A 72,089-nucleotide genomic window follows, 5' to 3' on the forward strand; every position below is an offset into this window, starting at 1 on the left:
GGAAAAGTTCCCAGAGAAAATCCTCCGACGCTTAAGTCAGGTACCTTTCCCTCAGAAGAACAGTGTACGAAGGAGAAAGAAAAGTAGAAGACAAGTGCGAATGTGCGAGAGAGCGTACCTGCGCAAAGGAGTGGACCTCTCTTTTTATATGACAGCGCGTACCTCTGGAGCCTGATTGATGTCAGAGAATGTCGGGTGTCAGGACCTGTCTGGTGATGGAAGACGTGTGGCACCCTCTTGTGGACTGGAAGAAGGTTCCATTCGCAAATGACTGCAGATCATTGAAATATTTCCTGATATTCAACAGTTATTCCCTGACAGATAGTTACGATTCTCTAACCTTGTTGTCGTGTAGCGCCTCCTATCCTACCTAGGCATGACTAGAGCAGCTCGGGATGATCCGTCATGTATAACACCTGGCCTACGTCTTGAGGGGCAGGGAGAGCTGTGATGAGATCGCTCAAGAGCTGACCGAGAGTTGGCCTACTGAGAGAACCAGGCCTGGGTATGACCGAGCTATGAAAACCCGACCAGTCGGAGCGGGTCAGGCATCACCTCGATTGCACATTCTGATTCAGATATGGGATCCTGATATGTAAGCACTCGCCCGAGCATCCTGCGTCTGACGACACCAGGTGGTCCTACCTCTTCTTTCCCTGGTTGCTGACTGTCATGTCCTCCTGATTGTTAATTGTCACATCCTCCTAACTGTTAACTACCACACCTTTTTGATCATTGACTGTCATATCTCTTTAACTTCTTACTGCCATATTTTCTTAATTATTGACTGTAACGTCTATTTGATTCTCACCAACTGAATTCTACCTTTATATACTGTATCAAATGTCAAGTGAAAGTTTTCTTCAAATTATATATATCTTCCTTCGATGCAAAGTTTTCTTTTTGACAGGTGAAAGTAAAAAAACAAGGATGCTTTAATTCTGAAGACAAACTCTGAGATGACACAAACTCAAGAGATAGCTTTACTTTTTACGTCTTTGCAAAAGCTTCTCAAGTTTTCCCTTTCATCTTTTGTTTTTTCCTCCACTTATCTTAAGGTATGCTCATTGGTGTTCAGATACCTAGACCGAGTTGAATGACCGAACGGATCCAATTTTAATATGATCGTTGGTCGGATTGAATGGTTCTCCACGTCGATTTATTTCGAAGCTAAAGATATTTTATTCATCGGCTCGTAGTGAAAGTAAAGAGGATATTTTATCCTATCGAAACAATCCTTTACACGAGAAAAATAGACATCCAATAAAATATTTTATACTCATTTAAAATTGAATAACCATTCTACATCAGCTTATAAGTATACATGTATTCTTAATTTATTTAGTAGGTGAAGGAAGAACAAAAAATGTTTACTTTCAAAATTAATTGAGCAAAATTTGAATATTTAAATTATAAAAGAAAAACCCCTTCACTCGTAAGCTCCATTAAGAAAAACTCGAGAGAGGGTTCATATTCTACATATATATTTGTCTCCCTAAAAATCAACTCTAAACAACATTTAACTTCTTTGAAATCATCCTGTGGTCTTATTCAATCTAAGAGCATTGACGTCATATTCTTAAACAAAGATTTTATGTTAAATTTTATATTTTACATGGAAAAAAAACCTTTACATCATACATTTAAATTTGATAAACCGGACTTCTAAATGAAATATATTATCTAAATATTAAAATATTATTTTCTCTATTTCTCATTTTCTTCTTTCACGTTTATCATTCATAGATAATAATAAAAAATTATAGAGGTGAGACAAATATTAAAAATAAGTAAATATATGATAAATTATAGAAAAATTGATGTACTATTTAATAAAAATAGATATCCAAATTTAATAAAGTATTTTTTTCTATCTTAAATTTTGAATAAAAAATTTGACATAAATGTTTTAACTTATTACCTATTAACCTAATACCCTAAAAGTGTATTTGATTCAGAATTATTTTTGATAATCTTAGTTACCCATCTAATGTTATCAACAAAAATTTTATTTAATTTAGGTAATTAGTGATTCCCAAATAATGATTCATGCCCGATGCATAGATAAAAGAGGCATGCAACACAGAATCAGAAAATCTTAGAAAAATAAGATTTTTCTTAATTCCGCGATTAATGAAATTTTTTAACCAAAAATATCCTCAGATATTTACATTTTGGGATAAAAATAATCTTAGAATTTTTATAACGAAAATTTTATTTTAAATTATAAAAATTATATATATATATCAAATAATATTATATTATATTTTATTCTTCATAACCTTAGTTATGTGATTACCTAGTAATCATATAACTAAGATTATATATGATAACTTAACTAAATATACCCTAAATTCAAACCTCAAACTCTAACCCTCTGTTTAGATGGAGTGAACGAAGGTTCGTTAATCGGAAGGGGAAGGGAGGGAAAATAAAATATTTATATTTCTTTATTTGGGAGGGAGGGAAGGTTCATTAATATAACATATGTTATCGTATTTTGGAGAAAAGTGAAGGTAATGAAAATTAAATATATAAAGTTATAAAATTATCCTTACTTTTATTATAAAATTACCGGGCTACATGTGTTCATTAACGAGCATCGGCATTGGCATCGACATCAGCGTCGTGGAGTGCGAGCGTCAGACGATGTCCTTCCTTACACCTCAAATCGAAATATAAAAATTTCTTTCGTTTAATAAATAAAGAATATCAAAACTTATCATTTTTTTTTCCTTTTCCTAACTCACTTCCTCCCAAATAAAATTTTACATTTCCCTTCTTTTTGTTTATCCTTTTCTCCTCTTTCCTCACCTCCTCTCAAATAGTGCATAAAAGATGAGATCTTTTGTCTCATAATCCCTTTGTCTCCTCATATTTAGGACATTTAAAAGGCTTTTTTTTATCATCACTCAAGTTCTGTCAATATCTCTAAACTCTAAATTATGAATTCTGAATAGAGATTTTATTTTTTTCAGTTAAAAAGATATTTTCTTTTATCCTTTAACTAATGGAAGGGGTAGGGAGATTACGAAATCTTCTCTCAAACTCTAAACCTTCCTTCCTAAACCCTGGACGCGCACACACAGCGTCATGTCAAACCTTCCTTTAAACACAGGAAGCCTCCATCCAGCACTGACACACCCCATCGGGGCACATGGTCTCATTTAATGGGGACTTTAAGAACCCACCTGATTCTAAAGTGACTGAAAGGGGTAAGCGAGTAGTAGTAAGTCCTCTTCAAAGCTCAAGTCTTTTCCCCTCCTCCCTCCTTCCCCTCTTAACTCTGTTCATGGGTCTTCCTTCTCCTCTCTTCTTCCAGGTCCTCAAGAAGCCGCTGCTACCTGCTCAATCCCCATCAATCCCTGCATGGAAAAACAGCACTGCCGCTTGCTCCTCCTCTGCCTCTTCCTGCTGCTCGCACTGCTTCGGCCTGCAGACTCCACTCTGAAGTGTCCTCCTCAGCCGCAAAGGCATCTTCTGACTTCTGCTGCAGCTGCAGCTGCAGCTTCCGTGGCCGATCAGTCCATGGAGGTGCACGCCAAGAACGAGTCCAGAAGCAGCGCCGAGGTTGAGGACAGCAAGCATGAAGTGCCCAATGGTCCGAACCCTGTCTCAAACAGGTAGAGAGGCTGCGCATGCATGAGCATGTTGACTCACTGTTCTTGTTCGATCAATTATCAAACACTTCAGTAGTTGTTATTGTTGTTCTTGTTGGTGTTGTTGAATGCACAGTTCTCGGTGTAGTATAAAAGAAGGTATGGTTGCTTCCTTAGGTGGGAAGTCATTGGAGTGGTGGGAAAAGTTGGGGGATGGTTTTGCTGGATTGAGTTGAAATATGAAAAACAGATAAATTTTGCAGCTTTTTGGATGAATCTTTACCTTGTAATGAAACCTGAAAAAGGAGCATCTGGTGTGGGGTGAAAGGTTAAAGTGGAGTAACTAGTTAAATTTGGAGGATTTCAGTCAAAGTTAAAAAATTAATTGTGCGTAATAATATTATTAGAAGGAGTTTAACTTTGTTGCATTCGATCCAAATCTATCATTTTGCTTGTCAAATAATGCAAAGATAAAGGATACTAATGAAGAGTTCTTCTTGCCTTCAAGAGCAAGTATTATACCTTTCTTCCACCTATGCGAGTAATGGCATACTTCTATTCCTACTTTCCTCCTCTTTTCAATCTCTTTACTCTTCAAATACATGCAATAAGATTTCAAACCTTGTTTATAGAATATTGCAATAAACACTAAAATACACGCAGTAACTCCTACAATATCAAATAAAGTCCACCATGAACCACAAAATATCATAAGATAGTGTTCACAATTCCGAGGAAGACGGCAAGAAAAAACCAAAATTGTCCCAAAACTATTGCTTCCTAAACAACCTTAATCACTTCAGCTATGATAAACTCAAAAATTGTTCAAGAACAACAATACAATCTTTAGCCCAACTCAGCTATCGAATGCAACTAACCATGTCTAGATGTCTAGAATGGATCACCATAGACTCATCCTCCCACAAATATTAAAGCAAAATCTAACATACCAACTAGAATACATTTTTAAAGTCATTATTAAGAGTATTCAAATAAAAATATCTCTCTTTTATTCATAATTAATTATAATTTAAGTAACGTGCATTACAATTCATTTTTTTACTGGCCAAAATCTGGCCAGATTTACCATATCAATATTTCTTTATTTGTGGAAATAGGAATCAAGATTGATGAGCTCTAGATCATCATACGCACTGCATGGCACTGAACTACCACTATTAAGAACTCATTAATGCATTCTCACTATTCCAAAGCATAAACTCTCGGACTGATGCTGAAGACTTTGCTTTATGGTTAGTGTGCTCCAGCTTACTTTAGTCCTCCAACTGGCTGAAAGGGAACTGAAAGCCACAGAGGAATCCTGTGACTCTTTGTGAAGCTTGTAGTTGTTACTGAACAGGCTTGATTTGGAGTTTTGACAGCCTTTGCTTTGGCTAGTTTCTTGTGCATGCATGGTTATGTTTAGCAGCCATGTGTCATTTGCATGCTAGTTCGCAACCCCCTTTAGTACTTTTTTCACTTTGCTTTTACAGATTAATTGAATCCATGCTCTTCGTTGACGGTCGACGCAGTTGGCAGAGAGCCTAAAAGAGGAAATCGATGTAAAATAAAGTTTAGGCAAAAATAAAGTTGACATTTTTTTATATATAAAATTATTCCTCTTATAATTTATAATTTATTATTATTATTATTTAATTGTTTGATTTTTGATTTTTAGTTTTTGAATTTTGAATTTTTATTTTTAGTTTTTGAATTTTGAATTTTTATTTTTAGTTTTTGAATTTTGAATTTTTAATTTCTATTTTTAATTTTTGAATTTTGAATTTTTATTTTTGATAATCCAGATATTTAATTTTTTGAACTGATTAATCTTAGAAGTGATAAGTTTATGTTAATATGTACATTTATGTATCAAAACACTCCTTATTTATTTAATGAATAACTATTTCATAAAGGTAAGTATTTATCGTTAATCATTTACTTTTATGTACATGTATGATTAATAATAAAGTTCTATTGATTAATGAGTATATTAATTTTAAAAAAGTCCTTGATCGAATAGATATCTAGAGGGGATATGGATATTTAAATCAATATTAAGTATGATTAGGTCAAGATATATCGAGGGATGGATATCCAAGTTGTCCATGAGAGTGCCTCGAGTTTAGAGGTATACTGGATACCATCCGTTTAAAAAGAAACTACATATTAAGCATTATTGGTCATTCCTTTTATCAACGAGTGTAACTGATCTTTTTGTTGGTGCAACCTTAGGTCAAGGTTGACCTGGTTGACTAGACTTGAGTTGACTGGACTCGAGTTGTGTTTTGATGTTTGACGAGTTATGTTTGACAATGGTTGTATCTTGATGTTTGACAAGGATACAAGTTTGGGAGATTGTGGGTGCAACCTGTGGTCAAGGTTGACCTGGTTGACCCGAGGTGAGTTGACCTGACTCAGAAAAGTCCAAGCAGGGAGCTTGGCACGGGAAAAGTCCAAGTATGGAAGCTTGGCACATGGGAAGTCGGAGAGGGCTCGGTAGCTCGTTCTCCGGACTGTGGTCAGAGAGGGCTCGGGAGCTCGTTCTCTGGACCGGATGGAAGTCGGAGAGGGCTCGGTAGCTCGTTCTCTGGACCGGATGTGGAAAAGTCCTGGTGAGTGAAGTCAGGCAGACGGGAAAGTCTTGGTGAGTGAAGCCAGACAGTTAGAAAGTCCTGGTGAGTGAAGCCAGGCAGTTGGAAAAGTCCTGGTGAGTGAAGCCAGGCAGTTGGGAAATCCTAGTGAGTGAAGCCAGGTGAAAACCTTAGTGAGTGAAGCTAGGTGAAAGTCCTGGTGAGTGAAGGGAAAATCCAGATGGATCAAGGGTGATCGGACATCTGGTGATGGGAAGTCCAAGTAGGTCATAGGATTGACCGGATACTTGGTACGGAGAGAAAAGTCTAAGTGGGTCAAAGGGATTGACCTGACACTTAGCGGGGAGTCCTAGCAGGTCAAGGGAGTGACTGGATGCTAGGCGCAATGTACCAACAGGTCAAGATTGACCGGATGTTGGTTTGGACTTGGTTTGGGCGAAAACCATGAGCTGGATCGATCTGGTGATCGATCCAGTGATACCGCGAATGTTCTGATCGGTCTAGTGACCGATCAGTAACACATCAGTAGCATACTGTGTGATAACTGATCGGTCTGGTGACCGATCAGGAGTCGATCAGAAGCCGAACAGGAGCGAGGCGCAAGAGGTTCGTGGACCGATCCACATGGAGCCTGATCGGTCCACAGACCGATCCAGGCACTATCCGTTGCGACGCAACGGCTAGATTTCTTCGTGCTTCTTTCTCCGCAGGTATAAAAGAAGCTACATTGGGCTTTCTTCTTCCTGGATTGAAGCTTCGCTTCCGTGCTCGAGGTTCTGAGCTTTGTTGAGCTCGCTTCCGAAGCTTCACGTGAGCTTCCAGTCGTCGATCAGCTGCTGCAGTTGGGTTGTGAAGTTGCTGCTTCATCGCCTTCGGTCGACAGAGAAGGCAAGCGAGTGTTGCATTCATATTATTGTTTGTATTTGCTTCTTGCTTTCCTTGTACTCCTTTCTTGTTGTTACAAGTATTGTGGCGAGGTTTCTCCACCCACAAGGAGCATCTATTAGCCGGTTCTCCGGGGACTCATCCACCGACGGATTGATAGGCTTCGTCCACCTTACGGACACGCCGAGGAGTAGGAGTTTATCTCCGAACCTCGTTACATCGGTTTGTTTGAGGTTTGTCTTCTTTCCCTTTCGTTTCTGTGTTTATTTTCAGCTGCGCTAACACGTTTTGTAGAAAGAAACGACGATTTGGGGTCGGCTATTCACACCCCCCCTCTCTAGCCTCCGTACGAAGGATCCTAACACTTTTAACTTAAGATCTTCATTTATTCTATGCGTTAAATTATATACTTTGACAGCGTTAAAAGTAATCTTTAATCGGTCTGTGATTAATACGATAGTTATGTGTATGACAAAGTGTAGAGAGAATGATGTTGAGTCAATAAAGAATTCATCGTTTTCTTGGATTATGAGTTAAAATTCTTGCCACTTGATAGATATATTAGTGATTTGAAATCTATGACCATGGGAGAAATGATTTTATCATTCAAGAGAAGTCTATTATATCTTGAAAATCAAGTAAAACAATTAATTTGATGATGATGCATAATGTACCGAATTGATTGGGGTATAGGTTAGATTAAGAGATTGAATTACATAATAATCGGTTCATAGTGGTTTATAATTTAAGACTAATATTAATTTTATCACGTTGGGTGAGTAAAAACTGTTACTAGACGATTACTTTAGTTTATGTATGGATTTACACTGCCTTTGTGTATAAAATATAGAAGGTCACACACATATCACATAGACATGAACATTATCTATAATTGATTATTTTAGTAAATACTAAAATTAATCAACAAGAATTAATTGAATTATTAATTAATTATAAAATATTAGAAGTTAATACGGGTCAAAATCAAATATTGTTTTATTTGATTCAAAGAAGAGGGAGTAGAGAATTTGGATAGACATAATCATAATGATCCTTGAAAAATTTGAAGAGTCATAACACTTCATCTTTCTTAAAAAGTTAATGGAAGTCATAATTCTATTTAAATGAAGAATTAATGGAGACTTTAACTCTTCATCTTTCTAATTAATGAAGGACATAATCTAGTTAATGAAGAATTAATGGAGACTTTAACTTTTCATCTTCCTTAAAGGCTATAAATAATCACCCTTGGAAAGGTTGGATGGATGAGCTCTTTTTCACTATTCTTTTTCTTCCATCAAAAAGGATCAATAAGGTTTCCGAAAGGTTTTATCGATTCAAGAGACTAACACTTAACGAATCATATAAAGTTCGTGATCTAATTCGCATGAATACCGCTAGAGGAGTCATACGTGGATCTCTTATTTGTTTGTGATATCATTCATGCCTATCGAGAACGAGGTATATTTTTATATTATTTTGTTTAAAACTATATGTACCACAAAGAGATCCATGATTCAACAGAAAAAAAAATTGATTTTAATCTATGTATTCCACTGTGCTCTGAATCCATCAATTCAGTCCCACAAAAATTTACCACATGTCATTAGGGTAAATTCGAGAAGCGTCAAATGACCCAACAATCATAATAGGGTAAATTCGAGAAGCGTCAAATGGCCCAACAATCATAATTGGATTTTCTGGAATGAATCAAGCCAAGTAAATGTCTTTATTGGAAATTGATCTCAGTTGCTTTAGTTGGCACCACTATTACCTTACCATTTGTGCTTTATCTCGAGGTATTCAAATGTTTGAGCTTGGATTTGAATATGGTTGGTCGATAAAACTTCTTAAAGTTTTTTTTTGTTGACATTATGTATGGTCATGTCCGGGTGTGAGTAGACGGACGCTGGAAAGGTGACGCTCACGTTGACTGGTTGTCGATTGAAGATGACGTGGACCTTCGACGAGCTAAGCCTGCAACCACAGAGTCGTTAGTGCCGAGCTGGTGAGGGGTTACCCGGCGATGACCCTCTGACGCTCAAGTCAGCTACCAGCGGCAAGCAAATGAAGTAGAGAGGAAAGGAGCAGCAGCGTGACTCTAGCTATAGTAGTAAAAACATACCTCCGTCGATTCCAGACTGAATCGGGCTCGGGGTTTTGTACCTCCGTGACGAAATCTGCCAAGAACTGTGCCTTGATGGTCGTTCGGGGCTGATATTGGATGTCAAACTCGCTGAGCTCCGTTGTCTATTTAATCAACCGGTCGGACATCTCTGGGTTAAGCAGGACTCTTTCCAAAGGGTTGTTGGTCATCATAACGATAGTGTGAGCGAGAAAGTAAGGACGGAGCCTTCGGGCGACGAGTTTTAATGCAAATGCGAGCTTTTCAAGACCGGTGTAGCGAGATTTAACATCCTTTAATATATGACTCAAGAAGTACACGGGTTGTTATTCACCGTTCTTCCTAACCAGCGCTGAGCCAACAACGTGCTAAGTCGAAGAAAGATAGATCCAGAGCGGTTCGCCAGCAGTAGGTTTGGCTAATACAGGTAGCGAGTTCAGATATGTTTTAAGTTCCTCGAAGGCCTGATCGCACTCCTCATCCCATTGAAACTTGGTGGCTTGGTGCAGGATCTTGAAGAAAAGAAGGCTCCGGTCAGACGACTTGGAGATGAACCGTGATAATGCTGTTATCTGCCCTGCGAGGTGTTGAGCTTCCTTCAAGTTTCTTAGTGGTGGCATATCTTGGAATGCTTTTACCTTGTTGGGGTTTGCCTCAATGCCCCGCTCGGTTACGATATATTCCAGGAAGCGTCCACTCTTCGCGCCGAACAGACACCTCTAAGGATTTAACTTGATTCCATACGCCCGGAGGGTCTAGCAGGTCTCCTTGATATTTGCACATATATCAACAGCTCGGAGGAATTTAATTAATATGCCATCGACATATACCTCCATGTTGCTGTCGATCTGCCGCCGGAATACTTTGTTCATCAGCCTCTGGTAGGTGACTCCTGCATTGATTAGGCCGAACGACATTACATTGTAGCAATACGTACCGTCGGCAGTGATGAAGCTGACTTTCTCTTAGTCTTCTCGGGCGAGCGGTACTTGATGATACCCTTGATATGCGTCCAACATGCATATCAGCTCGCACCCGGCTGTGGAGTCTACCATCTGATCTATCCTGGACAAGGGATAGAAGTCCTACGGGCATGCCTTATTAAGATCCCGGAAGTCGATGCAGACCCTCCATTTATTGTCTGGTTTAGAGTCCAATACCACATTGGCGAGCCAACTCAGAAACTAAACCTCGCGTATGTGGCCGACCTCCAACAACTTCTCAATCTCCGCCCGAATAATCAGATTCTGCTCAGCGTAGAAGTCTCTCTTTCTCTACTTCACCGGCCGAGCGTCTGGTCAGACGTGGAGCTCATGCTGTGCGACGCTCGGAGAAATGTCGAGCAGCTCATGCATCGACCATGCAAAGACATCATGATTCTGCTGTAGGTATCTGATCAGCTTGGCCTTCTGCTCAGCCTCCAAGTCAGACGCTATGAAGGTCGTCGCCTCTGCTTAGGTCGGGTGTATCTGTACTTCTTCTTTCTCCTCATAAGCCAAAGTAGGGGGATTCTCGGTTATGGTGCTTACCTCCATCCGGGGTGTTTTCCGAGCGAACTTTGCATTGTCTTGACCATCTCGACATAGCATCTCTGAGCGGTCAGCTGATCCCCTTTTACTTCTCCAACTCGATCTTCTACCGAGAACTTAATATTCTGGCAGAAGGTTGAGATGACCGTTCGGAATTCAATGAGGGTTGGTCGACCCAAAATGATATTGTAGGCTAAGGGGGCATCTACTACGATGAAGTTGGTGGCCCTTGTCCTCCGAAGTGGTTCCTCCCCGAGCGAGATGGCCATCTTGATCTGGCCAATCGGCAAGACTTCATTGTTGGTGAACCCGTATAAAGGGGTCGTCATTGACAACAACTCGCCTAGGTCAATTTGGAGCTGCTCGAATGCCTTCTTGAAAATGATATTGACCGAGCTGCTTGTGTCAACAAATATACGGTGAATAGTATAATTGGCGATTATTGCTCGAATAATAAGGGTGTCGTCGTGTGACACTTCAACTCCTTCAAGATTACGGGAGCCAAAGTTGATCTCAGGTTCGCTGGCCTGCTCTTGACTGCAACCCACCGCATGGATTTCTAACCGCCGAGCGTGTGACTTCCTAGCTCGATTGGAATCCCCGCCGGTCGGCCCGCCAGCTATGATGTTGATCTCCCCTCGATCAGCATTGCTCCTGTTCTCCTCCCGAGCAGACGACTTGTTTCGCTCACGTCCGGCTCTCGCCGGCTCTGTGCTCCTCTGAATCACCTTACTTCCCCTCGCCACTCGGAACAATGATACTCGTGTCGCCGATCAAGAGAGGGGGATCGACGACAATAACTCCTGGGCGCCAGTTGGGCGACCGAGTTGAATCCGCGACATTCGCGAGTGTTGTGAGACGTGGATTGATGGAACGAACAGAATAAAGGGGTCCATACCTTCCCCTTGGGTCTCGGTCGCTCGGCGACAACATGCTGGATGGCATGTGGCCTTGCTTCCTAGTGTGGACATACTCCTTCGATTCGTGGTCCTTTTGGCGACTGATGGTTGGGTGGCGGCCGTCATTCGGTTGGCGCTGATGGTTCGAATGGATCCTCCTTCCTTCTGGCCGCCTGGGCTTCCTCCACGTTTATGTACTCATTGGCCTTCTTCAACATGTGGTCGTAGTCGCGGGGCGGTTTCCTGACGAGCGGTCGGAAGAAGTCTCCGTCCACAAGCCCTTGCGTGAACATGTTCATCATGGTCTCAGACAAGACCGAGGGGATATCCATTGCCACCTGGTTGAAGCGCTGGTTGTAGGCTCGGAGAGTCTCCCTCTGCCCCTGTTTTATGGAGAACAGGTTGACGCTTGTTTTCTGATAGCGCCTGCTGTTCACGAATTGGTGAAGGAAGGTTGTTCGGAAGTCCTTAAAGCTTCTGATTGACCCGTCCGACAACCTCCGAAACCATCGTTGCGCCGAGCCAGAGAGAGTGTTGAGGAATACTCGACACTTGACTCCATCTGTGTACTGATGAAGAGTAGCGGTGTTATCAAATTTACTGAGATGGTCGTCCGGGTCGGTCTACCCGTTATATTCTTCGATCGACAAGGGAGCGTAGTGCCTCAGCAGCGGATCCTGCAGAATGGTCTCGAAGAATTGTCGGTTGATTCGCTCGGGCGATGAATCAGCTCAGGGCGCTTTGCCCTCCCCGTATGAGCAATCTCCGAGAGCGTCTGAAATAACGCCTGGTGAAACGGAATCGGCGCTGGTGGAACCTCTACTGGAGTGTCGGTCGGTATCTTGTTCTGTCCTCATATGGAGAGTTTCTCCGGCTGGTCTTCAAGTGCTGGCCGATCCCCCGAGGCCGACATCACTTGCTGCGCCAGGCGATCGGCTAGTGCCTTTTGCTGCTGCTGTTCGGCTATCTTTGTCGCTCACACTTGAATGAGCGCATCAAGCTCCTCTGGAGTGAGCGTCACGGTGTCGAGACGTCCAGCTTCTTCCATCTCCTTAGCTCGGATTCAGGTACGTTCCCACAGACGACGCCAAATTTGATCCTGTCTGAGTGTGAGTAGACGGACGCTGGGAAGGTGGCGCTCATATTGGCTGGATGTCGACTGAAGATGGCGTGGACCTCCGACGAGCTAAGCCTACAACCACAGAGTCGTTAGTGCCGAGCCAGGGAGGGGTTCCCTTGCGATAGCCCTCCGACGCTCAAGTCAGCTACCCACGACAAGCAAATGAAGTAGAGAAAAGGAGCAGCATCGTGACTCTAGCTATAGTAGTAAAAACATATCTCCGTCGAAGTCTGGGGGTCCTTATATAAGGCTACCAAGAGGCGCATGCACACTTCCCAAGGCGTGCACGCTTCTCAAAGCATACCTGGAAAGGACGTATCAAAAAAGCGTGCCTGATGTCATACCTTAACAACCCGAGTATATCCCTGACGCGACAGTGGAAGCTTCCACTGTACGATTCTCTGTCCGACCATGCCGCCGACCATGCTACCTGCCGATAACACTGGTCCCTAGGAAGATATCGCCACCTGCTCCTTTTGTCAGTTATTGAGCCGAGTGGGAGAGCCGCTCGGCCAGTCTGTTGTTCAGGTGACATAATGGCGGGGTCGAGCGTCTACTTGGCCAGTGATCTATTATCTAGCTCAGGCGAGGGAGCCCTGCCTGCCAGGTCGAGGCTGTGTCCATTGTTCTGTCGAGCGGGACGGTTGCTCGGCCTTCGTCTCTCCCTGTTTGAGTTTTATGAGCGTCGGAAGCCCGGTGTCTGACAGAGCTATTGGGGCGTCGGGCCGGTTACTCTTCCTGCTGACCAGGAAGGTAGCCCGCCCGATCGGACGCCTGCCCAGGACATTGACCACTTTGACCTCCTGTCAAACGAACCTCACCTTACCACCGGATCAATGTATTTGATTCTTCAAACCAACTAATCATGAGATGTCGACCTCAATCTTATAAAAATTTTCTATTTACCACTAAAATAAAATAAATGATGAAGAGCTCAATATTTTTATATTCACTTCTCATGGAGGCAAAATCTCCTCATGCAAAAAATATCTTTTGGAACCTATTAATAGGATCTTGATGATCTCAAATTTCATTTTACCCAGTGGATTATCGAATATTTCACTTAACTTTTTACGATCAAGGTGAATATCAGTTTATCCTCAAAAGTTTTCAGACGTTTTCATTTTAAACCTACAAAGATGAAAGATGGTTTGAGAATAATATTACTTGGGTGACCTTTGAAATACATCTAGCATTTACAGGCTTTTAAAATGCCCTTGAGGCTTAATTAATACCAAATACTTCTAAAATACTACTAAATAAATTAGATGATAATTTAAAATAATAAAATAGGTTTGATCTCAGATAGAAGCATTTTGATAATAAAATAAATTTTTTAGAACATTTTTTCATTAAAAAACTTGAAGTGTAATGAAAAATTAAATAACATAGGCGATATTTTAATATTTTAAAATATTTGCAAGGTGAAGTGAATATTAAATAAATCTTGGGGCAAAGTGAAAATGTTTCTCATTAGAAAGCATTTGTCCCGTTCGGTTTTTCCCAAATCCGCCGCATTGAGTTGGGTCGATCCGTTCTCGTGGTAGATCAAGAAAGGGAAAGGGGATCGGAGGAGATCGACGATCGGGCAGGAGAACGATGACGGAGGCACAGGTGAGGAAGAAGCCGGGGATGACTAGCGTGAGGGAGATGCCGCTGCTCCAGGACGGGCCGCCTCCGGGCGGGTTCGCCCCGGTCCGCTACGCCCGTCGCATCCCCAGCAAAGGCCCCAGCGCCGCTGCGATCGTCATCGCCGCTTTCGGCGTCATCTCCTGGGGGTTTTACCAGGTCGGGCAGGGGAATAAGATCCGCCGGTTCGTTTTCTTCTTCTCCAACCAACTTTTCCTAATTCAGAACTCCTATATTCTGCATTATCTGCGAATTTGTTTTATTATTTTATTTTATTCGATGGTGATGAATCTAGATTGGCGTGGTGAATCTTTGTTCCTACAAAAACATGACTTTTCCTGATTATTGGATATCCACGGGCCTTGTAAATTTCACTCCAACAGCATTATCTATAAGTTGTTGGCTGGATACTCTATACTGAAGAATCTGTCCTCACGTGGGCACGTTACATAGCAGTTTGTATGTTTATCAAAACCTTTTTTTGGTACAAAGCATTGATCTTTTGGCAAAATCTCTAGGTATCCTTTAGTTGACGCTGCAAATTTTACATGGCTGATTACTGAATCCATCCTAAACATAAAAAAGCATGAACGTTACCCAAACTTTGATTACAAATAGAATTTACATTTCATTTGGGTCACGTTAATTTCTCCATTGTCCATGTGACAGCTAAGCATAGCACATTTTCTCAATGATTTACCAGAATTGAGTATTTAATTAAACTAAGAGTTAGATTGGATATGCATTAGTTTTTCTCATCAATTCGTTTAGGCTATCATAATTTATCTAGTTGCTCGATTATATTAACATTGAGATGATATGGCAGGTTTGATCCCTTAAATCAACTGTGTAGACAAGAAGATGAAAAATGTAATAGTATCAGAGCACAATGCTACATTTGTTACACATAAAAGTGTGGACTAGATGAGAGGCGATGTAACATTTGTGCTAGATCTGTTAACTGACAAAGTATGTATTAGGTTTATGTGTAACTCCATATTTGTATGCCCCTTCAATTTTAATTCTTGTAAAGTAAGGAGGATGAGATCTCACATAAGTGTTCCCCAAAAGAAAGATGATTCTTGTAGTGGTCTGGGTGATACTGGTAATGATGATTTGGAGTTACTGCTTCTCAATGGTATCTATATGTCTCAAACAGTTTCCTTGACACATTATATTAAGCACACACAATCCTAGAGAATTGGTGCAATATCATTAATTTCCAATATTTTGTAATCTTTGAACCCTTCCTAGAGGTAAAATGATGGGAAACACCCTCCTAACCATCACCACCCAGAGAAAGGGGTTCATAACTAAATGGAAGAAATGCTTAAGAGAAATTCGAAGAAGTATCTTTTAACACTAAGAAACTCTGTATTTAAGGGACATGATGACTGATAGTAAAGTTTGGTTATTTGCCAAAACGAAATTGTTGACTGAATGAAAGAGTCTGAATGAACTTAATTGTGTTAATAAAGTATGGTTAATACAACTATGATTTCTTTCCTTAAAATACAGCTGTGGTTTTAGTTTGATACTAATTACTTATGTAATTAATTTAGTGCTAGAAAAGAAATAACTGGCTATGTTTTTAGCAGATGAATTGTATGTGGTGGTTTTACATTTAATATTACTTTTTAGTAAAACTGTTATATCAATGTGGTTCTAGCTTTTGAGTTCTGCAATGCTAGTGGACATTGCTATTCATGTTTTACTTCTTGTAGTTATTTTCTACAAAATTAGTGCACTTGCAATTTTGAATTGTATTTCATTAAGTAATTTTCTGTGTGAATCCAAAGATTAACCTTTGCTAATTTTTTTTAATAAAGATGCTCATCCATTTGGCATTACTTTCTCTATATAGGCTCTTGTTTAACATGATTGATTAATCTTTTGTCATGTTTGTAATACTCGTCACTGCGGCATCTTCTGCTTACAAATTTTAATACAACTTTGCCTATGTTTTACTCTGAATACAGCTTCCATCTATTTATTTCCTTATTGCAGTTACCTAATACCTTGTTTTATTTGCAAAATTTAATTATAACGTTCCTCTTACAAACTTGTATATAGTCACCATATTTATGTTTCAAGAAGAGGTTATCAATTCCATGATGGCTTTTAAAATAGCATCCGAGATCCCGATCCCAAAGTTTTAATTTTTATGATAATGTTTAGGCTACAACTAGCAATCTAAAATATCTTTGTTGAGTTCTTTTAGTTACTAGCATGCATCATTTTACTGGCACTTGAATTGCTGAAAATGGAAGCTGAGAGGTTTGGTTGTATGTCTTGTGTTTTGCATGAATTGAAGTGAAAATACCTATTAGACATCCAATTCATTCTAATAAGAGTGAAATCCATGGGGATGATTTTAAGTATGCTCTAGGATCTCTAATCTTTTTGCTGAATGGAGTTTTTTCAACTGCTAATACAAGATTAGTCTTCCTCAAGTGGAAACGTGCCTGCTAAGTTGATGTGACTACCAGAAACTCATGTTTTGGGTTTTATGGATTGAGCAATGCGTGGCCATTGCCAGAACTTTCTTACGAGCTACGACTCATTTTTCCATATCATCTTTGCATGTTTTACTTTTTATTCAATAAAAATTTGTTTAATAGTGCATTTATTGTACTATTTATACACTTTCCTCCTTTCTGGTTTACTTCTACTGTCTATTTTCTTCATTCTCAGTCTCAATCAAACCTTTTCCATTAATTTGGAGAATGTTATGTTGTTTGTGCCAAAGAACATTTTTCTAAATATGCATTTGTGATTGGAACCAGTGCATTGAAGGAAGAGAAATATGCTGCTCGTAGAGCATTAGTGCCAGTGCTTCAAGCTGAAGAAGATGAACGGTAAATAAAATATCATTGCTACTAACTTCATTCTAAATTTCTGATGTACATTTCACCTTTTCCATAAACAGTAAACCACTAGTAATATAAGCTTATTTATGGAAGATAATATTCACGTGGTCACTCTTAAATAGTTGGGATAAACATGATGGGATAAAGACAGTGATGATTATGCATCCACTACCTTCCCTTTAATGTTTTTCTCAAGCATTGTACACTTCCTTGTAGGTTTGTCAAGGAATGGAAGAAATATTTAGAAGAGGAAGCTAGGATCATGAAAGATGTTCCTGGATGGAAGGTAGGAGAGAGTGTCTACAACTCAGGAAAGTGGATGCCTCCGGCAACCAGTGAGCTGCGACCAGATGTATGGTGATATAGTCGAGTCCTCCGAATTTGGGGCATTCAGCACTATGAACTTTGATCTTCACCTTCTGCTATTTGAATCCTCTAGCGATGGAAAGTCACCTGATTTTGTGTTTTGGCTATAACATTTGCTGGTCATAATCCTACAATCCTTTTGGAATTCAACATCTTGGTTTACAAACCAAGTGAATAAGATTTCAAGGTTCATAAACTTAACTAAGTGAACCTTTGCTTGTTCAAGTGATAGCTAATCATGAGATGATGCAAATTATAATTTCAGGGCTTTTTTGTTCTCTTTAGAAAATATTGTAGTTTTACAGAAAGCTTCCAAAAGTCCTCCTTAGATTGATAAGATATTTTTATAATTTTTATTTTTTTAAGTTGATATTAGGTATTTCGTATATTTTTTAGTTGGTATTTTCTAAATTCTGGAGGGGATCCGTCTAGTCTTACAAAAATATTTCATTAACCATTAAAATAAATTATAGCACTTATGGATCCATCAGCCTAATATTTTTAAGATAAAATTTATCTATTAATTTGCAACTCTATCTTTAATAAGAAATTAAGAAGGTATTTTACCACTAGCCCCGAGAGCAATGCGATGATGTTGTAGCGTGAAAATGATATAATAATGATATATATTTATATCAATTTATTTCAACTTTTATTTTTTTTCAAAGGAATAAAACTAAATCTACTTTTTAACTCTTTGTCATGCAAAACCTAATAAACCCACATGCCATTGTCACCTATTTAAGTTGAGGTTTATCTCTTCTTATCTAAAGGCAAACGATATTTATTCAATTGCTATGTAATTATATTCCCTCGTGCCAATTTTTTTTCCAACTTTTCATTTTGGATGAGGACTTGTTTGTTCATAACACTTTTTAGGGTTTACATTCTTTCGGTCATGTGTCAATTTTTTAGCAGCCCTAAACAATTGATTAATCATAAACTATTTATATTATGATGGTTAAGAGAGCCTCTAATCCACTCATCTCATAAAACTACAATATTTTTGGATCCTCTAAATCTTTGCTTTAGAGAGAAGAGCCTTTTCAGTTACTTTAGCTAAATTCATCTATAATTTCAAAAGTTGATATGATTAATAAGTGCAACCTAATAGCTTTTCTATGTGTGAAATACATATAGTATAGCAGGAATCATTGATCATGCATTAGAATCATGTGCCTAAAACAAAAATGCGGGATCACGATCAAGTTTAGGGTTTATGAGTCTAAGGCTACGATCTGTAAAAGGAACTAGTATTTTTTGAACAAAATGACGCATTAAAGTGGAAGTGAAACACCGAATCTAATGAGTGGATTAGAGAGCATAAGTTTGAGATTTAGCATACTTAATTAGGTATTGTCCATTAATTTTTGTGGATATAGGCTTGAAATGTGATTGATTGAGATTATTAACACATGAACTTCATGTTGGAACGCAATAATTAATTTAGTAAATATTGTGATTGTTTTAGTATGATATATTAACTTTAGTTAGTGTATGTTTGCTTGTATATTTAGGGTCATGTGCTAATAGTTGTTGATCCAAGATGAGGTCATGTGCCACATATCATAATTTTTTAAGATCATGTATGTCGTAGTTACGATTCATTGTATTGGTGTGTGTTTATTTGAAACACATGATCTTTGGTTCGCGATGAAATAATTACCATAATTTTGACGAGTTATTGTTCATTTTGACCAACATGAGAAGAAAATGATAAACAACAAAATGGATGAAGAAAAATTCTCTCTAGTTAATAAGCAACTTTTTACAAGCTCAAAAAAGTCCTTTAAACACAACATTTAGTAGACATTTGGTATAAACTTGTATACTACCAATGACTCTTGTTTCAAATGGTTACACTCAAAATGTTAGCTCAAGTCCCCTGCCTCCATGAACACTTGCATCCAAAAATCTATTCCATCTTCGTTGCCACTGAATGAACAAAATGATGCCAAGGAATCATCCCAAGAGGTGCCATAGTCGGCGAAGAATGCATCTGACCATATATTATCATCGATATCGGAAAGCTCATACGGAGTAACGATAGCTTCTTCTTTGATATCTTCATTGCTAGTTTCACACATCTTGTTAGAGGAATTGGTGCAAGGGGTGGTCAAGGTCTCACTCAAGGACTGACTCGGGGACGGAGGGCCGTGGCTCGGGCAATCCAACTTTGGCTTCCTCGTTGCTTTGCGGTCGATGGCCTTAGCCTTTGAGCCAAACTTGGGTGTGTCAATTTGGCACTTTCGCGGAGAATCCTGCACTGTTTGGGTCGGTTTGATTCGCTTCTTCAAGTGAGTGTGCCATACATTCTTGATCTCGTTGTCGGTTCGACCGGGTAGCTTAGATGCTATTTCTGACCACCTGACAACAAAACAACAGAATTTCATACTCATAGTACCTGATCAAATCCAAGAAAGAATCTTTAGGATGCTTTCACTGTCATACTACTCAACTTCAAACTGTTTGATCAAAACTTCATCACAAAACACCAATATATCACATTCACCTTCGACTGTCTAGAACTTCTTTTGTTTGCCAAGCAATATTTGTCCTACGAATTGAGGTCGGCTATATGAATCTTATCCTACGTAGAACATCAACTAGAACTCGAACCCTATATTTCTCAAAAACATTGAACTAAACCTCACCTATTGCCGAGAGTCTCATGCAAGTTTATTATGGTCTCTTCTTCCTCCATGGTATAGTTGCCTCTCTTAATGCCCGGTCGGAGATAATTCGTCCACCTAAGCCGGCAACTCTTCCCACACCTCAACAGCCCTGAAGTCAATCATATCAGAATTAAGTTGAAAGAAATCCTGTTTGTATTAATCAAACCAACTGAAACTGAAATGCTATCATGCCAGAAAAATGCATTAGCTTCAGATTCAGAAACAATTTGAGTTTAGCAAACAAACTGAAACTAAAATGTTTTCTTTTGTTAATCTCAGAGACATAAGAGCAAGCAAACAGAAGGCATATAAAAGAACAAGTACCAGCTTGTTTAGGCAGAGCTCTCCAGTTCTCATGGCCATGCTTCTCTACGTAAGAAATCAGCAGCCGGTCTTCCTCCGGCGTCCACGGCCCCTTCTTCAAGCCCATGTTTGAGCAACAAGGAGCTCTCACCATGTTGCAGGTCGCAGGAAACAACAAACAAGCCGTTCCTTACTGCAAATTTCAATAACAGAGAAGGGATATCCTGTGTATATATATACATAAATGGCAGAAGCAAATTCGAGGAAGGACAGATTGTTGGTACTCTGATCTCCGTCATTTTAAAAAATATTGTGAAGCCTTTGGATTGGTCGTGTGCATGGCTTGAGTGGAGAATTGTAGATTGGTCAAGACGGCATTGAGGTCACTCCATTGACAAGGAGCCTTTGGTTTGTAGTAGTGGAGAATGACTGCAGCGTGGGAAGGTTGATGTGTGTTTCAGAGGAAATTTGCAGGGAATTTAACAGAGATTTCTTTGAGGGGAATATTTATTTTGTTTATTTTTTTTATATATAGTTGGTCATAAAAAATAATTTAGAATATTATTTCTTTTATACAATTGTTTCATAATTCATTTTTTTTTTTACTTTATTTCATCTTTGGAAATGTCAAATGTACATACTTAATCTTTATTGTTAAAGGTAAATCATCTCTTTTTGAAAGATTAAACAAAAAGTTAATTAACCCTTTTGAATTATCTATGCTTAATTAGTCCTCCTAATGTAAAAAGGTTACATCTAGTTCTAGTTCAAAGATAAAAAGAGAAAGTGAAATGATTGTGACTTTTTGAAAATCCATGCTTGATTAGTCATTCTTGGACCAATACACCCTACTTTTGGACCGATTTCAAATTAAAATATCACTAAGATTTATAAGTAGGAAGTTCACTTTTGGATTGTCCACGAATAACAATTTTGGCCGTTAGAAATGACATTGTATTTTAATTTTTTTAAATGTCTAGCTTACATCAATTAATTATGAGACTTATTGATTCGGCTTCATTAAAAAATTTTTATGGACCACCAAAGTAAATCAGAAAATGTAAAGAATGACTCATCAACCTAATATTCTTAGGTAAAATCATCTATTAAAAAAATTTTATTCCTTAATGCACTAAGGCAACCTAATCTTTCACTCAAAGCAACATCCCTAGTGATATGCTAGAAATATATATTTATGGTGTTATCATATTCTTTAGTGTTTTTAGAAACTAAAATGCTATCTGATTGGGCCTCTACTGGGCTGCTCTAGGCCCAGACTCAGCCCATCTCGCTATTTAAGTTGAACTTAATAATTAATTTTAAAAACTATTATCATTCCAGTGACAGCTAGACTCCAGGCATTAATCCACCAACCATCAACAAACCCTATAAATATATTTTTGGTAATTAATATTCACATTTTCTTGAATAAAATATGTGCTTTAAAAATAGTGCCGACAGCTGGATAGTGTAAATAATACAAAGGCCACCTCTTATCTTATTTTCGTTAAATATTTGAAAAGATCTTCTATTAAAAAATACTTGTAATTTATTTTAATTTATCAAAATTATTTTAATTATAATTATTTTTATCCAAATTGTTATATACTGTATTAGTTTTAGCAAAAAAAATGTAATCAATGTTATTTATCTAAAACCAGATTTACTAAATTAAAGGATTATTTTTCTAAACAAAATTATTATTATTATTATTATATTAGAATAAAAATATTTAGAGATAAAAAATAGTATGGCGGCCTTTTAAATATTTTTAAATATGGAGGACCTTTTATGATAACAATATTATTAAAAATAATCATTTTCACATTAAATTATGAAAATTTGAATTTAATAAATTATTAAGTAAGTTTGTCATTTTATATATTTATATTTTTTAATTATAATTTATGCATTGAGAAGCCTTCTAGTATTTTATCTCATTTAACATTTAAAAATAATATATGATATAACTACTCATTTGAAAAATAAGCCATCTACGTTATGGTGTAGGGTATTTAATTTGTGAGACTCATCATGTGGGACCGTTGAGATGATAACTTTTATTTTTTTACTACCAATAAAAGAATATTTAATTGTCATTCCGATTTAAAACCTGTTTAATTATTTTTATTTTAAAAATAAGTCCCTCCAAATTAATAATAATAATCATAAATTATCCTGATAATAATATTTGTGGTTGAAATATTGTTAGATCTAGTGTTTTAATCTTTCTCTGCCTAATTATGAAACTTGTCTTTATCATTAGGTCACCAAATTGAATTAACCAAATTATTATTTTGCTCTATTTTTTAAAATAAAATTTTGAAAATGCAACGCTAAAATACATCGAATTATTTATTACATTTCCCTATATATTAATTTAATATATTATATATAATTTGATTTAATTTGGTTTTATTTTCTCCTAAATTCTCCATTTTTTAAGTGGAAAATGTGACAAAAAAAAATTAAGGAAGGATTAATTATGAACATAATTAATGAGGGGGAATCGCAGTCGGAAACCGGCAGTTGCCGGTCAACGTCTCTCTGTCTCTCTCCTGGAATTATTTCGTACCTTTATTTATTCCATTGTTTTTCTCTCCGTTTCGCTTCGTTCCTTTCTCTCCGACCATCTCGTTCCCGAACGCAGAACGGGAGAAAGCGAAACCCTAAATTTCTCGTCGAATCGTAGTTAAACAACAGATCTACCTCTTTTACTTGCCGCGATCTCCTTCCACAACCCGTGGATCTGTTCCCTCGCTTCTCGGACCGATCTGGGAAGCCTAGACCATCGCATACTCAGGTTCGCTAGATGCGCTCTTGTTCTCTTCCCTTTTGCCTTCGTTTACTTGATTTTCTTGTAATTTTTATTCGACTCAATGCGTTCGTTGGTTTATATTCGTGATTACGTGTTAAGGGAGTTAAATATTGAGGCAAAAGGTTTCATTTTTGTGTAGAAAATACTAGCTAATGCAGTTGATTTTTCATTCCAGTTTTCTTTTTTTTTTTAAAAAAAAAATCATTTTGTCATTTTCTTTATACAATTGGATTTGGCATTTAACTGGATCCGGTGCCATCTATAATAAATTTGAGCTCGAACGGTATCGAACTGTAAGTAAAATCTAAGGCGCACTGATTTTGTTGGTTTTTCTTATTTGCTGTTATTCTTATGGACGAGTTGGATCTTAGGAAAGATAATTTCTTCAAATTTATCCTTATCCACCGTTTTCTTGCTTTGCATATGTTGTTTTTACATGTGAATCTATCAGTTTTTTTAATGTATTTATTTATTTATTTTGAGGCTATTTCTATTGGCTAGTACTGGATGTTGGTTGATTGCTTATTTGCCTATAGGTAACCTAGCAAATCACACTCGTGCTTGAGATTAGAGCGTATCTGGTTATTTATCTTGAAGTCTCTTTGCTTTGGAATTAATTAACTAGACCCTTGGAATTCATTCCCCCGTTTATTGTCTATTTGATTATATGCGGCCTTTCCCTTGATTGGTATGAAATTTGATGCAGTTTGACGTTCACAATATCTCATTGCATGTAATGGAAAAACTTTCCTGTTTCTGAAACCATCTATCTTCAATATTGGTAGCTAAAACCTACTTATGTAGTGCATAAACTATCACAGTAGGGCCTAGGTTAACTTTTATGCCAAAACTGTCTTTTCAAACTTTGAGTTAGTTCATTTTCCTGTTGGCATATTCAGCATTCTTCTTGAACTTAGGCAAATTGATCTAATTTAGGCTTGTTATTAAATTAATTTCCAACTGTGGTTGTATCTTTTTTCTCCCTGACATAATCTACCAATGCCATGTCAGTTGTTTATGTAGTTTTTTCTTTGCAACAACATATTTTGTGTATATTCTTTCTATTTGCTTATTATTCTATGACCTTTATTGTGAATTAAAAGATTAACCTGTTTCCATTGTTCTGGCAGTTGGTTATTGAGGAGGTATCAGATTAAGGTTGCTGTAAGACGAAGTACTCTCAATCTCTAAGGATCATGAAGAAAGCTTTTGATCAAACTGTTCGCGATCTGTAAGATTTTTGTAATCTTGCAACTCTTGCCTATAACTTGAAGTTAAATACTTTTGACTCTGTTATCAAATATATCTATTGGAATGCTTCGCCTGTTTGATACATCCTCCTTTCTATTTCTATTAGTCAAGTCACTTAACTGACCTGTTGCACTTTTCCTGTGCTCTAGGAAAAGGGAGGTAAACAAGAAAGTCTTGAAGGTTCCTAGAATAGAGCAGAAGGTGATTTATATGGCACTTTAAACATTTCTACTTGAATTCTTGTACATTGAGAAACTTACGAGAATACCATCTTAAAATGAGGATGGCAATTGAAAATAAAAATATATATAAGCTCAAAAATAGCATCTGAAATAGAATAATTTTAATTTGAAGTTTTGAACCAGCCTAAATTGGGCATATTCATGTACTTTTTATATTTTCTTTGGACTTTAGATTCTTGATGCGACCAGCAATGAACCCTGGGGACCCCATGGATCACTTCTGGCAGATATTGCACAAGCAACCAGGAACTCGTATGTATTTTATCCCTTCCCATGCTTATTCTTACAATTTTGTTTTCTGGAATCTCATATGTTATCCTGTACAGTCATGAATGCCAGATGATAATGAATGCAATATGGAAGAGGATCAATGATACTGGAAAAAACTGGCGTCATGTCTACAAGGTGCTTCTCACACTTTTTTGTATACTATTCGATCCTATGCATTTATTGTGAGTATTTACAATTGCTAGTAGCTTCATTATGTTGTGTATTACATTGAATTTAGTCTTATAGAAACAATTCGACTAATATATTCAATTGTTGAGCTTTAGGCGCTGACTGTTCTTGACTACCTAGTTGCACATGGATCTGAGCGAGTGATTGATGATATAAAGGAGCATACATACCAGATATCGGTACTGTAATATTTCTTCTCGCTGATGGTGCATCAACATGTGCCTATTTTTCTCTGTTTGTTTTACTTTGTATTTGTATAACTGGAAATAGTGCATGTCTTTCAGACTTTATCTGATTTCCAATATATTGATTCAAGTGGAAGAGACCAGGGAAACAATGTCAGAAGAAAATCTCAAGCTCTTGTAGCTCTAGTGAATGATAAAGAAAGGATACAGGAAGCTAGGCAGAAAGCTGCTGCTAACCGGGACAAGTATGCTATCTGAATTTTGGAACAATGCTGACATGATTCACTTTGCCTATTAAATGTGTCTTTTTTTTTTTGCATAGGTTTCGAAGTACATTTTCTAGTAGGCCTGGTTCATATCCAAGTCCTGGACATTATGGTGACCGTTATGATGATGAACGTTATGAAAGTCGCTATGGAAGTAGAGATGATGATCAGTATGGTAATGGAAAAGAAAGAGAATGGGGATATAGAGACGAAGACAAAAGTGGAAGAGCTAGTGACCCATATGGTCGAGAGGGAGATCGTTATGGCAGGTATTCTGATGAACGTTATGGTAAAGATGATTATAGGGATGATGAGAATAGAGGAGTGCAGGGAAATGATGATTATCAGTATGGTTCAAAAAATACCAGCTTAGGTAGAGGCCGCTCCTTTGATGATGATGATCGCTCAATTAGGTGATTTAGTCCTTACCTCAATGATATTTGTTTTTCTTTTGCCAAGCTTGAAGGTTGTTTAGTATTGCTTCTTGTGAAGCAGAAAAACTTTCAAATTTTTAATCGTGTCATTCTAAATTAATGTTTTACTAGTTGGTCAGCATCTGTCACTTCTACCATCCTGTTAATTTTTTCTGCAAAGCATTCTATATGATATGCTCTGATTTTGATGTAGAAGTGGCGGTGGCAGAATTGATGATCTTCCTCGGGATGATAGGTGGAGAGTTTGAATGTCTTTGGTGTTTTTGAGACTATAGACCATATTATTTAACTGTTGCTCACACCTTGATCAATGAATACTAAAATCACAGGCAGCTGGACTCCAGTCTTCCGGAGCAGAGTATTGGTGCACCACCAAGCTATGAAGATGCGATGAAAGATGCACATAGCCATTTGCAAGAAGATAGGTATGCCTATCATTATCATGTTTCTCGCTACTTATTTGGAGTCGTCTATGCAAATCTCATCCTGCCTATGAGTTCTATACTATGCAATATCACTCATTATATTCAAATTTAAAATCGTTTTTGACTATTGTTTCTTCATTCTTCCTCTATCCCTTATGCCTTCCATTCCAATAAATCTACTCTTTTATCTGTAGAATTTAGAATTTATTGTCCGTTTTTAACATGCCCATATTATCTCAATCCTATTTTCTCTCATTTTATCATTTATTAAAACTTCACCTAATTATATTCAAATATTAGATGGCTATGTCTGTACATACATTCTATTACCTTTTTTTGGTGGACAATCTCTTTTTCTGAAAGCAACTCTTCTTGTAGAAATTCAAGGGAAGTTAAAGCAGCTGTACCATCATCAAGTTCTCTCTCTGCACCTGCATCAAGCTTTCCTCGGGAAACTGTTAACCAGGATTCATCTTTTGCACCAGCAGCAAGCTCTTCAGTAAAAAGTGCAAACCATGGTGTAGGTAATGCTCCATCTGGTGTGTCCGCACAAACCAACAACATAGTGAGCAATGGTTTTGATGAGTTTGATCCACGTGGCTCTGTATCAGGTATTTACATATTATGGCTTTTTCTCAGTGTAGGAATAGCACTTGCATTTCTAATCTTCACCTCCACAACTGGAACCTTAAATATCTGAATCAAAGTTTTCAAATTTATAAAAGACACATTAGGTAATGTTCAGAGTTTAATTTTGTCTTTGTTCACTACATCTGATTGAGCAGTTAGCAGTATTTTTTCCACCATGTGGTATTTAATTCTATTGAGAATTTGGTTTTACCCCTAGAATGTTTCAAAGAATTCCACATGATCCACTTTAACCCAATAATAGATCCTATTGTTCCAAAATTACTCAACAATCCCTTTGCTTAACGCACAAAAATATAAATCCTGAATTTTATGATAATTTAAGCAGTTAGTCATAGGCAATTCAACCTAATTAAAGTTAGCGTAAGGTAGGGTACATTATTAGTTTGAAATCAATAAACAAGTAAACTTGGACTCTTCCCCTATGTATGTGTGTGCGCGCGTGTAACAGAGTTTTTCATCTGTAATAAGCAATGACGACTTGGTTAATTCTGCTATTCAGCTGCTTCACCTGCTGCTACTAGTCTTGAGACAAACTTTTTTGGATCAGCTCCAGTATCAGATCCGATTTATTCACTTGCTTTGGTGCCAGTGTCTATGACAGACACTGGACTCGAGACAGATCTTTCTGAAAATTCAGGTTTTGCTGCCAACTCATCAGCATCTGCTGGACTTAATCAGGTATGCACAATCAATGGTTGTCTTGATATTAACCTACCAATTCTAGCATATTATAGCATAAAGTTTGTAAAACATTTAAACTCACCAATTCTTAATTAGTGTCATCCTGGTGGTCTTCCGCGAGATTATTCTGTGAAGTCTGACTCAGGATCTAGATCCTACCTACCTAGGAATAGGAAGAGGTCCCATTGTCAGATTTCATAATTACTTAAAAGGATTATAGAACTATATAAAATAAATAAATATTTTAATCGCCTATCATTTCAATCATATCATGAATAAACTAAAATTACTCTAATAGTGCATATTCAAGTGTTCCCATCTTTATCTAATAGGTGGCAGCTTCTTTTATGATGAATGATAATTATAAACTAGATGATAATAATAAAAAAAAATAGATTTTTGTACTTGGGAGTTAAAAAACCTAAATATATGAAGAAGATTTTTTTTTAAAAAATATGGCATGAAAATTAAATATGTCAGTTTTAATAATATTGAATTTGAACAAATATATATTCTATCTATTCAAGGTTGTTGGGATTGAGATTCTACTAGGAAATGTAAGCAAACATAGGATTGGATTGTAGGCTTGTAAGGTAAATTGCCAAATTCTGATTTTAGTTGTTATTTGATATTTTAGGTTGGTTTGAACTGTAAGATCCTTAACCCCTGTTGCTGTAAATCTCATAATTTTTTGCTTGTTAGCACTAAACTGTTGTTGCAGTCTCCTTCCGCACTTTTTTGTTCTTGAATAAGCGGATCTGTCTTATGGCCTTTTTTTCCAGTCTGGTGGAGATCCTTTTGGTGATGCACCCTTCAAAGCTACTCAAGAAAGTATCGCTAGCCAGCAACATAGTTTTGCACCAGGCCCATCTTTTAATTCTTCAATTTCAATAGGAGGTGCTGAAACTCTCGCACCTACAGCATCCAAGTTAGAGACAACAACCAACTTTGATTTTGATGGTTCCAATCCTGTATCGAATGGTCAACAAATCTCTTTTGCAAGTTCTGCAACTTTGACTGCCCAAGTGCCCACAACTCATCCAAGTAATGATGTACAAAGTTTGTTTGGCTCGCAAATAGGAGCAGCGACCTTTATTCCTATGCAGGAGTCTCAACCTGTTGCTCTGAGTAATGTACAGGGCAGCCTCTTTCAACCGTCTGCTTCTCCAGGCCCTTTTGCATCATGGGCAATGCCAACTACTACACAGAGTATTCACTCTGCCACTCCTGTAAATATACAGACCAACCAGTTGAACCTTCTTCCACAGGCTGGCTTGCAGGCCCCGATCAATATAGAAGTCAAGGCTGTAAATTCTTCTCCATCGAAGGACAAATTCGAAACAAAATCAACAGTCTGGGCTGACACATTAAGTAGAGGATTAGTCAATCTGAATATATCTGGATGTAAGTTGTCAATCTTTTAATATATGTTTGTTTAATATGTGTTTTGCTCTTCTTTTTCAAATGCATTTAGTTTTCATCATGTGATAAGTTTAACCATTATTAATTTTATAAATTTTCTTGAAATATTAATGGCAAAGTGCAAACGGACCACTTAGTCACGCTCATATTGACATTTTAATATTTACATAATGCATCTGGATTCTTACATACTGCAACCATATTTGGAAGCATTTGTTGTGCCTCATATATCTTTGATCGTTTTTTTTGCAGCCAAAATCAATCCTCATGCAGATATTGGTGTAGACTTTGATTCTATAAACCGTAAAGACAAATGGAAAGAAGAGAAGAAGCTTTCTACTGCTCCAACGTCTATTACCACCATGGGCAAAGCCATGGGATCTGGTTCTGGCATCGGACGTACCGGTGCAAGTGCTCTCTCAGCCCCTTTGAATTCTGGCATCGGCATGGGCATGGGCGGTGGTGCTATGGGAAGGGGGATGGGGATGGGAGGCTACAGTCGACCCATGGGGATGATGATGGGCACGAACATGGGAATGAACCAGGGAATGCCTTCACATCCTGCCATGGGAGCTCCTGGTGTGGGATACAACCCCATGATGAACATGGGAAATTATGGTTCTCAGCAACCAGATGGAAGAGGATACAGGTAAAGGAACAACTCCAGTCTTTGTATCTGACTTCCAGAGTTCTATACGTTGTATTTTATTTGTTGATTCTCTGGTGAATTTTGATTGAGAGGGCACAAACATAACATATATGATCTTGTACATGACTCTTGCGTCGCCCCTGTAGCTGCTGTTTGTTGGTGTGATACGAGTCTCAGTTTGTTATCCCTATTTTTTTGGCAAATTCTTTAGCTTAAAGAATTATTTTAGAAATCCTGCTTTAGTTGAGTTTGCATCTTTGGATTCTTGATTTGTTTGTTTTTTTTATTATTTTGTCTGTGTTTCAATGATTTTTTTAGTATTTTATATTAAAAATTATAAATGATTTAAAAATTCTAAGAATATAATTCTTTCCTTATATTCCTGTAATTATATGAAAAATAGAATTATTAAGTGGCTGAAAGCATCATGCACGAATTAGTTTCGATAAATATGAAATTTACATTGATAATTTTATCTTATTATTTTAATTATTATAAAAAATATCAAAATGTCACTTTCACACAGCGAGGGACATAAAACATGCTAAAAGTCATGGCGGAGAGGATTACTTGTTTTAAGCATTTGAACATATCACATTCTCATTATACTCCTTTCTTTCAAACGATTATAGGGCAAAAAAGGCCAATCATTTAACATGAATCGTCTAAAATATCCTTATATTATTTTATCATTCAATTGTATAGAAATTAACAATTAACTTTTACAATGGTAGAAATTAGTTGTTAGCTTTTTACACGTTGGAGTAATTAATTTCTACAATTATGATTTTGTATATTTTGATTTTATTTTTGAGTGATAATTTGGTTAAAATAATATTTTAACAAGTAAAGTAAATGAGGGGGACTCCAAATAAACATTATTTAATTATGACCGACCAATTATCATATATCTTCTACTATATGTAGAAGCTAATTACTAGCTTCTATGATGTGTAGAAATTAGTAATTAGCTTTTGCAATCATGACTTTATATCATTTTGATTTTATTTCCTATTGATAATCTAATTAAAATAACATTTCAATTAGCAAAATAAACATTTAGACTCTACAATACTTATTATATTTTAAATTAACATAATCTACTAATATGTAACTTTTACTTGGTAGCTTTTACAATAATGCTAAATCTATGAATATTTTCAGGATCAAATAATGGAAGCGACTCTAATGTAACTTTTTTAGAAAAATATGTAAATATTTCTCTTAGCTTAGGGTGCCCTTTTAAGATTTGCCTATACTATAATTATATAGATTTAATTCTAAAAAAGTATATCTCATTCTCATTATACTCCTTCTCTCAAAGAAATAATTATAATTTATATCATCGAAATTATATGTGAGGCAATGGATAGATTAAGAAGTTTATATTAGTTTTAATTGGAATTGAAATAATTATAATTTATACCATGAGGCAATGGATAGATTAAGGAGTTTATATTAGTTTTAATACGAAGTCATTCCCAATTCTCTAAATACATCAATTAGTTTTGACCTACATCATTAAGAGATTCAAAAAAATAATATTTTTTAAATCAAAGGAATTTTATTAACTCATTAATGATGTTAGTAATATTATTATCTTACATCTTATAATAAAGGTATGATTACTTTTATTAAACCTTTCTAAATTTAAAAATTCAGTAGGCTGCTTTCAATTTATACTATATACAATATTTATAAAAATACATTAATTTTGATACATAACAAATAGAACGGTAAATAAAGTAAACACTCGTGAATAAATTTAGAGTTCAGCTTAGTAAAAATTTATTTATGCCCGTTAAATATACATAAGATTAATTAAATAAATAAATTTGAATAACCTGTTAAGCTAAATAAACTTGAACACATATGTGCTCAGCTTATTAATGTTCGTGAATAACGTTCATAAACCATATTTATTAATAATTTTTTCAATATGCTAAATAAATAATAAAATAAAATAAATAAAATTAATTAATTTAAATTATCAAGTTCAATAACCAATCATATAACTAATTGAGAGCTGTGAACATCTAAACAAATCAAGCTCTAGCCAAACTTGAATTGAGAGCTCGATAACATCTAAATGAACCAAGCTCAAGTCAAACTTCAAACAAGCTCAAACTCATAAAAAATAAACCAAGCCAAGTTTAAACAATCATTTCAAAAAGCTTAATTTATTTTAAATATAACTCGATTACTTTATCAAATAAATTTGAACATCTCAAAACTCAACTCGACTTATTTATAGCCCTAATAATAAAAAAACCAAAACCAAAACTCCTACCAGCCTCTATAGCGCATTCATACCATCGAGCCTTGTTACAAAATGAGAATAGTACATTTTAAAATCGGTATAACAAAAATTTAAAGATACACACAAACTCCTCGTATAATTATTTCATTAAGGGAAAAAAGGTATAACTGGAATATATCACGCGGTTCAGTAAAATACAGCATAACAAATGTCTCCGTTAGTCAACGGACATTTCTCTGATTAAACTTCGACAATGCATGGGATCACATACTGAAACGGGAATATGCCAACAGAACTAGATATTGATGGTTGTTCCAATTATACAAAAGCAAACAGTTAATAACGATTAACAGGACCATAATAATACAGTTTATATGGGACAACGACAATAATAATACACGGGAACAACTCGCCGGTTTGGAGACAAAAAATATAATATGAAACAGTAAGAGTGCACCTGCTACCAGATGCACGTCTGAATAAATGCTGCTGTACATGGAACCCCTTTTGTGGGATCAACACGGTTAGACTTATTGCTACTCCTGAACAATGCCTACCTCAGGTTCCATGCGCCATCGACTGTTGTTGAACTTGATAGCCGTTCCGTCTTCATGGGGCTTGGGCAGTTCTGGAACCTGAAGAACAAAGGCCCTATTTGTTACGCCAACCTCACCATTTGTGGATCTCCCTTCCTCAAAATCCACACCGACAAACTCTGCATCCTCGAACAATGAAGAGGAAGTCTCTTCTGCTTTTGCTGACTCACCAGATTCTAACGCGTGCACAGTACTTTCACCTAGTGCACCAGCTGTGGTAACTGGTGCTGTGGTTGCTGCACCTTCCACCACGGTGTTTGACTGAGCTGAAGCATCAGTAGATCCATCTACGTGAATGTCTGAAGCTTCACGCCAACCCACCCATTCTGGTAGCTGTTGGTCGTTGAAGAGGTCCTCATTCTCAGCAGCATCCAACCGGAAAAGACTAGCATCGTCGGTGACATTCAGTTTTGTCACATCTGTGGACAGATCGTTAAGGGATTGATCTACACTAGAAGTGTCCTGGGACATGAAATCCGAGTCTAAATACTTGTGTCCAGGCATCCCAGCCTTGGCAAGCTCCTCAACTCCAACCACCACCTCATCATCACTGCTGTCGCTGCCATTTGATGTCTCATTTAGATTAGCATCGTCCATCTTATCAGGTGTTGTGATGCTCATCGGCTCCATGGAACTCTCATCCTCAAAAGTGAACCAGTTGGAGTTGGTGAAAAGACAACTGCAGTATACACAGAAGAAGTCAACTTGGAGTCATGCTTTAAAAATATTGGGGGAAAGCTTAAAACATTATCTACCTTGGGTTATCACCGCCAAGCCTCAAAGAAGAAATGACGACTCCACTAGATCCTTCATCCAAGTATACATCCTGCAGATTGAGCAGATCAAAGTTACATGAACAAGACAGCAATTGTTTTTACTGAAACTTTTGAGCTGGAGCAACCTATTTGACGTTCGAATGATATTACAACTATTATACTTCTGGTCACACACAAGTACATGAAACACAACACTGTAGAAACTTTGACTGTGATACTAAAGTATCGTTTGTCTTCAATTACAAGTGAACGTGTAGTGTAGTTGATGTACCCTCTGACAACATATTCTCCATAATAATTGTCTGTTAACAATTTTCAATTTGCTAATTGGTTGATATTCATTTCATGGGTAACTTTTTGAAAAAAAAAAATCACCAAGCGGATTTTGAAATATAATTACCAAATTTGAACTTTCATTAATGAGGTACAAAAATAGAAATCAAGTTAAAAAGAATATATGGAACAACCCCAAACTTCAGGCATTACATATATTCAGGAAAACATCACTTTGCTCACAATTTACCCAATACCCCATTTATTCAAACAAAATTGCAGACTTTCAAAAAATGCCGAGGAAGTGAGTAAAAAAAGACATCTAGAATAAAACTAAAAGTACCGCCGCGCACAAATCATTGGTGAAAGTATATCTATTCTACAGTAAATCTCATAAATATATCTAATCTACAGAATACCTCATCCATGTCATCATTCTCATAGACTCGATATTGAAATGGCTGGAGAGGATTATTTGACAAAGCTACATCATAATCTCTAACATGAAGTTCTTCATCACTATCTCTTCCCCTTTCCTGTATAGATGTTGGTCGACTGCATAAACAAAACAAATGTAGAAGTTAAATGGTGGCACATAACAGACTTTGCATCTTTGCAATTCAATTCTCTTAGTTTAATAATAAAACTATTAACAAAACAATGTAAACTTTTCAAATCTAATTCAGCTCAGCGCTATATGTGAACATGTGTGAGCTCAAAGTTCACTTGAGACAAATTATATAAGCACACAATAAGCAATTTAACACTCAGGACTCCCCATAAGAAAAGTACATCCATTTAATGATGCTCACCCACAGGCCCAGTGATATACATTCTCTACTGCATTACGTTCACGCAGCACATTTGTTTGCCAATCAACCCAGTCAACTGATTCCTACAAAAGCAATCAAACAAAGAGGAAAGGTTAGTAACAAGCATGAAGCTTATACATGACAAAGGCTCTCGAATCATATAACAATATGAAATGTCCGACAAAGAAAAGCAACAATTAATTTATGTGAGACAGAAACGTGAAAAAAGAACTCTGTCCAAATTGATTATCCATCTACCGGATATTCATATGAACCCTTATGAAGCCAGGCTCTCGAAGCCAGTGTTCCAATCTAGCCAGGAACCCCAGGATCCAGCATATCCTGGGTTCTAGGCATGAAGCCACAGCACTATTAAAAGCCACAAAACTTACATCAAACCAAATGAAAAAAATTACTTCAATTAATACATTAAACTTTCGTCAACTATGCAGCTTCATTAAATTTCATCCACTTAATTACGAGAACAATATCAATTACACTATAAACAATGATAATGATGTGTTTATACATGAGAAAAGTCCCGGGATTCTAAGTAACCATTACATCTGGTAACAACAAACTATTTGTATAAGCAGGAAATTAAACAAAAGGGAGGTTAGAAAGATAATCCTGCTATGATCAAAGAAAATAAAGTACAACAAAAACATGATCAGCATAAACTGTTGAACATTATTCTCCAGCTTGATGTGTTCTTTTAATCCAAGTGAAGCCACTACAAATAGAATTAAGATAAAGAAGCCTGGAGGTTATAGTTAAACTTCCTTAGAAGTGCAATAACATGCCAAGAGCTTAATTGTAAGGAGAGGACCTCCTGTTGCATGACTAAACCAAATGCCTCGGATTGAAATCTAATTTACCAACTAGTGTGCCTGATTAATTAGGGAGGGCAACTGATCACATTAATCAATGGTTTGAAACAGACTTTTTGAGATGAATCTGATTAGTGATTCTTTCAGCTTCGAAAACACACCAAGACATGTAACACATCCACACATGCTAAATGCACCAAGACATGGTTAAGTTAGTGAAGTTTTTGGCTTAAATGACTAAATAATAAAAATTGGAAACCAGTTAAAAGCTATAGACAGGCTAAGAATAAATTCAATCCATTCAAATGTATCTTCCAACAGAAAACAAAGTGGAATCACAGCCTGACATGCTGCAGAAGTCAAAACAATTGATGCAGACAATTTTGTATCATATCTATGAAATAAATTGATAGACTTAGATAAAGTATTAACTTATACACCAGTATCTCAATAATCAACTTACCTGTAGGTAAGACCGAATACGGTCGTTGCTAGTTCCTAGTTGGGCAAGTCTGTTACAAATTCTTGTTATATGTCCAATGTTACCAGCTCGAATTGGTTTTCTTCCAGACGCTGGAACAGTTGTCTACAAAGCCAAATTGATGAAGAACCTTCATACACAGCAATATAAACAACCATATTTCTTAACATATAAAATTCTTACCACACTTGATTCAGTTGAAAGAAAAGAATTTTTATCCATCTGTAGAAATTTAGTGATGATACTACATTCACAAAAGAGATAATCAACAACTACAGTGCTCTTGCTTTCAAGGCAACAAATCACCAAATTCTCCACATGATGATGTAGTGAGTTGTTGAAGGGATACCTGTAATATTCTCATATTAGCGGCATTGCACAACCAATGCTTACAACAAGGCCCACAACTGCAAAACATGTAGCTTACTTAAAAAAAAGATCTAGGATTATCTGGATGGCACTAGATTTAATCAATTCCTTCTCAGCAGCTTCACCACCAACTTCCAGTAATACTGCAATGAACTCTACTACCTGCGAATTCAAACCACAAGTCTCAGATGCTTGTAATTCTCAACATCGAAAACATGTGAAGCATCCATCAATAAGAATCATCCTGGACGAGGGTAAAATATGTTTTCGACTAACTGGCATTGAGATACAATGTAGTTGATACACTAGTGCATAAACTAAAAGAAAATTTTGTTTCAGTTTCACGAAAATAATTCTCAAAAAAACTCATCACCAACCATTTCCTATGATCAATTAACAATTAAAGAAAATATGCTCCAAATTTTACCAGTCAAAAATCAATCAAGAAATCTGCTCTAACATGTACATACTTTAAGACGGTGCTTCCCAAGTGGAGGTTGCAGTTCGCCATATGTTGTTTGAAGAGTATTAGTATCAGATGATACATTTAAAAATTTAAGCAAGTCATCTGCATAAAATAAGGATGAAATTTTCAGTACTGACAGCTTAAACATGATAAAAATGAAATCAAAGATTATGGGAAGAGCATGGGTAAATCCTCAAATGTGCTAAAACCTTAGATCAAGACACTTGCAAAAGAGATTACTAAAGCCTCATAAAAAAAAAGAAATCATACAAAAAAATTCAAAGAAACTGGTCAAAATTGAGCATTGATTAAAAAAGGGCAGCCCGGTGCACGAAGCTCCCGCCATACGGGTCCCGGGGAAAGATCCATTGTACGCAGCCTTATCCTACTTTTTGCAAGAGGTTGTTTCCAGGATTCGAACCCGTGACCTTTTTGGTCACATGGCAACAACTTTACCGTTGCGCCAAGGCTCCCCTTCAAATTTGAGCATTGATTAAGGTCCAGAAATTTCTCCAGTTAGTGCCACAATCCAACTTGCTTTCAGCAGCTAAATAATCAAATACAGAATGCAAAAAGCATATACACGATAGAATATCTACAGCTGACAGCTCCACCAGATGATACAAAACTCAAGTAGACAAAGAACACTTAAGAACAAAACGAAAGAGAAAAAACACCAGAACAAATTAGTCCAGCATCAATTCCTTTACTTGTGCAGGTGGTGGCGGCATATTAAGTTGTCTCAAAATAAATAAAACAATGGTGAGTATTCAAGAATTCTAATGAAAAAATTACTACTCTGTCTGATAGATTTTTAAAGAAAATTAATGCATGATATAGTTCTTACTATTAGATCATATCGGGGCTGGAATCATCACATAATAGGTGGCATGCGGGCACAGCACCATCATAGTAATATTATTCCAATATGTATCAATAGGGCATTCCACATAAAAAAGCTAGAAGCCAAATCAACCAATCTTTAGACAGTTGGAACAAGCTAGAAGCCTACTAGTATAGTAAAAATAAAAAAGGCATAAATTACTTGTAGCAGACCCCATTGTGGGTATATTTAATAGTCAAACTTCTTGCCAACAAAAAACTTCCACCATATCAGTAAGTAGTCAGGTAGAAGCACAAACACATCCATATAGAGGAACCAATGGATTTAAAGGCATTCAATACAATATTGAATGAAACAATATGAAATAGGTATTGACGGCTAAAATATTCAATTTTCTCCAGTGTATTTAAAAAGGATCTATTTCAATAAACTCATGCACACCAGATAACCTAGAATAAGTTTTTTCTAACATAATAAGCTATTGTATCTTACGACGTGTTACAAAGTGCCAATACTACCTATACTTATGGGTAAGAATGATAACGTGAGGTGAACAACAACTAAAGGAAAACTGAACATAGATAATCATTAGAAAGCTGAGTTTGTCCCAAATATTTGGAGTCATCATGAACTTTCTCCTTCAACTGAGGTACATGTGAAGCTATTTGTTAGTAATAATCAAGTCGATTAAATAATTTTTTAGACAATTATATCTTTTTTTGGTCAAGTTGTTCCTGTTACACCCTCCACTGTAACCAATTCCACTCTTTGAATTGGACAATCTATTGGTTGTCTATTTCTCTCATTTTATCCTTTACCAGGGATACACCTAATTACTATCCAATAACAGGTTAATAAATCAACTTGTGTAAATACATATTAAACCTCTTGATATATGATATGAAACAAATGCATGCTTCAGTTAAGGAAATATGTAAATATATATAAATATTCAATTTAATTCTATTAAATAACTACAAAATATGAATAATTTAGATGTGTTGGTTACCATATAGTATAATAATTCAAGTTAGATTGATATAGCTACACATAGTCATGAACAAAACTTAACTCATTTCATTTTTTTTAAAGAAAAAAAAGACATCTCGTTTGAACATTCATCTCATCAGCAATAAGGCAATGAAGTATCTGTACATCAAGAGCCATTCCTCAATATCCTTTAGGACAAACCTATAAAATGATTCCTTAATTGAACTGTAACTGCTTTGACAAAAAAAAAAAAGAAATTGAGAACTTATCAACATACTCAAATGTGTCAACATGGCATGAAGAGCTGTGGGATCAACATCACTGAATGGCACATATAAATGCTGATTCCTGAAGCAATTAATAGATGCCGCAGATGCAGACCTTTTAGGATCAAGCAAAGCAATGCACACAGATAGAGAGTGAATGAGAGCAGATCTTGATGAAGAATTTTCCAATGCATGGCCAAATATCCTGGTGATAAAGCTGAAAACCAGAGTACAATGGAAATAAAGAAAAGAACAAGATCAACAACAATAATACATCTAATCAACCATATCTTTGGAAGAGGCAACGGACAGACAATCACCTTTGGCTGGAAAGTTTGGCTGCTAAAGCTGATGGAGTATTTCGAATAATGGCCATTAAAACCTCAGCCGCATTGGCGTTAACTTCAGTTGAATGCTGTTAAATTTAAAGATACAAATCAATGAAGATTCATTGAAACATATGCCAGATTTTTTTAACACAACTAACAGACAATTGCCCAGAATGCAATAAGAGAATGTGAAAAATACTCAGGTATAACAATGACCGACCTTTAGCAGAATTAACATACCATAATCAAAATAAAGAAATCAAAGGAGATGGCTAAGTTACAATGCAAGGAATCCGCATGTGTAGTTTGGCAAATAGGAATAGTAGGCAAGTGGGGACTACAGGAACAAAGAGCTAAGGATAGGAAGGCCGATGATAATTTTAAATTATAATTATAACTCCCCAATTATCAAACAACAATATATTAATTTCAGGGCATTTCTGACTTCCAATCTAAGCCCTACAAAGAATATTGGTCTGGCAAAGTTGAGAAACTCATATGGGTCAATGCAAACTTTGTTGGGCCAACCAAATTAAGTGTCTCAATGGCTTTTGGGTATTTTTTTAAGACCTGTAATAGAACAAAACCAACCAGCAGAGTGGTTCCAATTTTCAGATGAGACCAGCAAAGTTGATCTGGCTCTGACTTCGAATAAACTATGTGAGAGTTCTGTAAAGATTCTTCAAACATAAAAGAATGCATATTGAGGAACTCACAGATGGACTTAATTTATCCACGATCATATCAAGAAGATTGGTATCAGACAACCACTGCATGATGTTAACATAGTTCGGATTCGTATGATCATCAGCACCAACAAGACGAATCAAGATCTGATCAAAGTAAAACAAAAGGCATGAATTTGATTAGAAAATAGTTACATAAAAAAGTAACAATATAAAAGAAATAAGGTATATCAATATAAAAAGGGAATCAAAGTGGAAGCCTTTCATAAATTAGATAAAATAGAACAAGTACACAGACAAAAGCAATTGAAGAAAGACACATATAGTTGTATGTCAAAAGTCACTATAAAATGAAAAGAAAGATGACATACAATGAAGTACTAACCTCCCTGATTGATGTTATTCCTATCAAATCGGCCAAGAGGTTGAAAACTGTGCCATGGGTCTGATGCAAAGAAAGGACTCCACATTGTAAGTTTAAAGAAACAACATAATCACATTGCATCTGAAAAAGGGTTGCAAAGTAACCTAGAAAGCCTCTAAAGTGCAATACTTCCTAATTCAAGCTTTTTAAGGAAAAAAAAGACTAAAATTGAGATTCAAAAATAAATAAATAAATAAATAAATATATATATATATATATATGGGCTAGAAAGAACCTATGAAACACAAAAATACAGATAAAGTTGACTATTGAACAAAAAAATAAAGAAAGACTTAGGAATGCTAATCCTCCAAGATTACTATGATTACTTGAGGTCAACCACAAGAAGAAAAAAGAAAAAAAAGTTATTGTGCCAGGTGAAACTATGATTACTTGAGGTCACCAGCCCACTTGAACCCAGGAATGCTAATCTTCCAATCATTTTCTTAATAAATTTTCCAGATAACGCAGTAAAGAAAAACTTACTTGAACATATGCCATAAGTGAATTTGTTTTCCTTAACATTAGGCACACCACAACCTAGTAAAAATTAAAAGAATAATTAGAAAGCTAAACAAATTAATCCATTAGAAGCTAATATTCTAAGAAGAATGGATCATAACCTTGCTAAAATATCCAGCCAGTGTTGAACTGTGCGTGCGATTTGGTTCAAGAAAGGAGAATAACATGTTCATCAACTGCATTAAGAAAAAAAATAATAAGGAAATAAAGAATTTCAAGCAAATAATCAACAAATATTTGTGCAAAGGTGGGCAATTGCATCGAGTTTAGTGCCTTACATCTTCATCCTCCACCAAGGTTTTAAGAATGACATCAATTTCACAAGTAAATATCTCACAAGCAACAAAAGGAAACCTATTTCATTCAAATAACAAAGTGAAATCCAAATAACCCATGAGCTTCAGAACAGAGAAAGGGTTGCTTTTGTAAAGTAGCTGAAAAATGAGTAGTCGCAAAGGAACATACTTAAAGGTCCGTATATTGTCAGCGTCACCAGGAGCATCTTCAATGATATATCGAAGTAATTGTTCTACCTGAGCACGTTCTCTAAGACTGAAAGCAAATGAATTTCACTGAGTAAACTAACATGGATGGCAAAGGAGACTAGTTCTCGTGTTAAAAGAAAATTAATAGAAGCAGATTGTGATTTCATCATATAGGTGACTCAAAGTAGAAAACTGCATAGTAATATTCAAATACTGTCATAAAAGTACATATTGCACTGATTATTTTTTCCTCCAAATTTGAATTTAGAAAAAAATGGTAAAATCATTTACTACAGTATATATGGAGCCAAAATGTAGATAAAACAAGCCAATGTCGGTTTGTGAGTCCCTCACAATTTTGTAATGCAGCTAATAGAGAAAATCAAGAGTGAAGAGTGAGCAGACTCCTTTGTTACAAAATACAGTAGACCAGATTAACAATTTCTGCTCAAAAGAAATATTACAAATTAATAAGTCGCGAGTTAAGAGCTTTGCATTCTTGAATTATCTCTTCTTCGTCCAGAAGTTCTTCTAAAGTGAAATTTTCCTTATCCAATATTAACTCCACCTGCATAGATGGCCGTAAGATAAAAGTAAGCCTGTGAATCAACATGAATTGGCATGATATTGAAATAAATAAATCAATAAATAAGCTAAACAACATAATGATGTTAAATTTCCTGACAATGCTAACAACATAGCTCAACCAGCAAATAGTATGATAAGCCCACTGATACCGCTAGTTTATGGCTCTAGTGTTTCAAACGCAGAGTTTCATCGCTTGTTATCAACAGGAAGAAACTATCGGTTCATCTAGAAGGTGAAATATTTTTAAGTAAACACGTCCATTCATATTAACCTGAAGTTGCTACAGATGTTCCGTTCCAAGAAAAAATATAATAACAAAAAGTAGAAAAGAGAAGACCAAGCACAAATATCCGTATCAGCACACAAATACTGCACCAACTCCAAAGCATTTAGAGCTTGTTACGTGGCATAATGCCTACAAAAGTACTAATTAGACAAAAAAATCGTATGATTAGACAAGTAAGCAGATAAAAGTTATTAAAAAAACGTACAGTTAAAAAGAGCAGTCAAAACCTACAAACAAACACGCAAAAAATGAAAGTAAAATACCATCGAATTAATCAGCAGCGATGGTGAGAAAAAGAGCAAGAAAGGAGGAGGATGAATCTAGAGCAACGGTGGAGAGTTACTCACCGGGGACGAAGCGGGGAGGTTGGGGATTCGCCAGAACATATCCGACCTAGCTTACGAAGACAGCTGATAAGTATTAAAATCGGCGACTTCCTCGACTAGACGCGAGCGGAACCGAAACGACCCACGAGCGGAGGCAACGGCTGCCCTGCGGACGCAGCAGATGAGGAGAAGGACGTGGAAGAGCGAGACGACGCTTAGACGACGGTGAAGGAGACGGCGACGGCGACGGCGGCGGCGGAGAGGAAGGAAAACCCTAGATATCAGGGCGGAGAGGCTAAGAGAGAGAAAGAGAAAGGCGTCGTCTTCGATTGGAGGTGGAGAAATAAAGAAGACGAGACAGTCGTCGAATGGACCGCGAGGGAGCAAATTTGGGACGTCAAAGTCAGCACCGGAGTTTTCGAGAATTATTGATACCCTCGCTTTGAGGAGATGGGACCCTCGATTTTATTAAATCTGCGCTCGGGTATTAAAGGAGGTGAAATTATTGAGTTCATTTAAGTTTAAGTGACTGGCTGCTGCAGGTTAAAGGTGACTTCACGGCGACGGACGACTGGAGGTAACCGGTCGTGCTTCGTTAGCCAAGTGGCAACGTGAAAAAGGAGTGAAATCACGTGATTCTTAATCTGCCTTTCTGTGACTAATTATTAGCAATAATGTGACATCATGATTGTGTTTACTTCAGGGAGGAGAGGAAGCAGGGAGAAAACTTAAAACCATGTTTACTTAGAATGGAAGGGACTCAAAGAAGAAGAATAATATTTCACTGAATTGTATTTCTTAGTTGGCGTAACTAACGTTCATAATATCTAAATAAGTATAATATTTCTAAAATTGTATGAAATAACCATGAGATGGTTGGAAAAATGTGAATAAAAATATGATTTGTGGGATTTTAGTCTCACATCGAACATGTCACAATATGATTGATCGATTGATAGGGCAGGAGAGAGTGTGAATCAAAGACTCGAATTACACTAATATAAAAATCCTTGTGTGAATGCTACTGTACAGAATAAACAGTGTTCGGGGGCACAATGAATCAGTCAGTGTTCGCCACAATTCTCTCCTACATGTGCAAATGACATATGTTCTTACATGTATAAGTGTCCAATGCAAAGCTTGCTATACCTTAATGAGCAATGCCATGGGTCTTCATGCAAAAATCCACGTTGCTTGCCACAAGCATGAGCATGCTTAGTCCAAAAAAAAAAAAATAACACTTTTGATTCTAGGGCAGAAGCAAGTATGAGCAGTAAAAGTTTTATTCGAAAGTAAAAAAGTTCTTCGTGTTGGATCGAAAATGCTAGAGGGAAGGATGAATAACGCTCATGGCTATTTCGTTAGTTTCAGAAAACTCAAAGTAAAACACGCAGTGGAAAAGAAAATACATAACGCAAACACCAAGATTTTACTTGGTTCGGAGTCTGTGGTGACTCTTACCCCAAGGCCAGCATGTAAGAGTACTTTCGATGAGCAATCACTAATCAATTAGAAAGAGTACAGAAGGATTACAATTGTAGTACAAGACACTTTTAAATGAAAGCAATACTGACAGCTCTGTAAGAGGAAATCTTCTAGAAGAATCGTTGTCGGAGCTTTCGGGTGTCGTGGAAGCGATTTCTGAGCAGCTCGTAGAAGCGGAAGTCGTTCGTTGTATTGTAGTGAAGCTTCTGGTCGAGGCTCCTTATATGGGCAGTTCTGGGCGCCCGGAACCCCTCCGGGCGCTTGGACCACGTGGCTCGGCCATTCCGTGCGCGCCACGTCAGCTTCTCGATAATTTTTGGGTTTCGAGTGCCTGGACTGACTCCGAGCACCCGAACCAGCTCGGGGTGCCCGGACCCCTTCCGGGCGTCCGGACCAACTTTCTGCAGCTCCTTGTTTTCTACAAAATAAAGTTAGTCCAGACAAGAGTAATATAATATGAAATTATGACAGTTTCTGACTGTCTGGTTCTAACTTCGGATTTCCATCCGGAAATCCTAGGTCGAATCGACGCCTACTGTTTCCTCACCAGGAAACGCGTCGTTACCTACTCCACTCAGGAGAGTTTCCTTGTTGCCAATTGATCCTCCAGACCAACTGGACTTTTTCTATAAACCTCTTCAAGAACCGTTGGAAGAGAGAATTGAGTGCAATAGTAATGAAGGATAGTGTAGACTACAGTGCCTTAAAAATAAAGTAAATGACTGTAATTTAAATTTACCAACACGTGATTGTTGAAGTTGAGAGCCCATGTGTTGGTGTCAGTCTGCCAGTACGGTTAGATGTAGTAGTAGCACGGAGTAGTATGACAATAGCGTGAAGACGTAGTAGCAGAACAATCATTATAGCTCATATGGAAGTTCTTGTGGTTCTGCTGGTCGAATGCTTCTTTTAAAGTGCATTGAGGGTGCCTCTAATCCTCCTTGGAAGCATCTCCAAGTTGAAATTTGATCTCGATAATTTTGGACTTGATCAACTCCACGAGCTTCAGTTCCTATTCGTATGAGGACGTTTCTAAGCTCTTTTGAGGTGCCTCCAATGTGGCTCTTAGGAGCCTCCAATGTGCCTCTGAGACGCTTTCAGGACACTTTCGCATCATGAAACCTTATCCGCACACCTTATCTCGTCGAGGGCGCTTCCACCCTATCCAGGGGTGCCTTCCATGCAAATCTGAGGCGCCTCTGAGATGCCTCCGATACTGCTCATCTTTTCCATTTAACCCTGCAAAAGTGCATTAGTCCAAAAATAAAGTGTACCTTGCAAAACAAAGTTAGAATAATATAGAAATAGAATTATTAATATATCTTGTCTTACCAATACCAGGATCTAGTCATAATCTTAATTTAGGTTTCTAAAATTGACTTAAACTGGGCAAATGCCTACAGTCTCAGCTGTTGGATCATTTTGCACATGAGGGGGAGGGGGGATGAATCATGTGGTTTTTAAAAAATTTGTCTTTTTGGTTTTACAAAATAAGTACACAACGAAAAAGATAGAAATAGAAACGAAAAAGCAAGAACTTGATCGTTACTTGGTTTTGAACCTTCGACGACTCTTACTCCAAGACCCATGATCCTGTGAACCATATAGATAGGCAATTCACTATAATCCTCTTCTGGAGCTGTCAGAAGAGGGAAACGAGTACAATAGAAAAGATAGGAAAAGTGTAACAAGCTACACTTTCCTTTTGAGCAATATTTAAGTACACAAAGAAAACTTCGTTACTCAGCACTTGTAGATGATCGGATCAAGCTCAGTGTTGGATGGCTCATCAGCAGTAGTCGGGTTCAACAGTATCCTAGCAGAGCAGCAACACGAAGTTGGAATGATCGGAGCATCGAGCTAATGTGCAAAGGCTTGTAGAAGAGTTGTACTTAAGTTTTATTGAAGCCTTGGGCGAGACATCCTTTTATTGAGTGTTGAAGGCACTTTCTATAGCACTGAAGGCGCCTTCCATAGGAAAACTCTTATCCTGAACGTCTCGCTTCTTATCATCGACGTAATCCAATTTTATCCGACCGAAGATGCCTTCCAAGCTCTCAAAGGTGTCTTCTATCGCCCAACTCAAGGCGCCTTCCGCTACCTGGAAGGTGTCTGAGGTACTGTTCACCCGAGGCATTTTGTGTTATTTTGCCCTGCAAAATATGTTAGTCCAACACAAACAAAGTATACCTTGCAAGATAAAATTAGCACAATAAAAATAAACAATTTAGTAATTAGATCTCGTCTCCCCGAAATCAGGATCTAGTCAGGGTCTCAATTTAAATTTCTGAAATGTATCTAAATTGGACCTACACCTAAAGTCTCCAAAATGAGACTCGTCCTCACTGTAACACTCTCCTCCAGTGACTTACCTTACTTACCAAATGTCAAGTTACCTCCTTGAAGTCTAATTTGGCCCATCAGGTTTTCCTGCCAAAATTGAATATCCGAACTTCACCAATCGAAAATCGAACATCTCGACCTCCTGCCTGAATCGCACATCCGGACTTCAACCCATCGGGAATCGAACATTCTGACCTCCGACCAGAATCCTACATCTGGACTTCGCTAATCAGGAATAACACATCCCGACTCGACTTCCTGCCTGGTGTTTGGTACTCTTGATCCGTCAAGTTAGTTAACCCTGCGCACTCAGTAAAAAGGTTAGATCAACAACATATCTAACTATAATTCACTTGTCATTCATCAAAATATAGGTTTGATCATTGGTGATAATTGCACCAATACTAACTGAGACTCATCTTGACTGGATCACTCTCCTCCAGTGATTTACCTCACTTATCATTTATCGTCCTTGACATGCCTTTTGACCCACCAGGTCTCCCCGCCAATTATTAGGTCCGTAGACCCAACTAGACTTCAGCCAGCTGTCAGGTCCCGTGGACCTAATCGAACTTCTTGCCAGATATCGAGTCACTTCTTAACCTATCTAAACTTCTCACCAGCTATCAGATCTAATAGACCTAGCTGAATTTTAACCTGGTGTCAGGTCCTCCAGACCCTTCAAAGTTCTGCACACTTGGTAACAAGATTAGATAACATAATATCTAATTTAATTCATTTGTCATTAATCAAAATTTAAGTTTAATCATTGATGTTTACTGCACCCACAATTGCAAGTAAATTAAATTTTACAATGTAATTTTATTATGAACGATTAGTAATTTTTCAGCATATTCAATGTTGTTAAGATGGAACATGGCTAGCAAGTTAGCATGTCTACATTGCATAAGAGAGTCTAATGTATTTTTATTATCTTATAGTGGAAAGATATCTGGTTTGATAATTATCATAAATTTTAACCAGTTGATCACTCATTCAGGCGAAATAAGAAAAATTTCAAATGAAATGAAATGGTCAGGAAACTTCCCCTAGTATGAAAGTTAGGCGAAGGATTTCTTGATGAAATTGATAACTATAGATTTCTACTAATATATCAAGATGATTTTGAAGACAAAAATAAGTATATTGTTAGAGTGAGCAAGTGTGATTGGAGGAAAAGAAGGATATTTTAAGAGCTACCATATTGAAAGTATTTATTCATTGAATATAATTTAGATGTGATGCATGTTGAGAAAAAAATTTTCGATAACATCTTCAATACTATGATGAATATTTATAGAAAAACTAAAGATACAACAAACTCACTTGAGAAATTTAAAGAATTAGTAAGTAGACCTGAGTTGCCTCAGAATGAAATAATCGGTAAATATCTAAATGCTTGTTATACATTGGACAAAAAAAATAAGCAAGCATTATGTATTTGGTTAAAGTAATCAAATTTCTTGATGAATAAACCTCAACTATGTCTCGCCGTGTGGATACAAATAGATAAAAATTGTTTAGAATGAAGAGTCATGATTGTTACGTGTTCATGCAAAGACTAATTTCAATAGCTTTTCGTAACCTACTTCCTAATAATGTTTGACAAGCACTTACAAAATTTCTTTTTTTTTTTTCAGAGATTTGGCTTCAAGGGTTATTATGACATCTGATATGCTTCGGCTTCAAACAAACACTTTAATGATACTCTGCAAGCTTGAGAGCATATTTCTGTTAGGACTAAAAAAAAATTAAATATCTCTACAATGACATGATATTATCCACTTTGGGCCTAAACCCTCATGGTTTTATTTTCTGGCTCTATCCAAAAGACCTCATACCAATGGAGATATCTTTAGCTTATAAACCCATGATCTTTTCCTTGTATTTTCAATGTGGAACTTTGTTTTCAACCTTACAACCTAACAATCCCCCCTTCAAACGAAGGACTACGGGCTTCCCATGTCTGATCCTCGACCCACCAGTTATTCCCGCCCTTCGACCCACCCGACTTACTAAGACTTCCTTGCTTAGCCCCAACTAGAACTTCCTGCCTGGTGTTTGGTCCTCTTGATTCAGACACGAGAACCTCCACTTTCTTTGTTCGAGGTTAATATTTTACTCACATGACTCAATTAGACCATAACACTTATGCATAGTCGGCGGTTAGACCTTCCGGCAGTTTGATCTCTGATACTAATTGTTAGGACTAAAAGGAATTTAAATATCTCCATAATGGCATGATATTATCCATTTGTGCCTAAACCCTCTTGGTTTTATTTTTGAGCTCTATCCAAAAGGCTTCATACCAATGGAGATATCTTTCCGTTATAAACCTATGATCTTTCCTATGTATTTTCAATATTTATAGAAAAATTAAAGATACAACAGACTCACTTGAGAAATTAAAAGAATTAGTAAGTAGACCTGAGTTGTCTCAGAATGAAATAATTGGTAAATATCTAAATGCTTGTTATACATTGGACAAAAAAGTAAGCAAGCATTATGTATTTGGTTAAAAGTAATCAAATTTCTTGATGAATAAACCTCGACTATGTCTCGCTGTGTGGATACAAATAGATAAAAATTGTTTTGAATGAAGAGTCATGATTGTCACGTGTTCATACAAAGACTAATTTCAATAACTTTCCGTAACCTACTTCCTAATAATGTTTGACAAGCACTTACAAAATTTCTTTTTTTTTTCAGAGATTTGGCTTCAAGGGTTATTATGACATCTGATATGCTTCGGCTTCAAACAAACACTTTAATGATACTCTGCAAGCTTGAGCGCATATTTTCTGTTAGGACTAAAAGGAATTTAAATATCTCTATAATGACATGATATTATCCACTTTGGGCCTAAACCCTCATGATTTTATTTTTTGGCTCTATCCAAAAGACCTCATACCAATGAAGATATCTTTCCCTTATAAACGCATGATCTTTTCCATGTATTTTCAATGTGGGACTTTGTTTTCAACCTTACAACCTAACAATCCCCTCTTCAAACGAAGGACCACAAGCTTCCCATGTCTAATCCTCGACCCACCAGTTATTCCCGCCCCTCGGTCCACCCGACTTACTAGGACTTCCTTGCTTAGCCGCAACTAGAACTTCCTGCCTGGTATCTGGTCCTCTTGATTCAGACATGGGAGCCTCCACTTCCTTTGTTCGAGGTCAATATTTTACTCACATGATTCAATTAGACCATAACACTTGTGCATAGTCGGCGGTTAGACCTTCTGGCAGTCCGAGCTCTGATACTAATTGTTAGGACTAAAAAGAATTTAAATATCTCCACAATGGCATGATATTATCCATTTGGACCTAAACCCTCATGGTTTTATTTTTGGGCTCTACCCAAAAGGCTTTATTGTTAGCTAGAGCCCTAGAGCCAATCATTTGATGATTATATTTTGGACTTATTGTATCATATTCTATATAAATAAAGGCATTTTGATTTTGATTATTATACTTACTTGTATTGGTGCCAAATAAACTAAGTATAATAATGTCCTTGAGTAGACGGTTCTCACCTATATCAATCGGTTAGTTGAACCGATAGTGAGATGATATAGGGAACACTACTCTTAATCATTCCTAGTCGAGTATTAACATTCAGGGACAATGTTAATGCAATAAGACTAGCATGTAGGTCAACTCGATGACTTGATCTCACAAGTCATGGATATAGAGATATCAAGTTGACACATGGGTATACATTAGAGAATGTATACTGAATGACCCGCCATGAGAAAGTATCATGGATCGTTATATGAGTGTCATATACTTTCTCATGTGGCTATTAGTATGACTACTAGTCCTTAGACCTGAAGTCACCATAGATCCCTACATAAGGAGTTATGTACTTTGGTTTCGTCAAACGTCACCCGTAACTGGGTGTACTATAAAGGCGATTACTGGGTATGTAACAAATTATGTGGAGGGATGTGAGTGATGTATATGGGATCTATCCCTCCTATATGACGGGAGTGACATCGGTATTCTTGATAGAGTGAGACCACGAAGTGCATGACCATGCCCAAATGAGTCAATATAGGATATTGAGCTCATTTGATTTAGTGAGTCTACTTGGAGTTCAAGATTTAGATTGGTCAGAGGATGACACGGTCTATGCCTCACGTTGACCAATCTAGATATCTAGGATAGAAGGACACTTGTCATATATTGTGAGGAGTCACAATTAGTAGTCACAAGGTGATGTTGGATCTCGACATTCTTGTAACTTGGGTAGTAATGATGTGTTGCTAGATACCGCTCATTACTTATGCTCCTAAATGGGTTTAGGGCATTGCCAACGTTACAAGAACCTATAGGGTCACACACTTAGGACAATTAGATGGAGATTAGGTTCATATGATGAACCAAGAGGATTAGATTCATTTGATGAATCAAATTGGATTAAGAGTAATCCTAATTGGGCTAACTTGAGTTCGACTCAAGTTGATTCATGTATTCAATGAGTCTAATTTAGATTTTGACTCATTGAATCAATTTAATTAAATGAATTAGATTCATTATATTAGGTTGGCTTGAATCAAATGGTTGGATTCGATCAACCATGGAAGAGATTTGGTCAAGTTTGACTTGACTTGAGAGGAAGATTAAAAGTCAAGTTTGACTTGACTTTATGCCACCTCATTGGTGAGTTGGCATTGATATGGACTAATGATGTTACTCCACATCATCATTGGGTGCCACCTCATGGAAGTTAGAAAGCCATTCTCTTTAATGACTTCACATTAATGACACTTAATGCATTAATGTGGAGAGTTACACACATGATGGTGGCCGGCCACTTGAATGAGTAGAATGACTTTCATTTTGAAATTACTCTCTCATTCATTCCTTCTTCTTCCTCCTTGAGTTCTTCTTGCTATCTCCCTCTCCTCTTCTTGCCGTGGCCTATCAAGGTGCTAGCACACCTTTGTTTAGGTCTTCTCCACCTAAGTTGTCCGTGTGGATACTTCTAGAGGACTGTACGCTTGACGGTCTAGAGATCTGGCATTTTGGAAGAGTGGGATTCGCGTAGGGCGCGCTTCGAAGGTATAATTCTTCTTCATGTAGATCTAGGAGTAGATCTAAGTTGTAAACTTGTACTCGTATCGTTTTGAAAAATTTTCTTCGCACGAGATCTGTTGGCTAGGGTGATTCGGGATTTCCGCGACGCGAAAAAGCGGTTTTCGCGGTCCGAAAAACCCAACAGTGGTATCAGAGCCACGTGCGGAGCTTGTACGAGTTTAGTTTTTGATTTTATGACAAAAATTCAGTTCTGTGATATTCTGTAATTTTATGGTTTTTAGAGTTTTTATGGGTATTTTTCTCATAGAAGCGAAGCACAAGTGTTTCGGTACTTGTAGGCTTCGACTACCGAGAAGAATTTTCCAAAACGGCAAAGTTTCGCCCCAAAATTTTTTGGGACAGTGGGCTTAGGCACTGTTAGATCGCAAAGGAACCCTCGCGATGGTTAGATCGCGGGTAGGGGCGCTGCCCCTGGCCCCGCAAGGGGATTCGTTCCGCGATTGCGCCCGAAAACGCTAAACGGGACCGCCGGGAAAAAATTACTCATAAAATTGTAAAAATTATAAAAAAATTACAGAAAATTATGAAAATATATAATTTTGAATTATATATTAATTTTGTGATAGTCATGGCCCAAAAAGACCCAATGTGATTGAATTTGTGTTGTAATTCATAATACGGCCTGCGTGCCGTCATGTGATGTGTGTGCTGTATTTTGATTCGCGACCTGCGCGTCGTGCCTTCTATTTTATTCTTGTTGTAAATTAGATTTAGACTCGAATGTAACTCGAGTTTCTAAAATTGTAATGTACAAAAAAATTGGAGCGGTGGAAGATCCACTCGAGACGGAGTTACGAGGAAGGCACGAGCAACACAAGGTGGTCAAAAGGAAGGAGCTTGAGAAGCTATTGACCTTAGGTTGACCATCCGATCTTCTCATTGGCTTGAGAAGATCGTAGTTAGGCCATGACATAATCACAAAATTATTTGATTAATTATTTAATTAATTGTTTTGTGTGTATGTGATACATGCTAGTTAATTAAGTAATTAATTAGTGCCTTACGATAAAATTAGATCTAAATCGTGCACATGATGCACCCTTCGATTAGATTAGATTTATCGAGTATATGATATGCATCATCGTTTAGATTAGATCTAAATCATGTCAACTCGTAATGCCTACCATGCCGTGATACCTACCACTACCTCGATCGCATGTTGTTGTTGAATCTGCCAAAGCAGAGCAACACATACTATCTTGGTAGGGTACGGAGGGACAATCTTGGTCTCGCCTATCAACGCATGGGCGAGTTCAAACTCAATTAGATTGAGTATTCCTAGTTTACTCGGTTGGATCAAGTACAACTATAGGCATTCTTCCAATGGTTAGAAAGGTAGGACAAAATCACGTTTATATTAATTCTCGGGCGTATTAGCCAAAGCTAACTCGAGTTTTAATATAAATACGGATTTCATCCTATAAACAAGAGTTGCATAGAGATGTAATTGGTAATCGTTACCTACCGATCATACTAAGTCTTGGGCGTATTAGCCAAAGCTAACTCAAGAGTTAGTATGATGTGGATCTTGTCCCACATGAATTATAGAATTCAGTGGGAGCATCATTTAGTTAAAGGCCTAATTAAATGATTAAGAATATGATATTTATTTCTGCTTTTATTCTGTTGTAGATAACCATGACGTCAAATACGAACACCTTCTCCCTGCGATCTGTCCTTGAGAAGGACAAGCTCAACGGAGCAAACTTCCTGGACTGGTACAGGAACCTGAGAATAGTTCTCACCCAAGAACGTAAACTGTACGTTCTGGAGCAGCCCATTCCGGAGGCTCCTCCTGCCACTGCCCCGCGAGCTGACCGAGATGCTTTCAAGAAGCATCAAGATGACGCATTAGATGTGTCTTGTCTAATGCTCGCGACCATGAACTCTGAGCTTCAGAAGCAACACGAGTTAATGGGCGCTTACGATATGGTTGAACATCTTCGTCAACTGTATCAAGGTCAAGCGAGGCATGAGAGATTTGAGATCTCAAGGGCACTGTTTCAGTGCAAGATGTCAGACGGGGCTCCTGTAGGCCCATATGTACTCAAAATGATTGGGTACATAGAGAACCTACAAAGGTTGGGGTTCCCACTTGGCCAAGAGCTGGCCACTGACCTGATCTTGCAATCCTTGCCGGATAGCTACAGTCAATTCGTTCTAAACTACAATATGAACGAGATTGACAAGCCACTGCCTGAGCTACTTAGCATGTTAAGAACTGCTGAGCTAAACCTTAAGAAGGCTAAGCCCAATACTGTTCTGATGGTTCAGAAACATAAGGGCAAGGGCAAGCCCCAAGCCAAGGGCAAAGGCAAGCCTAAAGGAGGGTCGCCAAGGAAGCTACCTGCTTCCACTGCGGTCAGACCGGGCACTGGAAGAGGAACTGCAAGGTATACTTGGAGGATCTTAAGAAGAAGCAAAGTGAGACTTCCACTTCAGGTATATATGTTATAGAAGTCAATCTATCTATTTCTACATCATGGGTATTAGATACTGGATGTGCTTCTCACATTTGTACTGATGTGCAGACGCTGAGAAATAGTAGGGCATTGACAAAGGGCGAGGTGGACCTACGAGTAGGCAATGGAGCACGGGTTGCTGCTGTTGCTGTAGGGACTTACTTTTTATCTCTGCCCTCTGGGCTTGTACTAGAGTTAGACGATTGTTGTTATGTGCCTGCATTAACTAAGAACATTATTTCAGTTTCTTGTTTGGACAAGAAAGGTTTCTCGTTTACTATAAAGAACAAATGTTGTTCCATTTATTTAAACGATATGTTCTATTGTAGTGCACCTCTGTTAAACGGACTCTATATTCTAGACCTTGAGAGCCCTATCTATAACGTAAATACCAAGAGGTTCAATTCAAATGACATAAACCAAACTTACCTTTGGCACTGTCGCTTAGGTCATATAAATGACAAGCGCTTATCCCAACTCCATAAGGATGGTTTGTTGGACTCATTTGATTTTGAATCATATGAGATATGCGAGTCATGCCTACGAGGCAAGATGACCAAGACTCCCTTTAGTGGGCACGACGAGAGAGCCTGATTTGTTAGGACTCATACATAGTGATGTATGTGGCCCTTTCAATGTTGCTGCTAGAGGTGGTTATAGGTACTTCATCACATTTACTGATGATTTCAGTAGATATGGTTATGTGTACTTGATGACACATAAGTCTGAATCCTTTGAAAAGTTCAAAGAATTCAAGAATGAAGTACAGAACCAGCTTGGCAAGCGTATTAAGATACTTCGATCAGATCGAGGTGGAGAATACCTTAGCCATGAGTTTCGTGACTACCTAGCTGAGTGTGAGATTCTATCCCAACTCACTCCTACTGGAATACCACAGTGGAATGGTGTATCCGAAAGGAGGAATCGTACCCTATTAGATATGGTACGATCTATGATGAGTCACACTGATCTTCCGACATACCTTTGGGGCTATGCTCTAGACACGGCAGCTTTTATACTCAACCGAGTTCCATCCAAGGCCGTGATTAAGACACTATATAGGATATGGACTGGGAGAGATGCCCAGGTGTCTTTCATGAGGATTTGGAGTTGTGAGGCTTACGTACGACGTCAAGTCTCAGACAAATTAGGACCCAAATCTGACAAATGCTATTTCATTGGATATCCCAAGGAAACTAAGGGATATTACTTCTACATTCCCAGTCAGCACAAGGTAGTTGTGGCAAAGACTGGGGTCTTTCTAGAAAGGGACTTTGTTTCTAGAAAGACTAGTGGGAGCGCGTTCGATCTTGAAGAAGTTCAAGATGCGAACAATAGCACTGATGCCTCGATGGAAATTGAACTGGAACCACAAAGTGTTGTGGATGATGTTCCACAAGGAGTTGAGGAACAACAACCAGTTCAAGTAGACATTCCTCTTCGCACGTCTGATAGGGTACGTCGTCAGCCTGAGAGATACTCATTTCTCTTGTCTGACCATGATGACGTTGTGCTCATAGAGGATGAGCCTACCACCTATCAGGAAGCTGTGATGAGACCAGAATTCGAGAAATGGCTAGAAGCCATGAGATCCGAAATGGAATCCATGTACACCAACCAAGTATGGACTTTGGTTGATCCACCTGAAGGGGTAAAACCCATTGGGTGTAAGTGGGTCTTTAAGAGAAAGACTGACATGGATGGACTTATCTATAAGGGTCACTTGGTAGCTAAAGGTTTCAAGCAGATTCATGGTATTGACTATGATGAAACCTTTTCTCCAGTAGCGATGTTTAAGTCCATTCGGATCATGCTTGCTATTGCAGCCTACCATGACTATGAGATATGGCAGATGGATGTCAAAACTGCGTTTCTGAATGGAAACCTGCTCGAGGATGTGTACATGACACAACCTGAGGGTTTTGTAGATCCACAGCATACTAGCAGAGTATGCAAGCTGCATAGGTCCATTTATGGACTAAAGCAAGCTTCTCGGAGCTGGAATCTTCGATTCGATGATGCAATCAAACAGTTTGGTTTCATCAAGAACGAAGATGAACCTTGTGTCTACAAGAAGGTTGTAGGGGATATAGTTGTCTTCCTCATATTGTATGTGGATGACATACTACTCATTGGGAAGGACATCCCTATACTTCAGTCTGTCAAGACCTGGCTAGGGAGTTGCTTCTCAATGAAGGACTTAGGTGAGGCATCTCGTATTCTAGGGATACAGATCTATAGAGATAGATCTAAGAGATTGCTTGGCCTAAGTCAGAGTACATACATTGACAAGGTACTCCTTCGGTTTGCCATGCAGAACTCCAAGAAGGGATTTCTGCCGATGTCACATGGCGTGAGTCTTTCGAAGACTCAAGGTCCCTCTTCTAGAGAGGAGAGAGACCGCATGGATCAGATCCCTTATGCCTCAGCCATAGGATCGATCATGTACGCCATGCTATGTACTCGACCAGATGTCTCGTATGCTTTGAGCATGACGAGCAGATACCAGTCAGATCCAGGTGAAAGTCACTGGATAGCGGTCAAGAATATTCTTAAGTACTTAAGAAGGACTAAAGAATATTTCTTGATATATGGAGGCAATGATGAGCTAGTTGTAAAGGGTTACAGTGATGCTAGCTTCCAGACCGACCAGGATGACTATAGATCGCAGTCGGGGTTCGTATTTTGCATTAATGGTGGTGCTGTCAGCTGGAAGAGTTCGAAGCAGGATACAGTAGCTGATTCTACAACAGAAGCCGAGTACATTGCTGCATCAGAGGCAGCAAAGGAGGCAGTTTGGATCCGCAAGTTCATCACTGAACTTGGGGTGGTTCCTAGCATTGTTGACCCCATTGAGCTCTATTGTGACAACAATGAAGCTATAGCACAGGCGAAGGAACCTCGCTCACACCAGCGGACCAAACACATACTACGGCGCTTCCATCTCATTCGAGAGATCATCGAGAGAGGAGATGTGAAGATTTGCAGAGTACCTATAGAGGCTAACATCGCAGATCCCTTAACCAAGGCTTTGAAGCATGATGGTCACACTAGGTCATTTGGGCTTAGAGCCTACACTGATTGGCACTAGTGCTAGTGGGAGATTGTTAGCTAGAGCCCTAGAGCCAATCATTTGATGATTGTATTTTGGACTTATTGTATCATATTCTATATAAATAAAGGCATTTTGATTTTGATTATTATACTTACTTGTATTGGTGCCAAATAAACTAAGTATAATAATGTCCTTGAGTAGACGGTTCTCACCTATATCAATCGGTTAGTTGAACCGATAGTGAGATGATATAGGGAACACTACTCTTAATCATTCCTAGTCAAGTATTAACATTCAGGGATAATGTTAATGCAATAAGACTAGCATGTAGGTCTACTCGATGACTTGATCTCACAAGTCATGGATATAGAGATATCAAGTTGACACATGGATATACATTAGAGAATGTATACTGAATGACCCGCCATGAGAAAGTATCATGGATCGTTATATGAGTGTCATATACTTTCTCATGTGGCTATTAGTATGACTACTAGTCCTTAGACCTGAAGTCACCATAGATCCCTACATAAGGAGTTATGTATTTTGGTTTCGTCAAACGTCACCCGTAACTGGGTGGACTATAAAGGCGATTACTGGGTATGTAACAAATTATGCGGAGGGATGTGAGTGATGTAGATGGGATCTATCCCTCCTATATGACGGGAGTGACATCGGTATTCTTGATAGAGTGAGACCACGAAGTGCATGGCCATGCCCAAATGAGTCAATATAGGATATTGAGCTCATTTGATTTAGTGAGTCTACTTAGACTTCAAGATTTAGATTAGTCAGAGGATGACACGGTCTATGCCTCACGTTGACCAATCTAGATGTCTAGGATAGAAGGACACTTGTCATATATTGTGAGGAGTCACAATTAGTAGTCACAAGGTGATGTTGGATCTCGACATTCTTGTAACTTGGGTAGTAATGATGTGTTGCTAGATACCGCTCATTACTTATGCTCCTAAATGGGTTTAGGGCATTGCCAACGTTACAAGAACCTATAGGGTCACACACTTAGGATAATTAGATGGAGATTAGGTTCATATGATGAACCAAGAGGATTAGATTCATTTGATGAATCAAATTGGATTAAGAGTAATCCTAATTGGGCTAACTTGAGTTCGACTCAAGTTGATTCATGTATTCAATGAGTCTAATTTAGATTTTGACTCATTGAATCAATTTAATTAAATGAATTAGATTCATTATATTAGGTTGGCTTGAATCAAATGGTTGGATTCGATCAACCATGGAAGAGATTTGGTCAAGTTTGACTTGACTTGAGAGGAAGATTAAAAGTCAAGTTTGACTTGACTTTATGCCACCTCATTGGTGAGTTGGCATTGATATGGACTAATGATGTTACTCCACATCATCATTGGGTGCCACCTCATGGAAGTTAGAAAGCCATTCTCTTTAATGACTTCACATTAATGACACTTAATGCATTAATGTGGAGAGTTACACACATGATGGTGGCCGGCCACTTGAATGAGTAGAATGACTTTTATTTTGAAATTACTCTCTCATTCATTCCTTCTTCTTCCTCCTTGAGTTCTTCTTGCTATCTCCCTCTCCTCTTCTTGCCGTGGCCTATCAAGGTGCTAGCACACCTTTGTTTAGGTCTTCTCCACCTAAGTTGTCCGTGTGGATACTTCTAGAGGACCGTACGCTTGACGGTCTAGAGATCTGGCATTTTGGACGAGCGGGATTCGCGTAGGGCGCGCTTCGAAGGTATAATTCTTCTTCATGTAGATCTAGGAGTAGATCTAAGTTGTAAACTCGTACTCGTATCATTTTGAAAAATTTTCTTCGCACGAGATCCGTTGGCTAGGGTGATTCGGGGTTTCCGCGACGCGAAAAAGCGGTTTTTGCGGCCCGAAAAATCCAACATTTATACCAATGGAGATATCTTTCCGTTATAAACCTATGATCTTTCCCATGTGTTTTCAATGTAGGACTTTGTTTGCAACCTTACAACCCAACAATTTCCACCTAATTTGTTTTATTCAATGCAATATCTACCTATTCATTTACCTTATGAGGCACAACTAGGTGGTTCTATGTAATACAAATGGATGTATCCATTAGAAAGGTTTTTGAGGAAATTAAAGAATAATATTCATAACGAAGTAAGAGTTGAGGGATCAATATGTAATGCATATTTGGTTGAAGAAACAACTTCCTTCTGCTCTTATTATTTTGCTGATAATGTGAAACGAGAAATCGTAAGTGTCCTCGAAATTCCAATGATAGTCAACTAGTTATCCAAAGATGCTTTCTATTTTTAAGTTTTTTGGTAAGGCAATGAGTAGAGTCGTTAATTTGGATTGGGTCCATAGGATTTGTCTGCCCCGCTAAATAATTTAAGCAAATTGGGTTAAAATTTTATCAATCTATTTAAAGACGGGTCTAGTGAGCCGACCCATCTAGGCCCACGATCCACATGGATCGCCAGTGATGGGCTTGGGTTGGCTCACAAGTCAAGGAAAAAAATTCCTCAAAGCTTAGTGCCCACTCGAGAGCGATGGATCTCTCAGCTTGTTGGTGATTGGTAACTAGAGAAGGAAGTGGACATTTAATCAAACACTTGTAGCTCAAATAGGAAGACTCCCTTTCCTATTCCTTCTCATTCATTTATCCACTAATTTTAGATTTGTGATGCTACAATCTACATCAGATTTCGATATTGTCGATGCTAATGGAAACGTGTTTGCATTGGTGAAACATTTTGCTGCATATCAATCTAACCAACTTTGCTATAATGATGTAATAATCTATAACCAATTTTTTTGTATATATATTTTTATCTTATTATATTTTGTTGGGTCATGAGTTGGCTCGTCTAACCCATAACTCGCCTTAAGTTGAGTTGGATTGGAGATTTTTTAATCCGTCAAGATGACATGTCAGCCCGCCCCGCCACGAGTCGTCTTTTTAACAACTCTAGTAATGAGTGCAATTGTTTCTAGAAGGTTAAATGAACAAGAATATGAGGATCATTAATGTAACGGATCTACATTTAAATGAACAAGAATATCATACTACTATGATATATAATATGTATACTCCTGGACTATGAAAATGTCAAACCATATATAAGGTAATAGTTTAAGTATATATATACATACATAGCTTTCTATATATTTAGCATATTATCTAATATGTCTTCAAATTACCTTTTTTTAACAGCTTATACGAACAACAACTATACCTATAAAATTTATCAATAAGTGCAAGTGAGGTAGATCACAAGTTAGAGGATGAATTTGTATTTCGGTTTCAGATTTATGTAAGTTAGCAATTAAATTATTTATTACAATGCAAATATATTATATATACATCTAATTTATATCATAACTATTATTATAGATGAATGATCATTAAATATCAAATGTGCAAGATGAAAGACTAAAAAATTTTATATCAGGATCTCTCCATAACATAATAATCTACTTAGGTTATTATGTTAATGGATTCAAATTTCATGTGGCCTAACGCGATTCACAAATGCTTACATATAATTCTGATGTTTGCGTAAAAAAAATCCACAAATAATAATGATACTCGATTTGATTATTATGGTAGATGTGAGAAAATCATGAAAGTTTAGTACCTTCCTTTACCTTTAAAAAGGTGTGTATTGTTCGGATACTCATGGTATCATCCAAGTCCAAGAATAGACACCATAATACATCATTTTTACAATTTAGTTGAGGTTAACACAAATAAAAGATTCAACAAGTATGAGTTTTTCATCTTCGCAGTACATGCTGGTCAAATATTTTATCTTGAGTGCCCAATGAAGAGAAAAAGATCTAGTAGATGGTTAGTAGTGTGTTACATAAAGCCTTGGTCAACCATAAAAATGTCGAACACCATAACTGTCCAAAACCATGATGCATATCAAAATGAAAAAGTTGAGATACACTTAGTTAATTCAGAAATATAATCCACATCATAATTACTTGTAGATGTTAAGACCACTTACAAGAAAATAGATAATGGAGAGATGTCTAGTAATGAGGAGGCTGATATTTCCATCATTCCATGGAGTCTAGAGATTAGAACATACAAAATGTTAATTTAGTTAATTTATAATGACATCAAGCGATTAAAAATTAGTAATAATATCATAGTATATTGTATGAATACTTTTTTATTTTTTTCATTTCCCTAGTTAAAAGATATTATTATTTTAAATGTGTATGTCTTATACTGTGATTTTGCATATATAGTTATGCTGTTAGGATATAGAGCACATGGTGACCTGATTGTTTTGACAATTTCAGGTGGCTAGTAAGTATTTATATATTCAGTAATTATTCTAGTACTTAATCTTCTTTTTATTTATCACACATATCTCATATATGATATTTATTTAAGAGAGCTTTGTCCCAGATGACCATTAGATTGCAACCTACATATCCAATAGGTTTAAAGAATTATTGTCCCCATCTAGTACTATATGGAGACTTGTAGACCAAAACTTGAAAGACTTCTATTACGATGAATTCTTTGTAGGTATTTTGAATATAAAATATATTTTATAGTTTAAAATTAAATACTAATTCTTAAAATTTATTGTTACAGAAGAGGTATATTTGGGAGGAGAGCCACAAGGCTATTTTTTTTTAAAAAAAAAATGGAATAATTACGACTCTAAATTATACAAGGACATGTTATACAAGTGGAGGCAGAGGGACATCAGACCATCTAAGGTCCCTGATGCAGTTTGGGAGACTTGGAGAGCCATTTGGGCTTCCTAGCATTGACAGACCAATTCAACAATTGCTCAAGGCAATCACAATTCAAAGTCTACTGGGTTGAGCATCATATCCACAAAGTATATTGTTGGATCCCATTCTATTGTGGAGCATGCCTCTGACTTGATAAGTTTAAAATTAAGTTATATAAAAGTTTATTACATATGTTTTTTTATTAGTTTTAATGTACTTGTATTCTCTATACTCAAAATGCTGAATTACAGATATCCATCACTTGTTGGGCGATATTTAACAAGACTCATAAGAAGAAGGATAAGTCATTTATCGATCAACGTTCCTCAGTAATTAACATAAGAATACTAACCTTTGTAAATATATTTGTAGACTTTATGTGAATATTAATAAAATCACTATTTTGACACAGAAAGTAATGTCCACTAGAATTGTATAGGTGTCTCAGCCTGGAGTAGAGGGAGAGGAGTCACATCCTCTTTCCACTGATGAGGTTAATGACATTTATTATGATGTTGTCGGTAGAAGGAAGAAGACCTCCTTCTACGAGTTTAATTCTCCGGCCAAAGTTGTCTTTGACATGATGAGGGCTCTAGGGATTAGGGGTCATCCTAGTTTCTCCTCCTCATCTACTGAGGTACAAGCATTGTGGGAGGAAAATCAATATTTTCGGACTTGACCTTCGTTATTGGAGGAGACGATGGTTAAGAGGGACATAAAGGCACGGAAGATGAGCAAGAGATAGACTCGAACTGAGGAGATAGTTCACCATATGCAATCGTTTGTAGCAATGTTCACTCTGGATTCACAGATGTCGTGCCTGCATAGTTTGGAGTCCTAGGAGATCGAGGATCTCAACCATTCCCCTATTGAGTAGATTATTTTGAGGTATGCTATCCTTTATATCAGTTTTTAATTTTTCTTTGCATTTTAGTAAAAAATATTGCTATTATTTTTTAAAAAATATATGCATCTAAGATTGTATTATAATTTTCCATGATTATTTTAATATATTTTATATTTCTATCACCATATCCAGATATTTAAAATCTAAAGTGAGTTATATTTTTTTATTTTGTATTAGATTTTCATCAGAATGTCTTGTATGAATGATATAAACTTTGTGCCTAAATTTTGGGTGTATTATACAATAGATTTTATTAGTTTTAGATGTTATCTTTTTTCTGTATGTATTGTATTGTTTAAGTTGATATGGATGTTTATTAATATAATTTTGTATTGTCAGCTTGTTGATATGGATTGTATTGCGAGTTTATTATGAAAATCATCATTTATGATGATGGTACTTGATTATATTTAGATGTAAATAAGGAAAATGGATGAAATTGGGGAAGTTTTTTTTAATGAACATTATTGATGACTATTAAAATCCATTGTTAATATATCGACATGTTTCGTTTACTTGATAATAACTTATTGTCGCTAATTAATTTACGAAATATAGCGACGGATTTGTCACTATTTTTAGCAACGACATATATATATATATATATATATATATATATATATATATATATATATAATCAGTGACAACATTGTATATTTTGTCACAAAAAACGTCAACGACGGAAATCTAAACGACGGGATATATTCCGCTAATCCATCGCTAATTGCATATAGTGATGGATTAGCGACAGAATAAGTTTGTCGCTAAATGCTAGATTTTTTTAGTGTCACTAAAAAATGACAATAATATGCATTGTATTTTTTGTTGAATATATGTGAATGGAAAAGAGATAGAATAGGAAAAAAGTTTCATTGTGAATGAGACTTTAGTCTCACATTAGAAGTTTCAAGACATATTGGTTGATTTATATTAATTCACATGTATTGATGATGTGAATAAATGCATGAGGAGAGACTCTCTCTTACGTGTAGGTGCGCAGAGGGATACAAATCCAGGGCTCGGATTGTACTAAACCAAGTTGACTCGTGTGCGAACACGACCTGCGCATGCCTAATACCGGACCAGCTGGGACAAAATTTACCTAAGTGAAACAACCGACATTTTGCCACATGATTTCTTTTTATTTGTTGTTGAAGAAGGTAACAGAATCATTAACCACTTTTAATGGCAATTTTGTAACTTCCCGGATAGTGATGGTAGAACATTGATGGCCGATGGCTATCATTAATCTTTGGGCATTGAAGGTTATTAATCAACATTCAATGCAGGTAAAGGATGTTACTCCTATATAAGGAGCATGGTCTTGAGTAGAAAAAGACACACAAGAAGAAAGCTGAAGCTCTCCGCCTATGTTCCCCCTTCCTCTTTTATCGTGCATCTCTTACTCTACGGAGAACCCATAATAATAGTCGGGTACCTCTCAGTTCTCCGTGACCACCAATGCTTGGTGGGAATCATGGTTAACCATTATATCCTAAGAAATAGACGACTCGAGAAACTTCAAAACTAGGGGTGCAAACGAACCGAAACGAGCAGAATATGTAGAAAAATCCGAGGCTCGAATTCAGCACGAAATAGGTATATTCGAGTTCGAGCTCGATTCAAAGCTTGAAAAATTCAAAATTTTATGTTTGAGTTCAATTTGAATTAAGGCTCAGGTTCGAGCTCGACTCGAAAGATTCGAATATATTCGTGAACTATTCGAATTATTGCTTAAACATAGGTACTCAGAAGGCTGAAAATTTATTTATTTAATATATATATTTAACTTATATTAATAAAATATTAAGGCTCACAAGCAGCTCATGAACTATCGAATAATATAATTTGGGCTCGAGTTCGGCTCGAAAAAAGTTTGAACATGTTCGAGTGCGGCTCGAATTCGATAAATTCGAATACAAATCAAATATTTTTCGAGACAACTCGAAAAGCTCGCGATCCAGGTTGATTCCTTTATACCCCTACTTGAAATACAATTGGAGGTGGGGCAAACTGTTTCAAGGAAACTGTGTCCATCTTAGGCCTTTGTTCGCTTAGCCTACTTGGCTGTTCTACCCACTAGGCCACTCTACCAGCTCAAGTTGCTATGCTTTTAGACCGCCCTGCCTTCTACTGCAAGGTTGCTCTGTCCAATCAGCCTCTACTGCGACTCGGCTGATCTATCGCTAGGCCGTTTTGCACGCTGGGAAGCTCTAGCCGATCAACGACTCTACCTGATCGGCTGCTGTGCCCAGCCAACCACTTGGCCTAATCTGGTGCTCTGCTCGCTCAACCGCACTACCCGATCAACCACTCGTCCTGATCAGTTGCTTTGCCACTTGGGCTACTCTGCCTTTAGGAAGCCTTGCCTTTCCCTGCTCGACCGCTATACCCGATTTGCTACTATACCTGGTTAGCCACTAAGATCGATCTGTCGTTCGATCGATCTATCCGCTCAACCGCTCTATCATTTGGCTGCTCTACCTGCTCGGCTGATCTGCCTGCTCATATGCTCTTCCCGCTCGCTCAACCACTCCGTAGACAACACTTGGCAGAGCCCAGCTCCTACGAGCAACCTGAGATTATTTGCTTAGGTTATCTCGACAAATAAGTTGAATTTAATTTGGTCTATTTAAATTCGATTAATTTCTCAAAATATCTGCCAGATTTTCTGACAATCTTGAAACAAACTTCGATTATGTTGAGATGGCCATAGAACAAAGTGTTGAGGTGCAATAGACTCAACATATTAAGGTCCTCTCTGTCCTGATTGGAACTGTTCCAATCAACCATGGGGAAAAGCCAGAGAAGTTCACTAGAGTGAACTTCAAGAGGTGACAACAAAAGATGCTCTACTACTTGACCACGCTCAATCTGGCTCGATTTTTGACCGAGGACCCTCTTAAGCGTACTGAGGATGCTAATGTGCAGACCATCAGTGCAATGAAGGAATGAACTCATTCTGAGTTCCTTTGCCGAAACTACATCCACAACTGTCTTGCCGACTCATTATATGTTGTGTATAGCATGAAGAGAACGACTAAGGAGCTATGGGAGTGCATGTATAAGAATTACAAGATGGAGGATGCAAGGGCCAAGAAATTCATCATGGATCGATTCCTAAACTACAAGATGGTTGACTCTAAGTCAGTGATCAACCAAATCTAAGAGCATCAGGTGATCTTGCATGAGATCCACTCAAAAGGTATGGTTCTGAGTGAAACCTTCTAGGTGGATACTATCATTGAAAACATGCCTCTAGGTTGGAAGGATTTCAAGAACTACCTGAAGCACAAGTAGAAGGAGATGAATGTGGAGAAACTCATTGTTAGACTTCGTATCAAAGAGGACAACAAGAGTTCAGAGAGAAAGTTGTTCTCTCAGGCTACTATGAAGGCCAATGTGGTCGAACACGGTCAAAATTTGAAGCAGAAGAACACTAAGACTTCCAAGATGGGACCTAGAGGAGGCATTAAGAAATTCTTTGGGAAGTGCTTCAACTATGGTCGAGCCGATCACAAATCTTTGGAATGCAGAAATCAGAAGAAGAAGCAGGAGGCTAACCTGAACGAGGGATCAAAAATGGATGACCTCTACATTGTGGTCTCAGAACTGAACCTGATTAGTTCAAACCTGTGGCAATGGTGAATTGATACTGGAGCCACCAGATATGTCTGCTGTAATAAGGAGCTGCTCCATAACTTTGAAGAAGTCAATGGAGACAAGTTATTCATGAGGAACTTAGCAACCTCGGACATCATAGGCCAAGGAAAAGTGACGCTGAAGATGACCTCGGGAAAGAGCCTTACTCTGAATAATGTGTTGTATGTTTCAGATATTCAGAAAAATCTAGTGTCCGGATCAGTATTAAGCAAGAATGGTTTTCACTTTATTTTTAAGTCAGCCAGAGTTGTACTGTCCAAGAATGGAACGTTTGTAGGAAGGGGCTATGTATCTGATGGGATATTTAAGCTCAATGTAATGCCCATTAAGCCTAAAATAAATAAAGATGAAAGCTCTTTCACTTATATGTTTGAGTCTTCATATTTGTGGCATGGTAGACTGGAACATATTAACTACGATATGTTGCGTAAATTAATAAATATGGAAAGCATACATAGATTCCACCTTGACCCAAAACACAAGTGTGAGATTTGTGTTGAAGCAAAAATGACAAGGTCATCCTTTCAACATGTGGATAGAAACAATCAACCACTCAGGCTAATTTACACCAATATGTGTGACCTCAAAGGTATATCAACATGTACTGGGAATAAATACTCTATCACCTTTGTACATGATAAGAGAAAATACTATTATGTGTATCTTCTCAAAAGTAAAGATAAAGCTATAGAGAAATTTACTCTCAATAAGAATGAGGTTGAAAACCAACTTAATAGAAAAATTAAGGCGGTTCGAAGTGGCCGAGGCTGTGAATATGTATCACCGTTCGCTGAGTTGTGTGATGAACATGGGATCAGACAAGAAACAACATCTCCTTATACACCTCAGTAAAATGGTGTTGTTGAGTGGAAGAATCGACCTCTAAAGAAGATGATGACCGCTCTTTTATTAAACTCTAGACTGTAAGAGTATATATTGGGGGGGGGGGGGAGCTATGTTAACAGCTAATTACCTTTTAGATAAGGTGACTCGAAAGAAAATAAATAAGAGTCCTTGTGAGTTGTGGAATGGAAGACAACTGCCCTATAAATATTTACGAATGTGGGGGTATCTTGCCAAAGTTTTGGTACCTAATCTGAAAAGGATTAAGATAAGACTAAAGATTGTTGATTGCATATTTATTAGATATGCACTTAACAGTAGTGTGTATCATTTTTTATGTATGAGTCATACACATCGAATATACACAAGAACTCAATAATAAAATCAAAAAATACCTCATTCTTCAAGAATGTATTTTCTTACAAGACCTAAGAGGAAGCTAGCTCCTCAAAATAGACATATGAAACACAAGGTAAAGATGATGATGAGAAACTGGTCGAACTAGTCGAGGTTGAGCTTAGACGGAGTAAAAGAGTTCGGGTGGAAAAATTTTATGGAATGGATTTTATCACTTTCTTGTTGGAAAGTGAATCCCGCAGTTACTCAGAAGCAGTAAGCTCTTCTGATAGACCTCACTGAAGAGAGCTAATTACATCTAAAATAGAATCTATTTTATAAAATCACACTTGAGAACTTGTGGATATTTCTCTGGGAAGTAAACCACTAGGTTGCAAGTGGATTTTTAAGAAAACATGAAGTCGGATGACATAATTGATAAGTATAAGGCTAGATTGGTAAGCAAAGGATACTGACAACGAGAAGACTTTGATTACTTTGATATGTTTTCCTCGTTATCGAAAATAACTTTCATCAGAGTATTGTTGGTCATAACCGCTCTATGAAATCTTGAAATATATCAGATGGATATAAAGACAACCTTTCTAAATGGGGATTTAGAAGAAAAAATCTACACAGAGCAACCTGATGGGTTATCTGTACCAGGACGATAAGGTTTGTAGATTGGTAAAGTCATTATATGGCTTGAAACAAGCACCAAAGCAATGTCATGAGAAATTTGATAATGCCATGAAAGAATATGGATTTAAGATTAATAAATATCATAAATGTGTCTACACGAATGCCACATAAAATGACTATATCATCTTGCCTATATGTAGATGATATACTTATCATTGGGAGTAATGATAAGATAATCAAATCCACTAAAGATATGTTAAATTCAAGATTTGACATGAAATATATAGGCTTAGCTGATGTGATTCTAGGAATCAAAATTCTTAGAACAATAGAAGAACTTATTCTTAGTTAGTCCTATTATGTAGATAAGATTCTTGAGAAATTCACCAAGGGTGATACTGCGTTGGCACGAATACTGATAGATATTGTTGGGATTGAAAAGTAGCAGAGGGGGGTGAATAGCTCGGCGTGTTCTTCGTGTGCTTCGTTGTTGTTTCTTCAAAGATGTGCAGCAGAAATACAAAGCAACAAATACATATAACGCTAACAAATGGATTTTACTTGGTATCCACCTCACAAGAGGTGACTAGTCCAAGGATCCACGCACACACACACACCTCCACTAATAAACACTCCTTTTCGATAATTACCGAAGGCGGAGAAGCCCTACAAGTTCACACTACAAGAAGAAAGGGAAAGGATACACAAATACAAGCAAAAGCTTACAATGAGTATAGAAAACCCTAACCCTAGCTTTCTTCTTCAGCTGTAGATCCGCCTCTTGACTTGGAAGACCTCCAAGAACCTTCAAGAGCTGGCGGTGAGAACCATGTGGAGAAGAGCTGAAAGCGCAGAAAAGAATCGGAGATGAATCGTGTAAGTTCTTTTTGAAGGAATCGAACACCTACGGCTTTTATCGACGCTAACGGTAGGATCCCGATCGATTTGATTGCTCCCAATCGATCGGGGAGGCTTTGGATCGATCGGTTGATCAATCTAGAACGCCTCTGTGCTCTCGGTAAATTGTCTGGATCGATCGGCTGATCGATCCAGGGCTTATCGTGTGAAATCGCAGCTCCCAATTGATCCACTGATCGATTGGGGTATTTGGATCGATCGACCGATCGATCCAGCGCTGTTCTGTGCGATCGCGCACTTGATCGATTGGGAGGAGGTTGTCGCGAAGACTCGCCCAATCGATTGACCGATCGATTGGGCATGAGCTAATCGATCGACTGATCGATCCAGCTCATGATTTCTCCCTAAAATCAAGTCTAAAGCCTCCTAAACCAACATCTGGTCAACCATGACCTGTTGGTTCATCGTGCCTAGCATTTGGTCACCCTTAACCTGCTAGAACTCGTTCACCAAGTGTCCGGTCAATCCCTTTGACCCACTTGGACTTTTCTCCTCTTGCCAAGTATCCGGTCAATCCCTTTGACCCACTTGGACTTTTCTCATCTTCCCAAGTATCCGGTCAATCCCTTGACCTACTTGGACTTTCACCAGATGTCTGGTCAACCTTGACCCATCTGGATTTTCCCCATGCCTGACTTCACTCACCAGGAATTCTCATCAGTCTAGTTTCACTCACCAGGACTTCCAACTGCCTAGCTTCACTCACTAGGACTTTCACCTGGCTTCACTCACCAGGATTTTATCACTGCCTAGCTTCACTCACTAGGACTTTCACCTAGATTCACTCACCAGGATTTTCCTACTGCCTAGCTTCACTCACTAGGACTTCTACCTGGCTTCACTCACCAGGATTTTCTCCTTCTGCCTAACATTCCAGTTAGGACTTTCCCAGTCAAGTATCCAGTCAACCTTGACCTACTTGACTCTTCTACAACCAAAACTGATCAAGCCCTGATCAGTGGAGAATTGCACCAACAATCTCCCCACATGAACAACTGCACCTGCACTTGTCCATTTCATCGAAGTCTTGTATTGTCAAACATCGAAACTCAAACCAAGACTCAAACTTGGTCAACCAGGTCAACCTTGACCTGAGGGATATTGCACCAACAATCTCCCCCTTTTTGATGTTTGACAACACCTCATTTAAGTTAGGCTAATTTCCATAGCCTCAACTTTCTTCATGCCACTAGGTAATGAAGGCTTGAGTTACAACCTACATTCTCCCTCTAAGAAGGCAGACTCCCTCTTAGATAATGAAGGCCTAACTTAAATCCTACATTCTCCCCCTATTGGCACACATCAAACAAATTCACTTGTTGATGCCACTTCTTGTTGAAAACTCTCACCTTTGAGACTCTCCCCCTGAAGAGTTGCTCATCGTTGTTCACAACTTCACTCGTTGTGATCAACACGATAATGAAAGTCCCATACCCTTCATTTATCCTTAACCCTACATTCTCCCCCAATGTAGACACATGCCCAACCTTGAGCATTTTCTTAAAAGAAGGTTAACCACCTTCCAAGGTTCATGAAAAATATTTTTCATGTCTTTAAAGAGTACCTCCCCCTAAAGACATAGTCGTACCTTCTGTCATTGCACCAACAATGACTTGGAATCCCTAAACCTTTAGGAAACCCAAATTTAGAAGTTTTGAGGTTCAAAAGTTTAAAATTTGAATCAAACCTCAACCTAAACTTCAATTTAGTCTTCCTCAATCAATCCATCCTTGTTTTCAACATGAAAACACCCTTTTTATGTATACAAATGTATTTTGAGGGGTTAGGAATGGTTACCTAGACTAAAATAGGTTCGGAATGCTGAAATCAAGCTTTCCCAGCCAAAATCAGCTTCCTCAATCGATTAGAGTTGGGTCCCAATCGATTGAACCAGCTTGAATCAATCCACTCATCGATTCAGGAGGGCTGGATCGATCGGTGGATTGATCCAGGAAGCTTCTGTTCGCGAGAAGCTTGCTCTCAATCGATCGCCTGATCGATTGAGACCCTTCAATCGATCGGGTGATCGATTGAGGTCTGATAGTTGCTGAAATTTCATTTCAGTCAACTTCAGAAACCCCTAGAAAATTCTACAAAATTTTAAAAATCATAAAAATTCGTGTAGACATTATTTAGGGTATACTTTATCATGGAAAAATAATTTTCTATGAAAATACTTCATATTTTCAAAGATTGACACAAACTTGAAAACTTACAAAAGTTTTAGTGATTTCTTCAAGTTTGTGTCTAACTATTCAATGATGATTACTATCAAAAGATAGTCTTCATCAATGTTTTCCAAAAGCATTTTAAAATGTTTTTCAAAACCAATATCCCACCATGTTCCTTGGGCTTAATGCACATGACTTGTACATTAGCTTTCCCAATGATGGGAAAACACATAGCTATGTGTTTTGATGAACTTAAAACTCAAAAGAATGCACTAAATCAACATCTTGAGTTTTGTTCATTATCCTAACATCTCACTTGTATCTAATGTGCACTAAAACATATACAAGTCACCTTTTGGGTCTTTGTGAGATGTAAAATTTGGTTTTGCCCAAGTCTAGGGATCATGCATATATATCTAGGCATTTTGTGGATATTGAACATCCACCTAGGATGTCACTTGTTGATACTCGTTGATAAATGTCATTTGTCCTTAATTTCAAGGAAATAAACATAATGCATGATAATGTTATGACATACATCAAAAAGAAATAATTTTCAAAAGAAAATTTCCTATAACTACATGATGTATGTATGTCATGACATGATATTTTTATGTTTTTCATCATAAGGTATGAATGCAAGAATAATCATGATGGCATGGCATATAATGGGCAAACAATCATGGCGAGATTTAGCATAAATAAAATACCAAGATTACCTATC

At 37.4% G+C, this 72,089-nt stretch overlaps 4 protein-coding genes across 8 annotated transcripts; 2 read left to right on the plus strand and 2 right to left on the minus strand.

Annotated features, from left to right (window-relative positions):
• Nucleotides 1–14,239: 14,239 nt before the first annotated feature.
• On the plus strand, nt 14,240–17,880 carry LOC122052631 (NADH dehydrogenase [ubiquinone] 1 alpha subcomplex subunit 13-B-like). The gene is made up of 3 exons (XM_042614246.1): nt 14,240–14,565; nt 17,167–17,238; nt 17,467–17,880. The coding sequence occupies exons 1-3, from the start codon at nt 14,351–14,353 to the stop codon at nt 17,609–17,611; spliced, it is 432 nt and encodes a 143-aa protein (XP_042470180.1). The 5' UTR covers nt 14,240–14,350; the 3' UTR covers nt 17,612–17,880.
• Nucleotides 17,881–19,352: 1,472 nt separating this feature from the next.
• LOC122052630 (transcription factor MYB30-like) lies at nt 19,353–21,051 on the minus strand. Of its 2 annotated transcripts, XM_042614245.1 has the most exons (4): nt 20,879–21,051; nt 20,616–20,787; nt 20,271–20,400; nt 19,353–19,983 (listed from the first exon to the last, which is right to left on the minus strand). In XM_042614245.1, the coding sequence occupies exons 2-4, from the start codon at nt 20,746–20,748 to the stop codon at nt 19,488–19,490; spliced, it is 759 nt and encodes a 252-aa protein (XP_042470179.1). In that variant the 5' UTR covers nt 20,749–20,787; nt 20,879–21,051; the 3' UTR covers nt 19,353–19,487. The 2 variants fall into 2 exon arrangements, with proteins under 2 accessions (XP_042470179.1, XP_042470178.1); XM_042614244.1 differs by having other exon boundaries at nt 20,616–21,051.
• A 2,128-nt stretch (nt 21,052–23,179) lies between these two features.
• On the plus strand, nt 23,180–30,267 carry LOC122052632 (clathrin interactor EPSIN 2-like). Of its 4 annotated transcripts, none has more exons than XM_042614248.1 (14): nt 23,180–23,397; nt 24,543–24,643; nt 24,813–24,864; nt 25,078–25,157; nt 25,232–25,310; nt 25,460–25,543; nt 25,649–25,794; nt 25,872–26,228; nt 26,443–26,484; nt 26,579–26,674; nt 27,053–27,285; nt 27,825–28,003; nt 28,789–29,410; nt 29,681–30,267. In XM_042614248.1, exons 2-14 carry the CDS (start codon nt 24,609–24,611, stop codon nt 30,079–30,081), a joined length of 2,406 nt encoding a protein of 801 aa, XP_042470182.1. In that variant the 5' UTR covers nt 23,180–23,397; nt 24,543–24,608; the 3' UTR covers nt 30,082–30,267. The 4 variants fall into 4 exon arrangements, with proteins under 4 accessions (XP_042470182.1, XP_042470184.1, XP_042470183.1 ...); XM_042614250.1 differs by having other exon boundaries at nt 27,873–28,003; XM_042614249.1 differs by having other exon boundaries at nt 26,446–26,484.
• A 2,352-nt stretch (nt 30,268–32,619) lies between these two features.
• On the minus strand, nt 32,620–43,026 carry LOC122052633 (serine/threonine-protein phosphatase 6 regulatory subunit 3-like). The gene is made up of 18 exons (XM_042614252.1): nt 42,708–43,026; nt 41,951–42,054; nt 41,467–41,553; nt 41,280–41,355; nt 41,103–41,177; nt 40,966–41,019; nt 40,441–40,500; nt 40,086–40,202; nt 39,361–39,455; nt 39,052–39,257; nt 36,945–37,042; nt 36,533–36,636; nt 36,289–36,454; nt 36,088–36,210; nt 34,795–34,877; nt 34,402–34,537; nt 33,689–33,759; nt 32,620–33,612 (listed from the first exon to the last, which is right to left on the minus strand). Exons 1-18 carry the CDS (start codon nt 42,744–42,746, stop codon nt 32,874–32,876), a joined length of 2,433 nt encoding a protein of 810 aa, XP_042470186.1. The 5' UTR covers nt 42,747–43,026; the 3' UTR covers nt 32,620–32,873.
• Between the last annotated feature and the right edge of the window lie 29,063 nt (nt 43,027–72,089).

This window comes from Zingiber officinale, chromosome 3A, assembly GCF_018446385.1.
Source record: "Zingiber officinale cultivar Zhangliang chromosome 3A, Zo_v1.1, whole genome shotgun sequence".
Classification (NCBI taxonomy): Eukaryota; Viridiplantae; Streptophyta; class Magnoliopsida; order Zingiberales; family Zingiberaceae; genus Zingiber; species Zingiber officinale.

Excerpts from the sequence above, each read along its gene's own strand:
- LOC122052631 (XM_042614246.1), top strand. The coding sequence starts at position 14,351 with ATGACGGAGGCACAGGTGAGGAAGAAGCCGGGGATGACTAGCGTGAGG. Across the intron at positions 14,566-17,166 it reads CAGGGGAATAAGATCCGCCG|TGCATTGAAGGAAGAGAAAT; the intron begins GTTCGTTTTCTT and ends GATTGGAACCAG. Across the intron at positions 17,239-17,466 it reads CAAGCTGAAGAAGATGAACG|GTTTGTCAAGGAATGGAAGA; the intron begins GTAAATAAAATA and ends ACTTCCTTGTAG.
- LOC122052630 (XM_042614245.1), bottom strand. The coding sequence starts at position 20,748 with ATGGTGAGAGCTCCTTGTTGCTCAAACATGGGCTTGAAGAAGGGGCCG. Across the intron at positions 20,401-20,615 it reads AGCTCTGCCTAAACAAGCTG|GGCTGTTGAGGTGTGGGAAG; the intron begins GTACTTGTTCTT and ends GATTGACTTCAG. Across the intron at positions 19,984-20,270 it reads CATGAGACTCTCGGCAATAG|GTGGTCAGAAATAGCATCTA; the intron begins GTGAGGTTTAGT and ends TTTTGTTGTCAG.
- LOC122052632 (XM_042614248.1), top strand. The coding sequence starts at position 24,609 with ATGAAGAAAGCTTTTGATCAAACTGTTCGCGATCT. Across the intron at positions 26,675-27,052 it reads AGCCATTTGCAAGAAGATAG|AAATTCAAGGGAAGTTAAAG; the intron begins GTATGCCTATCA and ends CTCTTCTTGTAG. Across the intron at positions 29,411-29,680 it reads CAATCTGAATATATCTGGAT|CCAAAATCAATCCTCATGCA; the intron begins GTAAGTTGTCAA and ends TTTTTTTTGCAG.
- LOC122052633 (XM_042614252.1), bottom strand. The coding sequence starts at position 42,746 with ATGTTCTGGCGAATCCCCAACCTCCCCGCTTCGTCCCCG. Across the intron at positions 36,637-36,944 it reads TTGGGAAGCACCGTCTTAAA|GTAGTAGAGTTCATTGCAGT; the intron begins GTATGTACATGT and ends TTGAATTCGCAG. Across the intron at positions 33,613-33,688 it reads CTTGGCGGTGATAACCCAAG|TTGTCTTTTCACCAACTCCA; the intron begins GTAGATAATGTT and ends TGTATACTGCAG.